The 59,806-nt window shown below is 32.1% G+C and overlaps 1 protein-coding gene across 4 annotated transcripts; it reads left to right on the top strand.

Moving 5' to 3' along the window:
* Positions 1 to 705: 705 nt before the first annotated feature.
* LOC134706219 (putative sodium-coupled neutral amino acid transporter 11) lies at positions 706 to 58,170 on the top strand. Of its 4 annotated transcripts, XM_063564959.1 has the most exons (15): positions 3,146 to 3,259; positions 20,842 to 21,147; positions 26,735 to 26,770; positions 29,471 to 29,618; positions 36,242 to 36,316; positions 39,199 to 39,257; positions 45,016 to 45,091; positions 45,871 to 45,936; positions 46,711 to 46,820; positions 48,421 to 48,497; positions 50,386 to 50,456; positions 51,395 to 51,556; positions 53,837 to 53,949; positions 55,716 to 55,853; positions 56,692 to 58,170. In XM_063564959.1, exons 3-15 carry the CDS (start codon positions 26,750 to 26,752, stop codon positions 56,953 to 56,955), a joined length of 1,380 nt encoding a protein of 459 aa, XP_063421029.1. In that variant the 5' UTR covers positions 3,146 to 3,259; positions 20,842 to 21,147; positions 26,735 to 26,749; the 3' UTR covers positions 56,956 to 58,170. The 4 variants fall into 4 exon arrangements, with proteins under 4 accessions (XP_063421025.1, XP_063421027.1, XP_063421029.1 ...); XM_063564955.1 differs by lacking the exons at positions 3,146 to 3,259; positions 26,735 to 26,770 and adding an exon at positions 706 to 944; XM_063564957.1 differs by lacking the exons at positions 3,146 to 3,259; positions 26,735 to 26,770 and adding an exon at positions 2,294 to 2,373.
* The last annotated feature ends 1,636 nt before the right edge of the window (positions 58,171 to 59,806 follow it).

The raw sequence follows: 59,806 nt of genomic DNA, 5'->3' as shown, positions 1-59,806 counted from the left end.
TGATAGAAAAATCAAAGAAACAAATTACGAAGTATACTGTATAAAAGAATGCACACATGTACTGAAAGCAAGATCAAAATAGAAATATAACCTGCTGATAAGGCATAATGTCTTTCGACAAATCATATAAGTTGTTATATTTTATACAGCAACTCCGGAATTACCCAAAATATTACAGTACATAATTCCACACCAACCGACCTCGCCTTACAACAGACTCACAGAAACGACAACGAATAACACGCAGTCCATAGAGCTTGACACAGAACAGGCGACTTCAGAGAAAATATTAATATATTAAAAAAAAGCATCGATATAGTTGACCCATGTGGAATTTTTACTGATGATTTTCAGCTGTATTTATTTATTTTCATATTTCTGGATTTTAATTCTGGACATTTAAATAATATAACATGTACACCTTGTTTTTCAAAGTTTATTTCAAACAAATCCTTCATTCATTGTAAAAAGGTAAATCACTTTTTTTTTATTGAAAGGGTTGAATATCTGCCACGTTTGATTTTCTTACCTATGCATATAGATATTGTATTGAATGTCGTGTAGCGTTTAAAATTTACACTGATAATTTTAGTTTTAAGTTTTCCGTACCAATCCAATTTCTATCAAAATGTAGTAAAAATATCAAAAATACATCCGATTTCAACTAAAGTTGTTTTTAAATTTAAATTTTATATGCATGGATAAAGATCATAAATGGAGGACTTTGAATCAGTCCATTTTCACATGAATGAACATTTTCTAAATTTATATCTTGTTACGTCACGAGTGTTTATTTTCTTTACATATTAACGGATTTCCATCATAAAACAGACAACAATGACTTATAAGAAGTGATCATTATTTAGCGACCAGTTCCGTTTGGTTTTAGTGATAAGGGGAAACAGGATATACTATATATATATATGTTGCCATCTATGGTTAAGGTTAGTAAATATGTGTATTTTTTGCAATTATACTTTTAAAAACTTTAAATGATTCGTCAAGAGGGCATATATAACTAAGAGATCACGTTGAATTGCATTGCAAAAAGTTAAACAAAATTGAACAAAATATACCGCACTTTCAAGGTATATCTAAAAGGGCCGGGGCTGTCCAGAAAAACTGACAAGCAAATAAAAGAATGGAAACGTACTATCCCATATTCCTGACTTGATACAGGTATTTTCTAATGAAAATGGTTGGTCAATCGGTGTAAACTTCTAATTTGTATCACAGTTGTTTATAATTTGTTTAAGTTGACAAATTGGGTCAGCATCATTAAAAAACATAATTGGTTAATGTGACAAATAGTTGGGCACCAGCAGAATAAGCTGTGTAAACATGCATCACAGAACACAACTGAGACTAAAAAATGTTGAAACGTAAGGCCGAACGGTGACCTATAGTCACTAATTGCTGTGTCATTTTGGTCTTCTGTGGACAGTTGTCCCATTGGCAATCATACCCTATCTTTTTTTAATTTTTGTTTGTTTATGTAAAACAATAATTACACGTCTTAATCTTAAAACGACTCTGCAGTTATACATTATATACTTCATTGTACATTTTTTAATTTATATATTTTATTTTCCCTGACTCAGTAGTATATTTATAACCTTTTTAAAACATTAAGGACTTAATAAACATGTAAACACGTTCCCTATAATGTTCGATATGTATTAACTACAACTTGGTAAAATGTCCTTACATTAAATTGCATCACAAATGACATCGTTATCAACAATATTACACACAATTTCTACAAGCGATTACCGGAATTAAAACATAAATTCCTATATAGCTGTACTTCAAATGATACTAATTATATTCAAATACGTGAATTATGTAGATAGAGCCTTGTAAATTGTATCACACAAGCACCTATTTCGTAGCCCTCTACATATACTAACTGAGTGATTTCTTAAATAACTATAACGATTTTTGAGAAAAACAATATATAGTACGATTTGAAAGGATCCAAGTGATCCTTTTCTGGTTTAGGCTAAAACTTTTAGTCTGTTTAGGTTCATATGATTCGGGATTTTCAAATATTTTATTCACGAGCTTCACTGATCAGAAGAGACTTTTATTGTCGATATGCGAATATGGTACCGAAATAGAGATACCGTTAATGTTATTCCGTTGTGAATGCTTTCGAAATTTTGATCAATTTAAAGAAGGAAACGATAATTTATTAAGTTATGAATACAAATCGTGTACAAGGTGGGTCAATTAAGAAAACACATATTTCATTTTTTTTAATTTGTTTTACAGGTATAGTTTTGATAATCATGAGAATATGAATCTATCCACGTAGTACTATTTCAAAGACCTTTTTTTCCATTCTCAATTTTATTTTGCACATAGTGCGAGGTAAGGTTTAATGTCCTTACTTTTTCTTATTCAGCTTTTATCTTCTTTTGTTTGTCAGATTATATGTCTGATTATTATGAGTCGTTAAGTACATGTTGACTAACAAACTTTATAATACAAGCATATTTTTGAAAGTACAATGAGAACAGATTTATTCAAGTAATATTTTTATTTGTTAAACATATATTTATTACATTACACTGTTACATGGAAAAAAATCTTTGAACTTATTTAAAAGTTTTAAATTGCTTAACAGTCAGATTTTTATGATTGTAGACTAGTGATTGTTCATGGTATTTATTGTTGTTAATTTGTTTAAACTTAGAAAGTTCTTATAAAAAAGAAGATGTGGTATGATTGCCAATGAGATAACTGTTCACAAGAGACCAAAATGACACAAACATTAACAACTACAGGTCACCGTACGGCCTTCAACAATGAACCAATCCCATACTGCATAGTCAGCTATAAAAAGCCCCGATATTAGACAATGTAAAACAATTTTTGTTCACATTGAACTTGATTAATACTTCTTCAAAGTACCAATAAGAATTAAGTATCTATCACGTGTTTTCTGATTTCTGAAATGTTCCTACCAATATTTAGATAAATGCGTTGTTAGAAATAAATAAATGATATAGCTCCCTAGATTACACAATTATCCATATTTGTCGATTATTACACGCTGGTGTGTAACACATGTAGTAACAGTACAACTAAAATACCATTAACCTTTACATTTTCCTCACTTTTTTAGATACATTGATTTTTTACCATATGTTACTTAGATATCATTTAAATCACTCATGGTTTGTTTCCACTTTTATGGTGTGATTCATATTTGTATTCATAATTAAAAAATGGAAAATATTTTTTGCCATACAAGGTACAGTTATCTTATTTCATTGATTTTCATTGGTTATTCATAAGGTGCTTAATTGGGTATTAATTTTCAATAGAAACAACATAATTTTACACTTCACTTCTTAAACATGATTTAACAAGAAATTAAGAACGAATAATTTGCATAGTCTTACTTAGAATGCAGCTTGTTAGGAATACTATTTATTTGAATAAAAAACCGAATGCCCTCACTATCGTGGGTTTACGGACACGATCAAGTATAAGAGTTGATAAATAATGGTCCTGAAAAAAAGTGTGTTTCAATGGAATATACCGATAAAACCTTACGGTGAATCAAGGATCATTGACACAAACACAAGTGTTTGTTCCTGTGACGAATATCGTAAAATCTGACAATCTAGTACTATATAGTTATAGGAAGATGTGGTATGAGTGCCAATGAGACAACTCCTCTCCATCCAAATAACAATTGAAAAAAGCAAACCATTAAAGGTCAATGTACGGCCTTCAACACGGAGCCTTGGCTCACACCGAACAACAAGCTATAAAGGGCCCCAAATTTTTTAGTGTAAAACCATTCAAACGGGAAAACCAACGGTCTATGTTCATTAATTCATACATGTGTAAGAATCAAAAGAGGGGAAGGTGTATGGCACGCCGTTATCATATTTATTCAATTTCGAGATATCTTAACTAAATAAGATATCTTATAAACTAATTGAGATATCTTAATAACAAAATGAGATATCTTAATAACAAAATGAGATATCTTATATATTAATTGAGATATCTGATTTATTAAATAAGATATCTTATTAAAATGTTTATAAAGATATCTTATTAAATATATAAGATATCTTATTTAAAATATAAGATATCTCTATTAATTTATAAGATATCTTATTAACTATGTAAGATATCTTTTATATAGTTAATAATATAATTATCTTATTTACTTAATAAGATATCTCCATAAGTTAATAAGATATCTCTATTAGTTTATAAGATATCTCTATTAATTAATAAGATATCTCTATTAGTTTATAAGATATCTACGGAAGCCTGGAGCTGCCTTGTATTATTGTTTATAACTAAACCATTTATGATAATCATCGCGATAATGTTTTGAATATTGCAATACGACACCTTATTTATCGCAATATTTCGCTATATTTAACAACAAGGCACTTTATTTAGCGCAATGATTTTTTATATGTAACAGTAAGAAGACTTAATTATCGCAAGAATTTGCTTTATGTAATAAGACGACTTATTTATCGCAATAGTTTCGCTATATCTAACAACAAGGCACCATATGTAGAGCAATGCATTGCTATATTTGAACAGAAGAAGCCTTTCTTATCGTTATTATTTGCTATAAATAACATGACGCCTTATTTATCGCAATATTTCGCTATATCTAACAACAAGACGTCTTAGTTATCGCAATGATTTGCTCTAGACACCTTATATATCGCCATACTAATAAGACGACTTAGTTATCGCAAGAGTTTGATTTTCATATATATTCCCACACTTCAGACTGTCTATCAACTCCTGTTTACATTAACCTCAATTTCAGATATAGAGATATAGTCTTCTATGACATGTGCTTTTGACCAATCACAAGAATTTGTGATCATCCGATGTTCAGTACTTGAATACTTTGAATAAAATCTTTCATTGTAAATCATGGATCTATATGCAAGTATACAACGTATACCAGACGTTTCTTAGATTGATTTTTTTTCTCCCTCTCTCTCTTTTTTTTTTATAAATCCCTTGTATCTTGTATCTGTATGTATTGGCACAAGCCAGGAACCTGTAGTTTAGTGGTTGCGGTGGTTCATGTTTTTTAAATGTTTTTTATGTTTAATTTGGCCAGCTATTTGTGTGTAAATTGTGTCCCACTTTTCATGTCAAGCCTTTTATAGACGACTAGTCACTTTACTGTATCGTGTTTTGCCATTGTGAAAGTTTTCTTTTATTGTTTGAAACCACTCTATATTTAAATTAACATATATCACATCTCTTTGTTTTTAAATTATAAATCTGACTTTTAAAGTCTTGTTTTCCTGAACAAGCATGACATATTTTTCACTGGGGGTTAAATTTTGAAACAAACAGTCAATCAAATTACACTTTTGTTAATAAAGGGGAAAACCATTTTAAGTTTATTCATTTGTTAGGTTGGAAGATAGGAGATTTCATATATGGTTGCCTTTTAAGAGCTTAAAAATTAGACATAATTGGCCACATATTAAAATGAATAATAATGCCCTCTTCCCTTTCCCATCCTCCGAATTCATCTTTAAATTTAAACCGACTACTAGTATCACGAAATAGCACAATAGTGTTGAAAGTAGAGTTAAACATCATCAGTCATAATCCATTCCCTAGAATACCTCAACTGGTTGTGTCCGTGTAGATCTTATATTTATCCACAAAAAAAATCATTTAAAAACACTGCTCACATTCTAGTATATCTTTCATTCATAAATTTATTAATGTAATTTAGACTAAACGACACCATGTTTGTTATGAGCATCTGCCATCTAAACTAACTATAAACTAGAGGCTCTCAAGAGCCTGTGTCGCTCACCTTGGTCTATGTGCATATTAAACAATGGACACAGATAAATGCATGACAAAATTGTTGGTTTGGTGATGGTGATGTGTTTGTAGATCTTACTTTACTGAACATTTGTGTGCTACAATTATATCTATCTATAATGAACTTGGCCCAGTAATAACATTGGAAGATATTTTGTAACAATTTACAAAATTTTAAGAAAATTGATAAAAATTGACTATAAAGAGCAGAAAGATCTTGACCTGATAAACAATTTAACTCTATGGTTTCAGAGATATAAGCCAAAATATACATTTTACCCCTATGTTCTATTTTAATCCATGGCGGCCATCTTGGTTGTTTTGCTGGGTCATGGGACACATTTTTTAAACAAGATACCCTTATGATGATTGTGACCTAGTTTGGTTAAATTTGGCCTAGTAGTTTCAGAGGAGAAGATTTTTGTAAAAGGTTTCGGACGACGGACGACGCCAAGTGATAAGAAAAGCCTGTGGGCCAGATGAAAAGAACTAAAGAACGAAAAAATTATCAAGAATTCAAGAATTAAATTATTGGTTCCGCATGAATGCACACGGGTTTTAAGGGGATTATGAGAGGTGACCTTAGGTGACACCCTTCGCTCAAAAACAAGATAAAAGTCTATGGGGGCGCTAGAAGTACATGTTTGCCTTAACCACCAGGCTATTCTACTAACACATTTATGCAGTCTGTATGTATGGTGTCTCTGACTGTTAAATGCAGTCTGTATATATGGTGTCTGTGGTTATAAGATGTTGTCTGTGGTTGTTAGATGTAGTATATATATGCATGTTGTCTCTGGTTGTAATATGTAGTCTTCATATATATAATGATGTCTGTGACAGTTAGTTAAAGTCTGTATATATATGACGTCTGCGGTTGTTAAATTTAGTCTTTACATGGTATCTGTTATTGTTAGCTTTAGTTTTTATATGGTGTCTGTTGTATTTAGATAAAGTCTATAGATATGGTGTCTGTGGTTAGATTTAGTTTTTATATGATGTCTGTGGTTGTTAGATGTAGTTTATAAATGGTGTCTGTGTATAGGAAGATTTGGTGTGAGTGCCAATGAGACAACTCTCCATCCAACTGTGTTTGTTAAATGTAGTCTAATTATGGTATCTGTTGTTGTTAGATGTAGTCTATATATGGTGTCTGTGGTAGTTAGATACAGTCTTTATATAATGTCTGTGGTAGTTAGAAGTCTGTGTATATATGGTGTATGTGGTTGTTAAATGTAGTCTTTATATGGTATCTGTGGTAGGCAGATGTAGTCTGTATATATATGGTGCATGTGGTAGTTAGATACAGTCTTTATATGGTGTCTGTGGTAGTTAAAAGTCTGTGTATATATGGTCCCTGTGGTTGTTAAATGTAGTCTTTATATGGTATCTGTGGTAGGTAGATGTAGTCTTTATAAGGTGTCTGTGGTAGGTTGATGTAGTCTTTATATGGTGTCTGTAGTAGTTAAATGTAGTATTTATATATGGTGTCTGTGGTTGTTTAATGTAGTCTTTATATGGTGTCTGTGGTATGTAGATGTAGTCTTTATATGGTGTCTGTGGTAGTTAAATGTAGTATTTATATATGGTGTCTGTGGTTGTTAAATGTAGTCTTTATATGGTGTCTGTGGTAGGTAGATGTAGTCTTTATATGGTGTCTGTGGTAGTAAGATAAAGTCTGTATATATAAGGTGTCTCTGTTTGTTAGTTACAGTCTGTATATGGTGTTTTTGGTTATTAGATGAAGTCTGTATATGGTGTCTGTGGTGTTAGATACGGTCTGTATAGGGTGTATGTGGTTATTAAGCACAGTCTCACTCTGTATTTGGTTTCTTGGGTTGCAAGCTGCATTCCGTATATGATGTATGTGGTTGTTAGATAATGTCTACGTATAACAAAATCAAGTAGAACATGTGGTGTGATTGCCCATGACACAGTCAAACTCTCAAGGGGGACCAAAACAATGAAGTGTTTCAACTTTTAAATCGTATAAGGGGAGAAGAGGAGGGTAAACGTAATAGTAAATGTATGTTTTCAATTATTTAGTGACAAGGATTGAGTTTCAAAGGTATGCAAAGGAAAGTTATTGCTTTTCATATGTTTATTACTAGTATTTACAATCAAGTCTGTACGATATGGCAGTGAACACAATCATGATCATGATGTGATGTGATTTAAACCCGCTTTGAAACTAAGCAATACTGATCTTTATTGTAACTTGATACTCCGAAAGGTTTTCGCACAGAAGGACACTGGTCACCATACCAAGTCCCATTAACTTGTACGATTGGGCTGACAAGCATTTTTCCTATTGAACAATTATTTGCTTTGAATCGAATGTTTATTTATAGTACGAACATATAATATGATAATTGCATGTCTTTTGCTGGACTTCTGATGCACGTAGTTTTACATTTATGTCAAGTTAGCACTGTACAGTTAGAAAAACATTAATCAAAATTGAACCACAAAATGTTTCATTATCCTCTATTCATATTTTTCAAATACATTAACCTAGCTGTTTGTGTTATACATGTTCAAATGTATCTTTCATAGATTTGATTTTCAAAAGTTAAAAGAGTGAAATATAATTCCTGTTGTATATCCATGGGAACATTTTGCATTTATTTACGTAACATATTGCAAAAGGAAGGGTGAAAATGTCACATATTCCCCCAAAAATTGAATCAAACTAGAAGTTCAATGCCTTTGAGTGATACCTTTTCAGAAACTGTTGACAATAATCTACCCAATGATCAAATAAAAAATGGGTGTTGTAAACAAATATTACAATAATTGACAAACCATTGCCTGGTCTGGATATGCAAAGACAGACTGTCATACAGAAAACAGACCACATTTCATACATTATATACTCTTGATGTTCACTATGAAGGCTATTTTAAGCATCTCAATCATCAGCTATCCAAAAAAGAATTTTATTGAACTCTAGCTCTTATATTTGAAAAAGTGATCAAAATGCGAAACTACACACCGAACTGTGGAGTGCTACCTAAATCATAGTTGTGGTTTAAATAGGAAGGACTAATGTACATGAATGTCGTGTATTTCCAGTACTCAGTATATCACTGTATTGATCATGAGTTCTTTCTGTAAGTGTATTAGTAAATTGCGTTGCTTTAAGCTTAGTCCATCATTATGCAAGTGTATTTTGTGTGAAACAAAAATTTGTCAAACTCAGTGGCAGATCCAGAAATTTACATGAATGGGGGCCAATTGAATGTCTAAGTGGGGGCCCGCTCCGGTCATAACTCATTCATTTCCTGTATAAGCAAATACAATTTCTCCCAAAAATAGTTCATGCATGTAGGTTCTCATATACTATCAGATACCATCTCGTAAATTTAAACAAAATCATACCGAAAAGCACCTGATGTATTACTCTCCTTTTTTTGTTTTAACTGGCATTTAATTTCAGTTATTTTATAATAATCATTTGGTAATGCATGCAATTAGCGTCTCCTACGTGACAGTCTTTAACAATATAACTTACTATTAGAAACAAAAACACAATTAACAAATTTTAGTGTTTGGTACAGGTAAAATTGAGAAAGGAAATGGGAAATGTGTCAAAGCGTTAACAACCCGACTATAGAGCAGACAACAGCCGAAGGCCACCAATTGGTCTTCAATGTAGCGTGAAACTCCCACACCCGTAGGCGTCCTTCAGCTCGCCCTTAAAAAAATATGTATACTAGTACAGTGATAATGGACGTCATACTAAGCTCCGAATTATACACAAGAAACTAAAATTAAAAATCATACAAGACTAACAAAGGCCAGAGGTAGAGTGTCACTTTGCTACAGTTGAACATAGGACAGTTTAATGCCGAATAAAGGAGAGAACTCTTTTTCTAAGAAAACACAGGCAAACATTCAAACAATCTATCCACTCTGAACTGTGTCCAAACTTGTTTTCCTAGTAAAACTTGATATGTTTTCTTTAATAAGTCTATAGATGTCTGCTTGCAGGTGTAATGTGCAGGTTGAAAAAAAAACCATAAATAGTTAAAACGGTTTAAACAGACAAATCTATGAAACAATAAAGCAACATTAGGTACTAGTAATATGACTCTTGGCAATTCATTTGCCAGGTTAATTCAATACCAACTTTTATCTACTGTGTAACTACAATAACATGCCCTAGATACCTTGGAATCGAAAGTGGATAATGACAAAATCTAAAGATTTGTTAGACTACATACAACCAAAGTATGTTTTATTGTGCAGTAATATAAAAGAATTGACACGAATATTCACCATTCCGATGTTAAGAAAACATTTGAATAATTGGTCTTTCACTAATCTACCAACAGACATAAAACAACATAGATTAAAAGACGTTGAATTAACTTTATAAAGGTTTCTTGATTTTTGTTACGTTTGTTTTTCAATATTTTAGTAACCAATCGGCATTGTAATGAGAAGCAAACGTGTTTCTCTTCTTCTCGACTTGTTCATGCATTTACCTGTTTACATTAGTTTCTAAAGACGAATGAAAAGCAGCTAAACAGATATTTGCATCTCACTGAATAAGTCAAGTTTTGTTACGTTGAACGCATTGATCTCATCGATCATGAAATAAATGGATGAAACATATATACAATTAAGACTGTCTTATATCATAACTTACATCTTTAATTGACAATGAGGGTCGGTTAAAAACAAATCTGTTGATTTTTACTGGTTTTGTATATTTAAATATGTTCAGCAATGTTGAATGACGTGTATTGTATCAAATCATACATATACCCCGAAAAATACCAAGGGTTTAGACTCATAGAAAACAAGTAGGATTTCCTCAGTATTTTTGTTGAATACTAGTAGGTGCAATTTTGGTACTCGGTGCAATTCGGGTACTGTGACGTTATATACCTTCCAAATATCGTGGTGTATGTGAAAAACTGCCCCCTTTTATACTCAGTGACGTGAGCGACAGACATGATGTATCATATATTTGTTTCTCTTTAGTTTAGCTACACTCTGTCCAGTTCATTAAGCATGAAATGGATTGGTTGAGTTGACACTAAATAAGATTTGATTGTACTTAATATTTTGTTAAATCTAACGTTAAATTTTATGGAAAAGTGTTTGGTTATTGTAACAGATATGAAAAATGACTGAATGATACTCAGCTACATCATGAAGGAATAGACCAATATGTCATATTTAAATGTGACGAACTGTTATCAATTTAATGATGACTCGGGCATAGGAAAGACTTGTTAAAAGAAACAGAAGCCATTTATTCTTTACTATTTATATAATACTAAATACAACAGAACATTTTCATTCAATATTTACATCGATTCTGACAAAAAAGAAGCATTATGATAATCAACGAAAAACAAGAAAATTAGTATGTACACATCATGCACTTCAATGTTGTTCTTTGCATCAACAGATCAAATAGCTTATGCGCGCATATATTCGGGTCCATATATTCGACAACATGGTGACATAACAGACAATTATCATGAATTATATATATATGTTAAATCTGTAAATGTTTATCGATTTAACAAATGTTGTGATATTACGCCTGATAATAAGTTGAACAATTCTTTGGCCTGTGTTGGAGTTTCAATGACATCAAATTCTTCGATATCTAAAAACGTGAGAGTATTTATTAATTGTCTAAATTCTTCTTTAGTGCCTCTAGGTAGAACAGCATCCGTGTTACGTCAGTTAAGTAATCCAATACAACTATGTCACACGGCAATTCATAAGAGCAGTCATATTTATCGTAAATAAAAGGTTGGTAGTAGATAACGTCAGGTATACCATGTGGACATTCAACATTTCTTACCATCTGAAACATAAAAGTGTACAACTTAGAACTTTAGACTGTTATTTTATTGCATTTGTTCCACTGAAATGGTCTTATCCGATGTATAGTAAACTTGGGGAAGATGTTCAGATAGCCTTAAAGATTGGATCAAAATGAATGTATGCAAAGATATTCATCAGTAGATAACTGTATTATATTTTAAGCTACGACGGCAGTAATTCGGGATTGGATGGTCGCAAATTAACTTTACTGGCAACGCGTTGGCAGACTAGTAAACGGGTATTTGCGATCTATAAATCACCAATTAATGCCGTGTAGCTTAAAATAAATATTGTTATCTTCATTCTTATGAAACTGAGAGAAAACTCAAATCATAAATTTAAAATCTGCCATGTATCGTATGCGCTTGTGTGTACATTATCATAACATCAATTGTCAATTGATGCCATGAAAATTAATGACGTTATCCTATCAAATGAAACTAAAATACTGAACTCCGATGAAAATTCAAGACGGAAAGTCCCTTATTAAATGGCAAAATCAAATGACAAAACGCATCAAACGGATGGAAGACTGCCATATTCCTGACTTGGTACAGGCATTTTCAAATGAAGAAAATGTAGGATTGAACCTGGTTTTATAGTGCTAAACCTCTCACTTGTATGACAGTCGTATCAAATTCCATTATATATAAAACGATGTACATGTATGAACAAAACAGACATAATAGGTCAAATAGTCACAATATGGGTATAGCAGTCATACTTGTGTCACAATCTCAAAACAAGCAAATATTTAACAAAAAGTCACCTATCAAATTAAAAACCCACAAAGGGTTGCTAGCGAACTCGTACGTGCTTTCTTGAAACTGTTTTTTTCTTCAATGCCAATTTTATAGGTCTTATTTTGAGGTTAATGTTGTAGTATGTAAATAAATGTTGAAATATGCAAATGACTTAAGGTTTATTTTGTTCTACCAAACATATCATATTGAAATTCTATCACGATGTTAATGTTGATTAAAGAAAGGTTTGTGTGGAAAATTTGGATTGTACTTTCAACCGTTTCTTAATCACAGTTACCTTGTTGACCAGACTAACATCCGCCCCTTTTTATTTTTGCTTATTTCTAACTTCCTCTGTGATAGTTATTTTTTTTACATAAAAGTAATAATTAAAAACATTTTAAATAAAACCATGCGAAGTCATGATCAATACAAATCTATTTCAAATAATTCATGCTCTTAGTTGTTCAAATGTAAAGAAACTGTATTTTTGCTCATTTTGATATGCATGCAAGGTGTAAAAACTAAAGTTGATCATTTTCCTTTCTTTCTTTTAGGCTGAATCAGAACTAAACAATTTATTTAATCTATTTCCCTTTGGATCAGAAAGCACTACTCAAAGTTATTATTTGATGACACTTGTAAAATTGTATATGATTTGATATGGTTAACCATATATGCCTGTTATAAACATGTCGGGAACTCTAGATTTTCTGACGTGAGAATATTTTACATAGTAAAAATGTAGTAACTTCCAAAAACAGAAGACTGATATGGCCTTAAAATACTGACCAATCGACTCAATGAACTTCAATGCATTGTAGGCTACTTCGAGTTTACTATGACTCGGAAACACGTGGAATTAGTAGGAAAACTGTCATCTATTATAGTTTCTGGGACTCTCATAATAGATGGTGTTGTTCTGTGAATATGTCTAATGTAAAATACATAACATAATATTCAATTTGCATGTTCAGATTAAAATAAGTATTGTTTACTGACTTCACGATTCTATTTTCCTTTTCGCCTTGTCAAAAAGTAGTTGAACTGTTTTTTATACGCCTGTCAAAATTTTGACGGACCTATTATGGTATATAATTGTCGTTTGTCCGTCCGTTTTGTTCAGCTGTTTAGGTTGATCTTGCAGTTGCGAATAAGGAATGAATACCCTTTGATAAGGGATGGCAAAGTCCATGTTTTGCTATGGCAAACCCCAAAAATATAAATTTCAATCAATATATGAAATAAAAGGTGCACAGAGGCATTATATTTTAAAGAATTTGTGAAAGTTTTATTAAGTTTTGTATAATGGACAAGGATGATCTCGGAGTTGCAGATACAAGATTGGTACCTCCTGCATGGCTACCATAACGGACGGAAAGACGGACGGGGGCAACGATTACTATATACCCACACGTTTCAAGTGGGTGGTATAAAAAGAACAAACAGTAGCTATTATGTTAATAACATGAAATATTTACTTACCAAAAGCATTGTTCAGAATGAGGGGTAGCTTCCTTTGAATGTAGGTCTACTTAGTCTCCTCTAGTCAAATGAAGAAATTATTTAACAAATGATTCATACTGGAGAATATGGTCTGGTTGATCGGGTGCTGATCATAACGAAAATGGCCGTTGAATGGCTGCTCACGCTACATATGTAATTTGAAATGTGCTATCGCAATAATTATGATGCCTTAGCTTTAACTTCCGAAATTTAAAGCGAAAAAAATCGTAAATCGCGTTAATTAAGTGGTACTGTTTTTACACAATAAAATCATCGCAATAACAAAGACGTCTTGTTGTTAGATATAACTAAATATTGCCATAAATAAGGCGACTTGTGGTATATATATAGCAAATATTGCGATAATTAAGTCTTCTTAGTGTTAAATTTAACAAATCATTGCGCTAAATAAAGTGCCTTGTTGTTAGATACAGCGAATTATTGCGATAAATAAGGCGTCATTTTGCAATATACAAAACATTATCGCAATAATTATCAAATATGGTTTAGTTATAAACAATTACACAAGGCAGCTCCAGGCTTCCGTAGATATCTCTATTAATTAATAAGATATCTTATAAAGTATGTATTTAAAAGATATATTTATAAAGAAGTAAGATATCTTATATACTTTATAAGATATCTTATCAATTAATAGAGATATCTTATTAACTTATAGAGATATCTTATAAACTAATAGAGATATCTTATAAACTAATAGAGATATCTTATTTACTTTCAAATTAAATAAGATATCTTATAAAATTAAAGATATCTTAACACTTAATAAGATATCTTGTTAATTAAATAAGATATCTTCAAATTTGAATAAATATAAAAACGGCGTGCCATAGAGGTGATCTATCACAAATGTTTTGAATGTAAAATGCAATTAGCTTCCCAAAACCTACCACTAAAAATGTAGCTATAAAGCAAAACTAGAACACACCCGCGAAATCGCGGGCATTTAGAGCGTGGTTGAAAGTATGTAAAGAGTTGTAGGAAGAATTTGGTAAAAGATTTACTGACTTGTGAATTTCAGGAAAAGTATCAGAAGTAATGGGTACTTTGGGACAGGAAATTTTTTTTTAACCCTCCTTCTTTATTTCCAAAATTCCTATTTTTTTTTGTTTTCTATTAATTTCATTATGAACATACATGAAGTATATTATGAACATTCAAGTCAGGGGCCTGTAATTCAGTGGTTGTCGTTTGTTTATGTGTTTTATATTTGTTTTTCGTTTATTTTTTGTAAATAAATAAGGCTGTTAGTATTTTCATTTGAATTGTTTTACATTGTCATTTCGGTGTCTTTTATATCAGACTATGCAGTATCGGCTTTGCACATTGTTGAAGCCCGTAAGGTGATTTTAAAATGTTAATTTCGGTGTCATTTTGGTCTCTTGCGGAGTGCTGTCTCATTGGCATTCATACCTCATCTTCTTTTTTTGTAAAACACTTAATGACTGGAGAATTTCAGAAAAGGTATCAAAAGTCATAGGTAATTTGGGACAGGATAATTGTTTTTCTAGCCCGGCTCCTTCTTTTTTAGACAAAAGAAATCCTTTTTTTGGTTAGTTCTCTATTAATTTTAATGACACATGGATAATGTTAATTTTAATGACACATGGATAATGTTAGCGCTTATCTGTATATCATGAACATTCATAAAAGGGGGGGGGGGGGATCGCACCAGGAGGGATCCTGATCCCGATATCACGGTCTTAAGAACATGAAATCCCGAGGTTCAGAATTTAATATAAAGTAAAAAATCTCGACATCCTGAAATTCGAAAAAAGAAATCTCGGATCCCAAAATGGTCAATCCTGATATTTCGGTCTTAAAAACACCCGTTCCCGACGTCCGGAAAAGGTCCTGCTTCATTTATTACTATAAATAAAGTGTATTTTCTTTTAAATTCAATTTTCAGTTTAATAATCGATCCACGGCGGTCATTGATATATTATACAGACACTCTCTATTTAATAAACTCTGTGACCGCCGTGGATAGTAAACTTGAAAATGGTATCAGACAGAAAATACACTTTATTCCTAGTATATGTATTTGTTTTAAAGTATACAATAAACGCAAGCCGGAGGTCTAATCTGAATTAAAATTTCGTCCAATGACGGATATCAGACAGAAAATACACTTTATTGGTAGTATATATGTATGTTAAAAGTATACAGAAAACGCAAACCGGAAGTCTAATCTGACTTAAAATTTCGTCCAATGACGGAAACATATCCGGACGCCTTTTTTCTCGTTTTTCTCCCAAAATAACTCAATCTGGATAATCATATGAATGGATGACAAATGCGATTATGCACTGTACATATAGGACACAGAGGCATGAAGATTAATTTATTGTGGAAAGAAGAGAAGCGACACCCAAAATGAGGTCTTCTCGTTTAATAGTATAGATACCGAACCAAAACCATGACCAGTAAAGTAGGCGATAATTTCATCGTGTGTATTCTTGTTTTTTTCTCGCGTCTATTTCTTCGATGTTCATGTAAGTTACAAACAGTCTGGATTCTACTTCGTCAAAATTATCTCTGGATTTCGCAACCTATTTGTTTTTTTAATCGTGAAAATGAAAGCCATTGAAGCGATGACGTGCTGTCATTTAAGCTTTTAAAAACCGATAAATTCATAAACTTTAAAGTCATTACCATTCTTACATGACAGTTGTAGTTAAAAGAGAAAATGTATCGTATAGCTCTTTTAAGCATCATTTTATGACGCTAAGACCTTTTATCAACTTAAAATATTGTCTGATCGATTGTCATTGGAATATCCGAAAGTTGAAAAAAAATAAATAAATTGTAATTAAATGTTTTGTGGTAAGGAAGACTATGGTAGGTTGAAGAGTTTATACCTCAGATAACAAATAGTAAATAGTGTTATGAAGTTATGCAAAAAAAAGACCCAAAAGAAAAGTCTGTTGTCAATTTTTTTTAGTACAAAATGAATATTCAAACACACCTTCTCTGTTGTCATGACTCATTAGCAAGGTATATATGACCAATATATCTAATGTTTGGTACTGTGCTGTTTTAATGTAACCATTTTAACCCTGTAGTCTAAGTTTATAGAAAAAATGACATAATCTGTAGGGAGATGATGTAACAAATTGTTTTCTGTTCAAGATAAAACACTCAACTCAAACACGTCTGAAATTAAAAAGATGTACTCGACTTTCTCTTTTTGATGATATTTAATTCCGTCTTGATGATTTTTATCAAAAATAAAAACAGTTGCCAGATAAATTTGCACCATAATCGACTGTTCTTATTTAAAAATTACAAATATCTCGAAGCTTCATATTATAATTTAGTTGAGTATGAACTTTTACGCCTCTCGTTTCGTCTGCAAAAGACAAATTAGAGATGTAAGGTATTTAATCAAAACTCAAAGGTACTAAATAATAAATGTATGAGAAAATTGCTTAATTTTTATCTATAACAAATATCATAGCGACTTGAAAGGTATACCATGCTTGATTCTATTCTCCTTTTGGGTTTTTCACATAATGCAATTTTGTACTCTGAAAGCTCACCAGGAATTAGCAAGTCTATATGTATAGACTAAGATTACGAAATAGAAACTGTTAAAACAATGATTACATTATATTTTACCAGGAATTAACAGGTTTTACGAACCTTGTCATAATTCTAACATGAAAAATAAACCAACCTTGTCTATATGTAAATTGTATCATAATTATTTTTTTTAAATCCTGTTTAAAAATTCTCAACATCTTTTCCCACATTGATTACTGTATTTGCATTGGACTATTAATATTAATTTACAATTCATATTATTGAAAGCTGTAGAATTTGTTTTATTACTATTTCTGAAGTTTCTTGTTTCATTTATTATTCATTGCAATCGATTTATAAGTATTTCCAATTCGTTTTTCAAAGATTAATTCCCACGACAGTTTCTATTTATGTTATTCAGAAAACTAATATTGTTAGCTCACCTTGCCTATTAGACAAGTAACATGCATAACATTTCCTCGGAAATTGAAACGTTACTAGGCCTAACTAATATATGGAACGATCTTTTAATTATATGAATACCAGTATATAGTAGCGTAGAAGTGTACAGAACATGGGCCTGTGGTGTGGTGATGTTGTAAGGGATGGGTGTAATTCTGAAAGTCATATGCAAAATAAAAAATTATGTAGTCTCATGATTTAGTAGGAAGTCGGTGTCTGCTATAAGTGTTATTTTTAAAACAAAAATAAGGCGAGAAAAAGGGTTGCGACAAATCTACGCCCAACTGCGCTTAACTACTTGCAATCAAAAAATGTTTGAATTGTTGAATATTGTCTCGTACTTTCAGACAATAATATTTTTTTTTTTTTTTTTTTTTCAATTTCAATGTATTTAAAGAAGCAGATTCAATCTTTATCTTTCAGCGGATTTTGTAAATGGGGGTTGCATATTCATTCCTAAATTGTGACACTTACATTTTGTCAAAGGATTTCAATCATAATTTGTGTATCTTCAGCGAGACATATCAATTCTTCACTATATCATCGGCGTAGGCAGCGTCAATATTTAATTTGTGTTTTTTAGTGAACCCTTCACACGGAATTTATGTGATCAAAGTAGTATCTTGCGCAAAAAATTCAAAATAATGTTTTTCATATCTCACTTGTTCATACCTTCATGCAGTTTTGCAAAACTTAAACAGAAGTTTCTTCAAGATTAAGAATATAATCTGGTAAGATTTTTTTTTATATTTTCATTTTCCCGTATTTAGGGGACGACCATTTGATATTCGGGGGGGGGGGGGGGGGGGGGCAGGAGGATTTTAAAAATAAATAACTCAGCCTTGATAATCACAAAAATAAATGGTTTGTTCTGTGGTAGTTTGAAAATAAAATTACCTGACTTGCAATGTATTGAAAATAGATAACTCAGCAGGTCTAATCGAAAGTATGAGATGACACCAGTTTCTTCATGAATTCATCTTTTTCCCCTAATAAAATCGGGAAACACTTCCCATTTTTTTTAATAATAAAAGTAAAAATATTATGTAAATATACTTCAAATGTCTGAAAATTGGTTTCATTTAACTTGAGGTATATAGTCTCAGGAAACCTTATGTCACTTTTATTTTAATTAACATGACCGTAACAACATTGAGGCAAAGGACTCATGCAGGAAACTTTAAAACCAAACGCTTGTCTCCATATCAAATTGTGTTCACGGCGAGTGCCTAGCAAGAAGCAAGTTCTGTTTTCCCTCAGAAGTAGCCTTGATTTTTCGGAATCAATGTTTCTTATTTATTTGTCTTTTGTTCATTGATTGCCCTTCTGTATTCTGTTAGTGTTGCATTCCTTTTGTAATATAGTAATTTTGTTATGAATTTGATCATGAGTTTAAAAGAAAAAAAGCCAGAGACTTCAATATGTATGTGTCAGAATTCCATTTTTGCTTTATCATGCACATTGGTCTTTTGATGTTGTCCCTAGAAACTTAAGTCTTACACTGAATTTATACATTTTGCTTTGAGACCAACATATTGTCAAAAAATTATTAAAACAAAATTTGCATTTTCAGATTAAGAAAGGGTCTTCGAAACATCCAGAAAGCATGATTTTGCATCATTTGTTCTACAGCTTATTAAGCCATCAGTGGCTCCAAAACCCTTCAAAAATATGTTTGTCAATAATTTTAAAAGACACATTTAGTTACAAACAAACTTTAATACTATGTATGTATGCAATACGCAGTTGGGGATATAAAAGATTCATTTCTACATAGGAGGAGGATTCATTCTGATTAAATGATAAACAAATCCTTTCAAAAAATTGTATGTTTTCGAATGTCATAAACATAGTTGTGAAAATGAATAATCAGTCCCTTGCTTTGATAAAAAAAAACTTGCTTCAATAATCTGTTCTCTTAGTTTATAAAAATAAATAACCGATCAAAAACAAATCCCCCCCCCCCCCCGAATATCAAATGGTCGTCGCCTCAGCTGATAAATGGGCTACGTTTTTGGCAGTCAACATTGCACTTAGCGATCACAGTTGAGACACAGAGCTCCGTGTAGAAACAACGTGACCGTTACTTTTCTGGATAAAAGAAATAGGTGTAGATGTTTGGTTAAAGAATTCGATCAAATGATTTCATTTCCGTGACAGTGCACATATAATTTGGAATAGAAGTTGGACTGCATGAATATCTGTGTGTGTGTGTAAACTGCAAAAGATACTAAATAGAAAAGTATTTTGGCTATTTTAAGGATATTACTTGACATGCAACGAAAATAGTATCGAAATATAGATAACGCAATTAGTAAACATTCTCATTTCATTATACATGTGCATTTTGATATTGTTTTCCGTTTGTTGCTTTTTTGCTGTTTTTATTTTCTAGTGTAAAGGTACAAGTCAAAATAAAAAAAAACTCACACTTGATACAGTGAATGTTCAAGTCAAATTGAATTATATTAATTGCCACTACAACAAAATAAGAAACAAATATGAAAGATATCTGCTATTCTAGTGAGAAAATAATGAAACGTATACACAATCATACGCATGAAGATTTTTTAAATGATAATTCTAGCGCCTAGAATATATTACGGTATATTAATAAGAATTGAAGATTCGTTTAACTGAAAATAATCAGGATGCAATATGATTAATGGTATTTAAAATCTGATATTGATACATAGTAGCGCGATTAATGGTTTTCCAATAGTTAAACATCCCTACCGATTTTTCTACCAATAATTACTATTGACATCTTCTAGTGGTGGCTATCCACCTACCTTTTCCCGCCCGGATATGGACAAAAGTTTTTGTCACACTGTTATTTTATTATAAATAATTATTCCAATCAATATTTCTGTTCTTTCAGAAAGGACAGTTATCATCAGTGTTGTGTTGTATTCGTTGGATAGAGTTTGGATTATAGAAGAGTAGTTGACAGTCTTGAAAATAGGGAATTGATCGTATCGTCTGCTGTTTCAAAATCAGGAAAATCTTTTGCTTCAGCCAGAATTAATGATAATATCCGTTTAACGCTTATTGAAGTCGGTGAATGAAACAAGATTGGAATATTTAAATGCATTGCATATAATGCCATAGTGATTAGAGAGTTTCATATAGAAATATGACGTCCACAAAAGCATCTGAAGATTCTTACATTCTCGGTAGGAGCCAGGTAAGATTTTTTAAACTTTTTATACTATGAATCTTTTTATCCTGCATTTACCAAAAGACCGAACAAATACCATGTTAACAATAATTTAATTGTTCAATTCGTTTCTGACTCTGTAAGATGAGTAGACTCTGGTACTACTAACTAGGGTTTGGAAGGCGTTGTGGTGCTCAGTCTAGTTTTCTTTGAAGTGCTTTCGTTTTTGTCGAGCCTGCAACGTTTGTTGCAGAAAGCTCGACATAGGGATAGTGATCCGGCGGCGGCGTTAGCTCACTTCTTAAAAGCTTTATATTTTAGAAGATGGAAGACTTGGATGCTTCATACTTTGTTTATAGATGCTTCATGTTACGAAGTTTCCATCAGTCACATGTCCAATGTCCTTGACCTCATTTTTATGGTTCAGTGACCACTTGAAAAAAAAGTTCAAATTTTTTGTATGTTGAATTCTCCCTTATTATAAGTAATAGGATAACTATATTTGATATGTGCGTACTTTGCAAGGTCTTTATGTCTGTCAGACAGTTTTCAGTTGACCTCGACAACATTTCATGGATCAGTGAACAAGGTTAAGTTTTGGTGGTCCATATCTCAGATTCTATAAGCAATAGGGCTTGTATATTCGGTGTATGGAAGGACTGTAAGGTGTACATGTCCAACTGGCAGGTGTCATCTGACCTTGATCTCATTTTTATGGTTCAGTGTTTATAGCTAAGTTTTTTTGTTTTGGTGTGTTTTTCTCATACTAAATGCAACAGGTCTACTATATTTGTTGTATGGAATGATTGTAAGGTGTACATGTCTAGTGGGCAGATGTCATGTGACCTTGACCTAATTTTCATGGTTCAGTGGTCAAAGTTAAGTTTTTGAGTTTTGGTCTTTTTATTTAATACTATATGCCATAGGTCAACTATATTTGGTGTATGGAAATATTTTATGATCTTAATATCAGTCGCACAGGTTTTATTTGACGGTGACCTCATTATCACGGTTCATTGCACAGTGTTACGTTTTTGTGTTTTTGTTTATTTTTCTTAAACTATAAGTAATAGGTCAACTATATTTGTTTTATGTAAGCATTGTTAGCTGTACATGTCTGCCTGGCATGGTTGATCTGACCTTGACCTCATTTTCATGGTTCATTGGTCTTTGTTTAGTTTTCATGGTTAATGTTATAAGTTCATGTGACAGTTTTTAATAAAGCAGTATACTTAGTACTATCAACATAATATCATTGATTAGTATAGAAGGCGAGACATTTCAGTGTGTGCACTCTTGTGTTTACTACTAGAGTCTTCAACTTGCAATAATGTCAGAGTTACTGTATCTTAAAAAATAAAAGCGCAATGGTTTAGTGTTATTAGTTGATACAGAATTTTATTTATATTTTTATCTTTTATCTGAAAATTATACTTAAGTGGTACATCCAGTGGCAAATATTTCACCGGCATGTCTAGGACGAATTGATAGAAAATGTTGGTCCTGACATAAGAGTAAACAGGATTGAAAGTCGCTGAATTTTAAATACCAATAAAAATGGTGTTATGCAAGAAAGGGACCAAAATTTAGCCTTGTAAGAGGTCACATATGGTAATGGGACCACAAAGAGTGGTTTTAGGGTTTCGTTGACCGGCACAGAACATGTCACTCTTTCAATACGATGCGTCGAATTTAAAGTTCTGAGACCGTTATCGGTTATGGCTGCAAAATTTATAAATAATGCACAATCAAACGAACGCTCCACTTTTTTAAGACTGTACTGCCGGTCCGAGGAAGATACAGGGACGATCTTAATTCTATACATCAGTCAAACCTTGAAATACTTTAGTGACCTTCAAGATAACTTGATGACAAGTTTGAAATGTCCTACACTGGTGTTGACTGTTTAGACCTTGTACATACGTATCTGCATTGCAGTTCAGTTTAAAGATATATCACACATTTGTTGCAAATTTACTGTCAAGAATTTGTCAATTTAACGTGCTTACTGACAAAAAATCGAACACCATGAAACAATCGTTTCGAGTCACCTTCACAATTTCGATTGTTTATAAATTGTGATAGAGAAGAATCTGTAGATTAAATTCTCGTTATCTAATTGCTTCCAGAAGCTCAATACCATCAAGTAAACCGTATCAAGCCAATCGTTGAGAATGAGATTGGATAAATGTATCACTGAAATGAAGTTATTTGATGAAGCGCAATAAATCGGAGACAATTTGATAAGACTTCTAACTCACATTCAATTTGTTTAAATGACAACTCAAACTTTTCTTTTTTCAATTGTATAATAGCGTTGGCATTCAGAAGCTGCTGATCAATGATTTGTAAACAAAAATTACATGTTTTATGGTTAACCAAGAGATGAGAGGGCGGAAGTTGAGAAATGCTGGTTTTAAATTTGTATTCCGAATGAGAAAAAAAACAAGAAAGAGAAATCAACGTTCGTAGAAAATGCTATTGCAAACATATTGTATTGAATCAAACTATCTTAAGGCAATGGTAGTTGTACAACAGGCATCGTAGAATTAATTACATCATATCGATACAATACACTACTAATTGTAGTCCCTGAAGTGCTCAATTTAAAAACGAATATCAACGCTGTATTATTGGCTGTAGCCCACTTAGACAATGAATGCTGCATCAATCAAAAGTTTGGTCACAATTAACACCAAAAGTCAAATAGACGTGAAGAAATTAACTACTCTGATGATATTTCATTTGGGGGGGGGGGGGGAATTCACAATATTACTACTTTCCTGATTGTAATATGATGTTCCAACAACCTTTTATTGTATTTAAGAATATTTAACTAATATAAGGGTGATAAAAGGTTAGGGAAGACTGCAATTTTGAATTCTGACATACATCTTCTTATCTTTAAAAAAAAAATCATCTGTAATGCCATTTTAAACTTATTATCCAAAACTAAAATTCTATTGGAAGTATAGCTATTTTTCTTTCTTTCAGAAACAAATCAAAATGTATAACATTAAATGTTGCTTTTTTCTATTCATTTACTTTATGATATCTGAATAAATGTAAAAGAAGAAGGCAACATTTCCTTTATTTCTCTAAGTTATAAATGCTAATCTGGGGAAGAAATTAAAAATTAATACCTAAAATAGAACTGAACTATATAATAGCTGTGTAGTTGATACTAGTAGAACAAAAATATCAGTAACACAAAACAATAATGAACAATATCGAATGATTTACTTGAGCCAGTTTAAACTGATTTACAATCTAATAATTATCGGTTTTTATATACATTAGTCAGGATCGAACCTGTTGTCCTGTGGTTGTTGTTTCATACGTTATACTCCCTTTCTTGATTTTTTTCCAAATGATTAGACCGTTGGTTTTTCTGTTTACATTATTTTTACTATCCGTGTTGAAGGCCGTACGTAGGCCTCTTATGGTTAATTTTACACATTTATACTTTCAAAGAGAGTTGTCTCATTGGCACTCATACCAAATTTCTTATTTTTATTGCTATCGTAAAACATCAGCTTGCATGTCGCCACGCCAGTGAGTGTTGCTCACTTCTCAAATTTCCCATGCGCAAATTACGCAGCCACTGATGAAGATAAAAATGACGACCATCTACTCTGTGATATTTACAACGTTCACTGTTCTTCAGATTAGAATTTATACACCAATCTTGTGCACAGGAAGGCAACGTGTGCACCCTTTGAATACAGAGGGGAAAACACAAAGTCAGCATATGGTCTTGTTCCAAAATATAGATTATTAAATATATAAAGGCAACAGTAGTATACCGCTGTTAAAAACTCGTAAATCTATGGACAAAAACAAAAGTTTAAACTGTTTTTGTTGATGGAATCATATTTCCGAAAGACATTTCTGTATTTTTACTATTACACCAGGAACATTTAATATGGCGAATACCTGCCAACCATTGGTGTAAACACACATGATGTATAGTTACAACATTATGTCTAATGGTGAAAGCGTACACTAATATAAAAATCATTCTTTTTTTTTAATGTAATATGTTTTTTGAAAGTTTCACCTATGATATATGAGTTAACTCATCACTATAAATCAAACAGATTTCTAATGTTCATGTGCATGTATTTGATACAGCATTTCAGAATTCTGTGAAAATAATAATTGGTTTGGTCTTGTCAACAGTTTTTTAAAAGCAGGAACATTTAGATAATTGACTTTAGAGTTAATGGCTTGCAATCACGAAACATAGTTTTCGCATTAATGATACATACTCAACTGAGTTAAAATTATGATTAGAATGCAGCTTTTTGCATGGTTACCACATTTGGAAATATTAAAAGTGGTTAACAAGTTTTGGATGAGAACAAAGAACCAAATTAACAAAATAAATGTAAAACAAAAAAAAAATAATCATAGAAAACAATGATTTTTTAAAATGCGCAAAACACCAAACGAAAACAAAATAAGAGATAAGATATGTTGTATTTCCAAATAAGGACCCACAAGGGGCATATAGAGTATACATGTATAAGAAAAAGACCATTAATTACCACATGCAAATACATAGACATTAAAAACACAATTACAAATATAAAAATACAGCAACAATTACAGGCTCCTTATTTTGCGAATTTTGTTTATCAAAAGTGTGTGATGACAAAAGAATTATTTCAATTCCCTGGCTGTGATCTATCATCTATTCTGATTGAGTGCTTGAGAAATAATCAGATATTTGATCTTCAACAACAGCTGAGTAAAACTTCGTTAAAACATCCGTAGAAAAGTCTACAATATCCGTTTATTGATTTCTGCCTACGAACAATTAGTAATACACGTAAAGTATTTCTGATGATAAGTCGAGGTCATGCAGAAAACAGTCTGGTGTATTGTTTTAAAATAATATTTAATCGCTACAATGACATAATCATGATAATAAGTCAATGATGAATCAAACTGATGTGTCTAGTATTTCGTCAGTGAGATCAACACAGCTTACAGTTTCAGGGGCTGATATTCTTATTTTGTTTTTTTACGTAAAGGAGACAAATACGTTTCTGCTACTAAAAAACATAAGAAAAATTAAGATTTTTAAAAGAAAGGGTATATTTTAAACAAACATTAATATGTTTTTATTAAGGTACAAACAATCAACATTTGATTCTGAAAATAAAAGAGACTGGGAAATAGTTTTGTTTTCGAGCAAAGTTGGCACACAACTGTTTTTCATTCTGATGAAAAATTTGCGTAGTTAAATTTTGCCAATGATATATGGTTCTTTTGACCAGTGTTTTTTTGTTTTTTCTATAACTAATTGGTAAATTTTGATTTTTTTCCAGTTACTAGAACTAGATGCATATTGGTAATAAAATTCTTATAATTTCTGATATTAGTTGAAATTGAAAGGCATTGCTTTGGAAAGACATAATTTAAGATTATTCTAGTAATAACTAATATGAGTATTGATTAAAATAGATCTTATGATAAAACTTTGAATGGAAATGATACTCTATTATTCATTATGAAAACGAAATGTCTTAATATATTTCAAATACCCTGGGATAACTAGTTGTAACAATATGATTATAAAATTATTGTTAAACTCATTTTTTCATAGGCAAGTTGAACAAATATGGAGGACATTGACCTTACTGTATGTATATTGGTGAATTTAACTCTTTTTAATTGCAAATTGAGCCTCGATACTTAAAATGCCATCGCTACTTGCAATGCCATCGATACTTATAATGCCATCGATACTTATAATGCCATCGATACTTTTAATGCCATCGATACTTGTAATGTCATCGATATTTGTAATGTCATGGATACTTGGCATGCCATCGATGATTATTACCACATCGATACTTGTAATGTCATCGATACTTATAATGTCATCGATACTTGTAATGCTATCGATATTTATAATTCCATTTCGATACTTGTAATGCCATCACTAAAACGTTGATACAGCATCCTTTGCATTATCTATGCGCTTGCTCTTCTGTATTATGGAACAACATTGAATGTTATGAAGGTTTTATATACGTTCGCATTAAATTTGTTAATGACATATGAGCTGACCTTACCTTGTAGGTTTTCATCTAATCTTACACTGTGTCCGCTTCTATTTAATTTCTTACTAAAACAAAGCTTACAAGAATCATTATATGCCCGCATGTGTATCATTTCACATAAATTATTATTCTTATTCAATCATGCATTTTTAAATAGTGTTGTCTTTACAATTCTCACCGTAAATTAAGCTAACAAGAATCTAGCTATGCCTGCAATGTCTTTATAATTTCAATTCAAGCATATATATGATTAAAATAAAGGTTTTAAAAAAGAATACATACATATGCAATGAAATTGGCAAAACGATACAAATTGAACGTTTAATTTACTTGATAGGGAATAAATCTTACAGGTAAGTTAATGTTTGATGACGATATCACAGCCAACCTCAAAAAAGTACAGTACACTTTCAGAATAGCAGAGTACATTTATGTTTTAGAAATAGGCAATCTTATATGAATTCGGCAGTACTACGAACCATTTTTCTTGTTAAAAAATATTTACTAGGGCTGGCCTTTTCTGTATTATTAAAAGAAACATAAACGTATAGGATTGGTGTAGAACAAGATGCACTCTAAATCATTTGAACAACAGATGATACGGGGCATGTGTTTGACAACTTAACATGTGCCTTTTGTTTCATTGTACAATTATCCATCCCACAGTCCAGCTGCTATTCACAACTCACCTACCGTTAACATTGTTCTCGATTAAACATTGCATATTTAAGTAAATATATATGAAAGAATACAATTACCATTCAATCACAGATATCAAAGCATACAACAACAGCTTAATATTGTGTATCAAGACATGCAATATTTCCTCAATGTTTAATATCAACACAAGGAATCGCTGCCCAAACTCAGATGTCAACAAAAAAGGTCTTAACTTTATCTAAGTTATTGGCACATATAATAAATACTTAATCTAAAGTAATAATAATGCCATTTCTTGTAATAGACCCAGTCAACGTTCTTGGAAACCAGTAGTATTGGGGATACAAACCAATAATAATGCCATTTCTTGTAATAGACCCAGTCAACGTTCTTGGAAACCAGTAGTATTGGGGATACAAACCAATAATAATGTCCATTTCTTGTTATAGACCCAGTCAACGTTCTTGGAAACCAGTAGTATTGGGGATACAAAGCAATAATAATGTCCATTTCTTGTTATAGACCCAGTCAACGTTCTTGGAAAACAGTAGTATTGGGGATACAAAGCAATAATAATGTCCATTTCTTGTTATAGACCCAGTCAACGTTCTTGGAAACCAGTAGTATTGGGGATACAAAGCAATAATAATGTCAATTTCTTGTTATAGACCCAGTCAACGTTCTTGGAAAACAGTAGTATTGGGGATACAAAGCAATAATAATGTCCATTTCTTGTTATAGACCCGGTCGACGATCTCGGAAAACAGTTGTATTGGGGATACAAACCAATAATAATGTCCATTTCTTGTTATAGACCCAGTCAACGTTCTTGGAAACCAGTAGTATTGGGGATACAAAGCAATAATAATGTCCATTTCTTGTTATAGACCCAGTCAACGTTCTTGGAAAACAGTAGTATTGGGGATACAAAGCAATAATAATGTCCATTTCTTGTTATAGACCCAGTCAACGTTCTTGGAAACCAGTAGTATGGGGATACAAAGCAATAATAATGTCCATTTCTTGTTATAGACCCAGTCAACGTTCTTGGAAAACAGTAGTATTGGGGATACAAAGCAATAATAATGTCCATTTCTTGTTATAGACCCAGTCAACGTTCTTGGAAAACAGTAGTATTGGGGATACAAAGCAATAATAATGTCCATTTCTTGTTATAGACCCAGTCAACGTTCTTGGAAACCAGTAGTATTGGGGATACAAAGCAATAATAATGTCCATTTCTTGTTATAGACCCAGTCAACGTTCTTGGAAAACAGTAGTATTGGGGATACAAAGCAATAATAATGTCCATTTCTTGTTATAGACCCGGTCGACGATCTCGGAAAACAGTAGTATTGGGGATACAAAGCAATAATAATGTTTATTTTTTGTTATAGACCCGGTCGACGATCTCGGAAAACAGTAGTATTGGGGATACAAAGCAATAATAATGTCCATTTCTTGTTATAGGCCCAGTCGACTTACTTGGAGACCAGAGGTTTTGGGGATACAGAGCAATAATAATGTCAATTTCTTGTTATAGACCCAGTCGACGTTCTCGGAAACCAGTAGAATTGGGGATACAAAGCAATAATAATGTCCATTTCTTGTTATAGACCCAGTCGACGTTCTCGGAAACCAGTAGTATTGGGGATACAAAGCAACTGGTTACAGATGATGGTGATAAAAATGGCCAAGAACAAAGTAGTATGCCGATGACAAGTATCAACATGATCAATTCAATTGTCGGATCAGGTGTTATAGGTATGTACTGACAACAAAGTAGAAGTTGTAATATACAAAATTACCGAACCTCAAGAATACTGAAAATGGAAAGGCCTTTGTCAAATAGCAAAATCAAAAGCTCTAACACATCAAACAAATGAAAAACAACTATTATATTTCTGAAGTTGTAGAGTATTTCCTTATGTAGAACATTGTCGATTGATACTGATTTGATAGTTAGCTAAACCCCAACAAATTATTGGACTTTCGTTACAAGGAAATCAATTAGCACTACGAACCTGTTCAAAGACAAAAAAGTTCTGCCCTAGCTAGTCAAAGAGTACGCTGACGTTCAATGGCTGTATTGTCGGACAAGCTGGGGCCTGGGACATGCTTAATACCGATCTCCTTTAAAGGAGTTGAAAATCATGGTTGGCTACTAAATGTTAAATACCGATCGTTTAAAAGGAGGTGAAAAAAGCATAAACATGTGCGTCTCGAGGTCGCAAAGTCTATCGTCAATTGAAGCCCATTTGAAAATAAAAGTAAAAATGTCTGAAACGATGGGTCACTGTGAAAACTGTCTGAATATAAAAAATAGAGGGTGGTAGGTAGATGAAGCTTACATAAATGAAGAGAAAAATGAACAAATCGATACCCGATTTATATACTAGTAATTCCAAGGCCTATAGTTGGCACCAGAAGCGACGAAGCATCGCATCTATTTTGGACGGGCAATAATCCACATGTTGATATGGGACGAGCTCTGACGTCCCACGACCCCAGCTAGTCTGGCAAAACATCCGTTGGACGTCAGAGTAATCTCGGACTATGCCCGACCTAGCTGACCTCAAGCTCCTTCTACCTTATTCTGATCGACCAACATTGAAGAGCATTTCCTTCACATCCTTGGCTGTCAAATATTCGGCTTTGATGTTCCTGAATACAGTAAATCAAGAAAAAACATTGAATCATTTAACACCATGCACAACGAATTTTTAACGATTGTATTTGAAACTTTTTATACACTGAAATATAACATATAACTTGCTATGTATATAAAAAATAAGACATGGTGCACCCTTAATAACGGCAACAGTAGTATAGATCAGCATAAATTTAGCGAAAATAATACCGGGTGTTTAACTAAAACAGAGGGAAACACATCAAATAAAAGAAGGAAAAACTGGAACAACAAAAACACTGAATTGTAAGATTAACAAACGCCAACATACGTCATCACAACAACCTGCATAGAAACAAGAACTGATGATTCAGCATGATGTTTGTTGTTATTTAACAATTACTATTTGGAATATTAATTAGATGACAATCCTTTGATAATGCATTCGATCGTTACCATCAAAGTATAAGTTGTTAATTAAGATCGGTGTAATATTTCTAGATTTGGTTCATACATTCAATCATTAAGGTGTTCCCTGTTATTCTTAATACATTTAGACGATTCAGATTTAATAGCATCGTGTTCCATGTATTTTATTTGCTTTTTACATCATATGCAATTTATTGAGTGAGTAAGTTGGTTGATAAATCTACTTTACCGTTTCCGTATTTCCTGTAGCGTAAGATTCAGGAAATGGAATGGGTCTGAAATCTAAGATAAAGACGAGTTACTACAGGATTATGTACAGCATTACTATCAATCAAAGTCTGTAATAAAAGCTTTTTTTCTTTGTTATGGGTCAGTTTGTCAGAAATTGTTAATTATTGTCAAATCTTGTATTTGAATCACACGGGTTCAGAAATAATATTAGATATTTCATAGCTTATATTTTTGACAATATATTAAAACGATATTTTTAAGTGATGTATATACATATCTAACATCTCAGATACTGATAGCAAAAAAAAACAAAGACAAAAAAATAATGTTAAACAGTTTTTTCAAACCTGAAAATTCTTGTAAAATGTTTTAACCAGATGATGAAAAAATTAAGGATCAAGTGTAAATTAAATCAATTATTTAAAGTAGAAATACTACAAGAGTCTATAAAGACAAAAGAACATCTCAGATACTGATAGCAAAAAAAACAAAGACAAAACAATAATGTTAAACAGTTTACAAACCTGAAAATTCTTGTAAAATGTTTTAACCAGATGATGAAAAAATTAAGGATCAAGTGTAAATTAAATAAATTATTTAAAGTAGAAATATTACAAGAGTCTATAAAGACAAACGAGTCTATCTAAATAGTATAGTTTTGGCAAAAATGTAGTCCTCTTAGTGTGATATTTTACTCCTTGTGACGACACGTCGGTGGCCCTGGGCTGTATTCTGCTCTTTATTGGGGTTAATTGTTGTCTCTTTGACACATTCTCCATTTCCAGTTTCAATTTGATTAATACCGGGATATTGTTTACATTTGCAGATAGACTACTCCACAATGCCAGAAAACATGTTCAAGAATTCATAGTCAAATTGTATTTCTATACAACTACTGGCTTTTGATTAAGTCGAACGCTGTAGCGTAAAATACTATACTATCTCCTTGGTGAAATAAATAGCAAGGACGTTCAGATTACGCTATTTAATTGTCAACTGTAGTTTACCAAGGTTCAAATCTATCATATCATACATGAAGATAAAATACAAATTAAAACTGAGAGAAATGTCAATCTGACCTTTCCAAATCAATGTAACAGTATTTAAAGGATCATGAAGATAAAATGCAAATAAAAACTGATGGAATGACATTACACACTACTTAATGTCAATATGATCTTTCTGTATAAAGGTTACAGTATTTAAAAAATAGAATAACAAAAAATACCGAACTCAAAGTGAAATCAAAATCAGAAAGTCCCCTATCAAACGACAAAATCAAAAGCAAAAACACATTAAAACGATTAGAAAACAATTGCTGTCCAAATTTGGCATTTCCTGATTCTCTGTGTATTATAACTGATCGGATCTTTATGCTAGTTCAACAAAGTGTTTGTATAATTGACTGTAAAGATGATAGCCAATGGCCAATACGAGACACAGTATTAATTAATTCTACTCATCTCAGTTTGAATCTTTGTATCGGAGCCTCAGCGCATAATTTGAATTTTATGGCTACGAAGAATAGCACTCCCTACTAGTTTTCCTCAATAACAAATCTCTTGATATTTACAAGTATTTCGCTCTCTGAAGTCTATTTGTTATCTCAAACATCATTTATTAAAAGACAATTATTTTAATTCTTTGCATTTGGTCTATTGATGAGCATAAAATGATAAAAGATCAGAAAATTTATCAACCAACAGCAGTTACTAATAGATAAAATATTAGGTTTGACGACTTAGTTAAAACAGCCGGAGAAGAATATACAATATCCGTTTATTGATTTTTGCCTACAAACAATTAGTAATACAAGTAAAGTATTTCTGATAATGGGACGAGGTCACGCAGAAAAGGTCTGGTGGATTGTTTTAAATCATTTCTAAAATCGATACAATGCCATAATGTGTCTGTGATGTATCAAACTGTTCATCTAAAAAGAGCATTACAATATTCATCAAAGAAATGATCAAATAGACCACATTCAACACACTCATTGCTCTGAGACGTGTTTGTCTCTCAAAGTCTGCTGATAAGAGTTATTGCCTTGAACATTTAGAAAAAATATCAATACTGTAAAATTTGGGCTCAATTAAAAATTAGGTTCAATTATAGTTGATGTGTTGCCCTCAGTTTTAGTGTTTAACAAGGATTTGTTTTCTCTCAATCGATTTATGACTTTCGAACAGCGGTAATTTGCTGTTGCCATTATTTATTCGCAAAGAAAATGTGCTCCCAAAACAATCTATATGATATCACGAAACATTACTAAAGCTTTCATTGATGACTTAACTCTTTCTGCAAAAAAGCCCTTTAAACTTTTATGTTCCATTTTCATGTTCAATTTATTTTTAAATAGTCGATCATCGATAACGACTAGACATACATGTTGTTTTGGTGCCAAAGATGGTTTTGGCAAGATTAACCCAAGATATCAAATTGGTCACCTACAGACATATTCTTTGACAAACACTTTTAAATAAAATGTTATATGGCGGTGTAAGTATGACATACGCTCAATTTTACATTCTTGGATCATTCAGTGACCAGTATTTCATGTAACATGGCGATAAAATCATATAGTTTTTACAGTTAGAAAAGGGTATATAACTCGTGTTTATATCAACAACGTCTAAGTTTTAAAGTCAGTTCTTATTTTATTCTTGACATTAATAATAAGATGCAAGGAGGCAGTTCAATTAAGCTTTTAAATTTGCTATTGATAATATACTTATTCCCCGGCTGTATGAGATATGGTTTATGATTATTACTGATCACAATACTATTATGATTCCTCTTTACCTTGCCCTGTATTGATTGTACACACATATATCTATATAATTATTTAGTGTCCTAAGAGAATATTGTGATACGAACTTCATCAATGTATTGACAACACTATAATGATTGAATGTTGAAATATAAACCGAAAATGCACACTTTTTATATATTTATCAGGTCTAGTTTACCAAGAACCAATTACACAAACAATATGTCATCATGTTTTTTAAAGACTGTTTTTTTTTTGTCGTCGGTTTTTATCATTTAAGATAGTTATTTTTTAATTAAGAGGACGAAATATTAGATACAACTGAATTCCCTAGATTCCGTTATAAATTTACTAGTGATATCGAAAAACAAGTGAAATAAATGGATAACTACTGTCATATTCAGATTAATATCAGACACTGTCAAATAAAGTAGTCTCCATTAGTAATTTCAATAAAATATAGTATCTAATTCCATTGATCGCGTGAATAGAACAATATTGGATTATGTCAGCCTTGAGTGTCTGATTCACTGTGAGACATTCTATGTTGTTTACAAAAATGACATGAAAAGTAAAAACACAAAAATACTGAACTCCGAGGAAAATTCAAAAAGGAAAGTCCAAAATCAAATGGCTAAATCAAAAGTTCAAACACTTCAAACGAAAGGATAACAACTTTTATATTCCTGACTTATGTGTGTTACATTTTAATGTTATGTCGTTGTTCTCCTCTTATAATTAAAATGCGTTTCTCTCAGTTTTGGTTTGTTAACCCGATTTTGTTTTTTGTCCATGGATTTGTGAGTTTTGAACAGCGGTATACTACTGTTGCCTTTTTTTAGTACAGGCAATGTCTTATGTAGAAAATGTTGGATTGAACCTGGTTGTACAGCTAGCTAAACCTCTCACTTGTATGAAAGCAACTATAACAACTACGTGCACAGGATTGTTTTGTTTATACACAGTATTAATTTAGACATGGAACATGCAAATAATTACACTATTTGTGCTGACATGAATTGTCATTGATATGGTTATATCTATAAATTTACTGCTATAAAATTTTAGAATTATTTGAAAAACCAAGGCTTATCTACCTCAGACATAGATTACCTTAGCTGTATTTGGCAAAACTTGAGGAATTTTGGTCCGTAATGCTCTACAACTTCGTACTTTATTTGGCCTTTTTTACTTTTTTTAGATTCGAGCGTCACTGATGAGTCTTTTGTAGACGAAACGCGCGTCTGGATATATACTCAATTTAGTCCTGGTATCTATGATGAGTTTATTTACATAAACAATTCTGTTTTAATATTTTTGTCATGGTTAGATAATTTATAAAATAACACCATTACAAATTAATTCCAATTTTATATACTATATTTAAAAGTTTACCTGTGATTAAATAAACGTCATACAAATACGTCACTCTTTGTAACGTTGCTACATTCGTGTTCGTGTGTGACGTACATGTTATAATTCTACTGTGGCGTTCTGATGTACTGTCGTAAATTCATGGATTATTTATTTATAGATTGCTCTGTCTTGAATGTTCTTGTGTTTTTTGTACTGTTTTCCCTCTGTCACTTTAGCGGTATTTGTAACATTACCTTATGAGTGAGATGTTTGATAAGCTGGCAAAACACGAGGCTCAATCCATCATTTTTCTTTAACTGTCTTGTACCAAGTTCGGAATATGACAAAAGTCCGTTTCTATGCATTTTAATGTTTGTTATTGTTACAGTTCAGTGTTTCTATTGTTCCGTTGTTTCCCTCTTTTAAATGATGTGTTTCCTTTGGTTTTCGTTTGTGACCCCTTTTTGTTTTTCACTTTATTGATGTATTACTATTGAGCAGCGATATACTACTGTTTCCATTATTTATATAAGAAAACGTAGATTGTATTGAACAACCCTAAAACAATCAAAAACGTTTTCCCCTGATAAAAGGTGTCCACGGAATATTTAAGATGACTATAAGGATGAAAAGCAGCTAAATAAACGATAACCGGTATAATGTGAAAAAGCATGTATTTAATTAAAATGTCGACAGTCCTGGCTCCTGGCTTTGGCATGGACATGCTTAGAGTTCAAATGGTTTATTACCTGAATGTTAAAATGCACAAATCGTTTTTTTAAAGAAATTTGTATGAATCAAGATAATATATCACAGTAATAGGCCAGTGTGATTGTATGATGAATTCCAAATTTCCATTTTTTAATATGGAGAAATAAAACCTGACTACCTATAATACTCGTATAGATAATACATCAGTGCGTTATCTAGTCGCATATCCCAACAATTGATTCTCTTTTATATTTTTTGCAGGAATACCATATGCACTGAAGCAGTCAGGTTTTTTATTTGGAACATTTTTGCTGATTTTAGTTGCTGTTATCACAGGTAAGATATTCATGTTTAGTTATGAATTTTTGTTGATATTTTTAAGGTGTTATTTTAGTAAAAATTTAAATAAAAAACAATACTTAATTCCGAGGCAAATTTAAAACGGAAAGTCTTTAATCAAAATGGCAAAATCAAAAGACAAAACACATCAGACGGATGGACAACTGTCATATTTCTAATAAAAGGCAGAAAAGTTGTAATCACAACCAGAATAACAACAGCTTTTGTGGTAGAAATAAATCTGTTGAGGAGATTTGCTGATATAACAGTTAGAGAGGTTAGAACTTATTGAAACTATATATTCATACTTTACAAATCAAATGGTTGTATCCGACAAAACTGATGTCAAGAAAAATAAAACCTGTCTTAATCTGATAATATATGACTTTATGGTTAGGATAAGATCTATAGATCACACATTAATATTGACGTTTCTTTTTATGTTCTGTTGTAAATGTCTTTGAATAAGGCTGTTAGACATAAACCGTATGTTTCATTATGAGACAAAACCCATTGGTGTTATTGATTAGCTGACTAACTGTTTCTAGTCATGATATCTTCGCGTTCTTAATCTTTCAGTACAACTTAGTTGTTCGTTATTTTCTTATTGTTTTTATAACAATAGAACAAGAATTAGAAAAGTAAATAAGAAATAATTTAGCCTCACAAGAAACATATTCTGTTTTGATCATAAAATATGTTTCTCTGTTGGATTCTTTCGTCAACAGGATCTGACACCTTACAAATTTTCTAAACGTATTTTATCATGAAAGACAATAACAATCAAAACCAAGGAATAAACAAAGACTCACAAAACCAAGGAGTAAACAAAGACTCACAAAACCAAGGAGTAAACAAAGACTCACAAAACCAAGGAGTAAACAAAGACTCACAAAACCAAGGAGTAAACAAAGACTCACAAAACCAAGGAGTAAACAAAGACTCACAAAACCAAGGAATAAACAAAGACTCACAAAACCAAGGAGTAAACAAAGACTCACAAAACCAAGGAGTAAACAAAGACTCACAAAACCAAGGAGTAAACAAAGACTCACAAAACCAAGGAGTAAACAAAGACTCACAAAACCAAAGGACATTTACATCAACAGTTATAAATAATAATTAAGAAACAACACGAACTCCACTACAAACCGGGAGTGAAATCAGGTGCTCCGGAAGGGTAAGCATTTCCTGCACCGTATACGGCACCCGTCGTGTTATTTCTTTGTTCAGTTCAGTAATGATGGATGGTTATTATGATTGAGGAAGATTATCAGATATGATTTCTGACACACTTTTGTAATAATGACCTTTCAGCTCATGATGGCGACCGTAAAATTTCTTGAGTGATGACTTTAATTTGATTGATTTATAGCCCTGTCTTAGCAACTATTGAGAAAGCAGTATTCCTTGTTCAATAAAATCAACGTACTTTGAGCTAGCTCTAGAGTAACGTATCGATTGCACATATAAATAATAAACTTAACGGTACCAATTTTCTTGCACCAGATGCGCATTTCGACAAAACATGTCTCTTCCGTGATGCTCGTGGCCAAAATATTTGAAATCCAAAGCTTATATAAAAGATGAAGAGCTGTAATCCAAAAGGTCCAAAAAGTATACCCAAATCTGTGAAAGGAATCAGAGCTTTGCATGAGGGAAATACATTCCTTAATTTAAAATAATTTATAATATTTTGTAACAGCAAATTTTAATAACACAAAAAATCCGTATTTTCATGCCAGTACCGAAGTACTGGCTACTGGGCTGGTGATACCCTCGGGGACTAAAAGTCCACCAGCAGAGGCATCGACCCAGTGGTAGTAATTAAATTAACGGTACCAATTTTCTTGCACCAGATGCGCATTTCGACGATACATGTCTCTTCAGTGATGCTCGTGGTCAAAATATTTGAAAATCCAAAGCTTATATAAAAGATGAAGAGCTGGGGTGTTGCTACACAGAAACGGAAAGTTGACTATAGGAAAATTTAAATCATCGCGTTTGTCATAAACAGCATAAACTACCATCAGTAGTCATTTCGAGAAAATAAGAAGAAATGACACGAATAATACAATTATCCACCAAACTTTGTAATTCCTTGTTTAGAACTGGAATCCCAATGTTTGTTGATCAGGAATTTCCCCTGGAACAAATTGAAGGGTAATTGATTACTAAATTCCTGATCCCATGTAAGAATCATTGCTGTATTTAGAAAAATGTTTCGGAAAATTTTGGTCCTCAATGCTCTTCAACTTCGTACATTATTTGGCCTTTTAATCATTTTTTATATTCGAGCGTCAATGATAAGTTATTTGTTGACGAAACGCGCGTCTGACGTAAATTTTAATTTAAATCCTGGTATCTATGATGAGTATATTTATTAATAATAAGGGCAAAAACAGAAAAATCATACAATAACATCCAAGCATGCCTTAGTCTTTTAAAGTCTGACAAATATGTAACTAGTAATATACATCCCTGGTCCCGTGCTGTTACGCACCTTTATATCGCGCAAAAGTGACTTAAGCCCTCATAATTCAGCTTAAACACTGACCAAAGACTAACATGACTTAGATGTAAGCACTTGTAGATCACCATACTGACAAGTGCATGCCGTAGATAATGCTTACATAACAAATGTGAAATAGTTCAAACGAGAAAAACCATCTAAGATCAAAGACGATCTGATAAATATCGAAACAGACATGCATGTCAAATAAATTGGTTATCTTCATGGAATATAAGAATTCAAAAACACCATATATTTTAGGTAACGTTATAAGTTATAACCACACTCCCAAATGGCGATAACGTTTCAGAATAAATGATGTCGTGCATACGTCGTATTTGATATACATTTTCTTTGCTTTTTACAGATTACTCTATTCTACTGTTAGTGCAAGGTGGCAGATTATCAAACACAGATACCTACCAAGTGAGTATACTTTAAACTTGCGCTGATGCATTTACAGGACAGCAGAAAATATGCCGAAATTTCAGTATGCATCACAAAAAACCCTAAAGGATTCGATCATAACAAATATAACGTTATTAGTGCAATGTTGATAGCTGTACCTATATTTTAGACATTTTTACCTATTATGTCTGTTTATTTTGTTCACGCATCGTTGTCATTATGATGGAATTTGATGCGACTGTCATACAAGTGAAAGGTTTAGCTAGCTATAAAACCGAGTATAATCCACCATTTTTTTTACATCAGAAAATGCCTGTTCTAAGTCAGGGATATACCAGTTGTTGTCCATTCGTTTGATGTGTTAGAGCTTTTGATTTTGCCATTTGATTAGGAACTATTCCTACTCAACATGTGGCACCCATTGATTGGTTCATTCTTTTGATTGCTCCACATGTCTAGCGTACTAAATTATAACCCTGGTACCTTTGATAACTATTTACACCACTGGGTCGATGCCTCTGCTGGTGGACGTTTCGTCCTCGAGGGTATCACCAGCCTAGTAGTCAACACATGGTGTTGACATGAATATCAATTATATAGTCATTTGTATTTGTTTGGCTTTACAACTTAATGATTTGAGCGACACTGATGAGTCTTATGTAGACGTTACGCGCGTCTGGCGTACTAAATTATAATCCTGGTACCTTTGATAACTATTTACACCACTGGTAGATGCCTCTGCTGGTTGACGTTTCGTCCTCGAAGGTATCACCAGCCCAGTAGTCAACACTTCAGTGTTAACATGAATATCAATCATATGGTCATTTGTAAATATTCCTGTTACAAAACAACTTTAAATATTTCGAAAAACTAAGGATTTTCTTATCCCAGGAATATATTACCTTAGCATCATTTGGCACACCGTTTTGGAATTTTGGGTCGTCAATGCTCTTCAACTTTGTATTTGGTTGACATTACAACAGCGTCATTGATGAGTCTTGTGTAGACGAAACGCGTGTCTTAGATTATAATCCTGGTACCTTTGATAACTGTTGGTAATACATGGAATCTTTTAACTTATTATTACCAATGTTATTTCGACTGATCGGGTGGAGCTTATGTTATAATTTGCATAAGGATAGTCTATTTAAAGATGTGTGTGATAAGGATGATTGCCGTTATAATTATTATTGAATTCTAGTCAGTGTCACCAAACGCATAATACAAAAGAACTGAGTGTATTATATTGGACGAATAACTAGACACTTCATTGTTGAGTTTTTTCCAAAACTCCTGTCTATAGATGGACTGGTCGTATATACAAAATTTAGTCCTATTATCTATGATGAGTTTACTTAAAAAGGCAAACTTCTTAAACCCCACCCAGTCATGTGAAATAAATGTCACATCATCTTACTTTTTGTTTATGTCCACAAGACTAAAATTGTATCCCTGATACAGAACAAGATTCAAAACCTCTTTGTTGCACAATCACTGCGCCACTTCATGTCTTTATCACTTCCTACACGCGCAGGTATGTTGTTAAATAACTTTTTAACTGTCGTCTGATGGATACTAAACAACATGTAAGGAAATCTGGATCCATATAAGTGTTCAAAAATTTCAAACAAAACTGATCAAAGAACAGAGAAAATTGCAAATGAAGGAGACATAATGTAAAACCATTGAAAGGAATTTGAGTAATGATTGCGTGTTATTATGCGATAACATGTTACCTTCTTTTTTTCTCTAATGACTTTAATGCAATTGCTTCATCATGATTTTTTTATTTTCAAAGACTGGTGGTACAAACGTGAAAGTGCGCATCAAGTTAACCTATTTTTCAGCAGATAGCAAATTTGTATTGATTGTTTCATTTTATTCCTTTAATTATCGTAAAACAAATCTGAACTCACGAATTATTAGGTTTTCTCTTCAATTTCATACAATGACATTAACTGTAATTGATTGAATGCATTAATCAGTATCTTTGTATGAAGTGCATTGTGCTTTGATTTGCGTTTGAACTTCATAGAAATCACAGTGCAAACAAAATCGTATAATGACACGGATAATCTCATGTCAACATAGAAATCACAGTGCAAACAAAATCGAATAATGACACGGATAACCTGATGTCAACAAGTTGACAGTTATGAGTTGGTTGACCGTTATCGATTGTTTCACAGATGACAACAAACTGGACCAGAACTAGAATTGTCTTAAACAAAATAAAAGGGGTTCGTGTTGCTCAGTCTTTAGTTTGCTATGGTGTATTTGTTGTACTGTTGTCAGTCTCTTTTTGTTTTGTTGTTGTTTGGCATTATTAGATTCATCTTTGTCATATAAAACGTATGCGTTATATGCTGTTTTGTGAACGCTATGAACAATTACGAACAACACTATTTAATGATATCCGAGATAAGTACTACATAGACTTAACTACGCTACCAGTGAACATCAAATTAAAACATTTATTTCGTTATTACAGTAAGCTTGTTTCTAACATTGAACTGTTTTACCATCAGACAATCTGGATTCAACTGTTAACGTGCCTTGCCAAAATTTGCGTGTAAATTTGAACTATACTTATTTATTTATTTTATTTTCAATAATGATACAAAATGTACAGTGCATCATAAGCCTATTTGGCTGGCTAAAAAATACTTGTATATATGAATGTAATTTTTGTTGTAATTCAGGTTGCACTTTAATATTAAAATATTATATTCTAGTCTATTCTATAGGATCTATTTCTTAAACAGGTTATGAAAAAATCGAAAATAAAACACTGTTTATTTGCATATTTATCTTATTATTAATAAAAATGAAACATGTTTTGGTCGAAGATGGAAAATAACGTAATAATTACAAATGGAAAACCACTGAAGTCCACATTAATATATTCACCGATATACTGGTACTATTCATCCGTTATATCATACTCTTATACATTGGTATTCTGCCATTTGAAAACATCTACAATTACTAAATTATATCATTTTTCATTCCGGACTTATTTGTAGTCTGAGCTGTAAGCATCCTACCCTCTGGGGAAATATAGAGTGTATAATACCAACAGGATTCCAATCAATTCATATAAATCATCAATTTGCTTTTCCCGTTTTATTCACATTAGTGTCAGTTCCTTATCACTAGAAGATATAGATTACCCTCATACTTAGTCTTACATCTAGTGTCAAGTGATTTAGTTAACATGGAGATATAGATTACCCCTATACACCGTCTTACATCCAGTGGCAAGTGATTTAGTTAACATAAGAGACTGTTCGATCTTTAGACATGTTTAACATTAATTTACCCTTCCATTCACATTATCTAGTCAATTAATTAGCATTTTACTATTACTTTTATATCGAAGGTTTTGGCAGGACAAAATGCATCCTAATAGACCATCCGATAGGAATTTATATCATTGTTATCTGTTTAATTTGGTCACTATCCTAGATATAGCATTGTTATCTGTTTTATTTGGTGACTATCCTAGATATAGCATTGTTATCTGTTTAATTTGGTCACTATCCTAGATATAGCGTTGTTATCTGTTTAATTTGGTCACTATCCTAGATATAGCATTGTTATCTGTTTTATTTGGTGACTATCCTAGATATAGCATTGTTATCTGTTTAATTTGGTCACTATCCTAGATATAGCGTTGTTATCTGTTTAATTTGGTCACTATCCTAGATATAGCATTGTTATCTGTTTAATTTGGTCACTATCCTAGATATAGCATTGTTATCTGTTTAATTTGGTCACTATCCTAGATATAGCATTGTTATCTGTTTAATTTGGTCACTATCCTAGATATAGCGTTGTTATCTGTTTAATTTGGTCACTATCCTAGATATAGCGTTGTTATCTGTTTAATTTGTTCACTATCCTAGATATAGCGTTGTTATCTGTTTAATTTGGTCACTATCCTAGATATAGCATTGTTATCTGTTTAATTTGGTCACTATCCTAGATATAGCATTGTTATCTGTTTAATTTGGTCACTATCCTAGATATAGCATTGTTATCTGTTTAATTTGGTCACTATCCTAGATATAGCATTGTTATCTGTTTAATTTGGTCACTATCCTAGATATAGCGTTGTTATCTGTTTAATTTGTTCACTATCCTAGATATAGCGTTGTTATCTGTTTAATTTGTTCACTATCCTAGATATAGCGTTGTTATCTGTTTAATTTGGTCACTATCCTAGATATAGCGTTGTTATCTGTTTAATTTGGTCACTATCCTAGATATAGCGTTGTTATCTGTTTAATTTGGTCACTATCCTAGATATAGCGTTGTTATCTGTTTAATTTGTTCACTATCCTAGATATAGCGTTGTTATCTGTTTAATTTGGTCACTATCCTAGATATAGCGTTGTTATCTGTTTAATTTGGTCACTATCCTAGATATAGCGTTGATGTCATCTCTAAGGTTCTTTTTGAAATGTCGGTGTCTATTTTTATGCGAACAGTTTTCTTTTTATTTTAAATGCAATAAGTTTAAAATGATAAAAGGTAAATTACACTCTCCGATATATATATATATATATATATATATAACAAGATAGAAAAAAATCCAATTCAACTGAAATAGTCTTTCTTTGATACATTTCCCATTTCCATTCTCAATTTTATTTTATTTAGTATATTTTCAAACTCTGTTTGGATCCGATGGTCTTAGTTCTAAAATGAGTAAACCAAATTGCTCATTGTCACATGTTAAAATTTAGCTCATTTTAAATGTCGTTTTTCAAGACGGGAAGAAGAGGTAGTCTCCAAATTCTCACTTTGCCTGATTTATTGAAAAATATGCGAATCTAAAGTGTAGTCTATGATCAGATTGATATCAAATATTTACAAATCGATCTTCTTATTTAACAATTGTGTCCCATTCCCTATGAGATTCCCACCCGTCTGACCCACCTGGTGTTGTTCCATTTAGATTATGGGTTTTTTTCAGTTTTGTTTTATCCTTATTTGTATGAATAAATGAGATTTGAACACCAGTAAACTGACCCTAAGCAACAATATCATAATACAAAGCGTAGGAGTTTGTTCTATTTAAATCTATTTTGATTCGTAATGTTAAAAGATTGAACCTAATGATTCTCTATAAAAGATGTTTGTTGGTATTTCTAAAGATTAAATTTCTATTACTTCAAATCCTTATCTTACACAGTTGTTACCATTTAACAAACAGTATGAAATATTTTAAGGGACTAATGAAAGATAGACATTTATGCATTTTCTGATAAAAATGGAGTGAAGTTTTACGAGATCTTCTTAAAAATATAGCATTAAACTATATTGATAAAATAGTTATCAAAGGTACCAGGATTATAATTTATAACGCCAGACGCGCGTATCGGCTACATAAGACGCATCAGTAAAGCTCATATCAAAATATTTATAAAACCAAATAAGTACAAAGTAAGAGAGGATTACGGATCCAAAATTCCATAATGTTGTGCCAAATACGGATAAGGTAATATATGCCTGTGATAAGAAATCCTTAATTTTTCGAAAAATTCAAAGTTTTGTAAACATGAAATTTATAAAAGAAAAAGACCACATTATCGATATTCATATCAACACCGAAGTGTTGACTAATAGGCTGGTGATTCCCTCGGGGACGGAACGTCCATCAGCAATGGCATCGACCCAGTGGTGTCTATAGTTATAAAAGGAAAATAGTTATAAAAGTATTAAATAGTATTTTGTTGGAGAATGTGAACTTTGAACTGTTTTATTACAGGATGTTGTTCTGGTGGCTTTTGGGAGACCTGGATTTTATTTGTTAACTGTATTACAATTCCTTTATCCATTTATAGGTAACTATAATGACGTGTGTGTATCTTGTTTATTGTTTCCTAAACCATATTTGTAGTAATAAAACTTTTCAAGCACAACAAAAACAAAATAGTAGATGAGTTGAAACCTGAAAGGATGAACTAATGTCTTAAAGTTTGCGATCAATCTCCCATGAGTCAGACTTATTATATCTACATTCCCAAAATTTCCATTTATGATATTACCAATTCTGGCACTGAAGTATTTCAGGCTTGATGATGCTTTACTTCCACATGGAAGAGCATTGACCGACTAATGCTGGTTGAGACTACCAATGTACCACACCAACAAAATATGACGTAGATTTTTAAAAAAATCTACAGTATGATGCCACGTTGTAGATGCTGCAGGGTCTATCAGTACAACAGAGAGAAAAAACCAACCAAAATATTACCGATTCTACAAGTTTTAAAACGCCTATTTATACAATGTTTTAACATACAAAAAGACACGTTTAAAGATATTAAATCCAATTTGTCAGCAAAGACATTAACAATTTATAACAGTGCTACTTATGTGAGTTGTCTCACATTTTGATAAGAAGGGAAACTGTCTTCAAGTACAATAGTTTACATTGAATGAAAGGGAACATGCTTATAAAGAAATTGAAACAATATTGAACTATAAATTAATTATGTCAAACTTTTTTTCTAAATTTCGGATAAGATGCAACATTACAATAACATTTATTATGGAATAACGCGGAGGTGTTTTTCATATATATACATCTTGAAGTGACATTTTTCCGTTGTGTTTTCAGCTATGATAAGTTACCAGGTTATAATAGGAGATACCATTACAAAATGTTTTTTACGAGTAGGCGGAGGTAAATATATGTACAATGTATACACTAGTAAATCTTGTTTACGTCTATTGAAGTAATATCATATCTGAACGTCCTGAAAATAAAATGATAGCCTTATTAGATTATTGTGACAAGCAGAGCATTATTGAATCATATAAGACGGAATAATGTTAGTATAGATCGGATTGAATTTCTAAAGGATGTAATGGGTGAATATAGATCTTAATATAAGGAGATTTTGTATGATTGCCATTGAGACAACTATCTATTAGAGTCTAACTTATATAGATTTATGCATATATCAGAAACCATCGATCTTCAACGATAAGAGGAACTCAAACCGTAAAATAAGCTACAAAATGCCCCAAAATAATTAAATTTAAAAACAAAAAAACTTACGGTCTAATGTTTGGCAAAACCAATAATAATTAATAGAGTTGGTTTCATAGTATGGAAAATTTCTTCCTTTTGGTACAGATCTTTTTTATTCTAAAGGAAGTTTTATGTACAAAATACCTACATTAACAATTCTTACGATCAGTTATTCTATACCCCTTGATAAGTTACTTGCAAACTAAGGTTCCTACTCATTGTGGAAAAGTTTAACTTAGAGGATCTATCCTCTAAATGACCTTTTTGCTTTATTAGCTACTAGCACTGCTGAGTATTTAAACATTTTTAAGGCTTGTGTTTGAGCGTTCCTGAGGAAGATAAACCGAAACAAGCACATCGGACGCACAACATTTTAAAGCGTTAGTTATATTATGATGAGCAATGCTTTATTCGTATTTACAGATTATCTTGAAGGCACAGTTCTAGTCAACAGGCACTTTTGTATTTTTCTGACTACTTTAGTTGTTACTTTGCCATTATCCCTTTACAGAGATGTAGCCAAGCTCAGTAAGGTAAATATTACAGACTTTTTCAAACATAACTTTTCTCTCAAATATGAACTATATATTATTTTTAGAGCTCTTTATACCTTGTTGTTCGGTGTAAGCCAAAGCTCTGTGTTGAAGGCCGTTCTTTGACTTATAATGATTTACTTTTTAAAAATTATGACTTGGATAGATAGTTGTTTTATTTGCCCTCATACCACATCTTATTATATTTATACAAATAGCGATAAAAGACTAATTATCTAATAATATCTCAAGTGAAATACATTACAGACTGGTTGAATGCATTTAAGTAAAATATGGTAAATATTTCTATATATAATTTTTTTTCTCGCAAAGTACCAAATTAGTTATTTTGAGTGGATCATTTACATGTTTATGTTTTACATTATAGTTTTGAAAATAAAATATAAATAAAACAAAAGACAAAACAGAATGTAACAGAAATAAAACATAAAAACGCAAAAATAATGTTTGCTAGTTATCTGTGTTTAATCAACCGATTGTCCTTAACACCACATCTAAGTGTTGTAGTTTTATCTAAATAAGTGCTATACTTTAAAGACAGCGGTTCATTACTAAAAACGAAAGAACAAAAAATAAATTGAAACATTTTAAGTTAGTATGATCTTTTGTAGTTTTCACTTGTTGTTTAGTAAATTCTTTCTTTTTTTTTTTTTTTTTTTTTTTTTTTTTTTCATTTCAAACTTTATTTATTACACTATTAGTTGTTACTTTATGAGGTCCTTTGTGATATGGTACAAAAATCAATAAAAAAATCAATTCGTTTTGACTCCAGATGAAAAATGTTTATGTCATTCACAAAGCTCCAAATTATCTCCCTTTGGTGAAAAAACCCTTTTTTATGCATTATAATTGAAAGAACTTTTTAACTCATCCTGTCATCGATGAACTATATCTTTTTTTGAATTTAACTATTGTAAAATGTAAGCGATTTCTGTTATTTTGTTCTTTTTTATTTCTTTTTTTTTATAATTTATTATTTTCTTCATGGATCTACAAGTATCAACATATATTTATATTGTTGCACAACAAGCAGACAAATGAAATAGAAAAAAGCATTATAAGCATTCTATGAACTAACACTTAGAAATCTATGGATTAAGTATAGTAATAACATTATCATTAATATAGTTATAGTAGTGCAAGAAATACATATGAGCATACATATGGTATGGTATAACAGTATACAGATAATTTCAAATGCTCATATACATACATGTTAAATTTAATTAATGACATTAGCCCAGGGGTTCCAGTACAAGTTGTGTTCTTCCACACTTAAGTATTTTGAAGAAATATGTTTCTCTAAAATCAAGTTTTCTTTTATGTAGTTTTGGAGACCTTTTATATTAGGTTTTATATCTTGCATCTTACATCTGTAAATAAAGTACTTCGTCAGTAAGATAACTTTATTTTTAATAAAGTTCAATTTACAATTTTCATAGAGGCCAAAAATGACAATTTTCAAATTAAGTGGAATTTCGATAAGAACCTTATCGAAAATCCATGAATTTAGATTGTGCCAAATTCTTTCTTGTGTATATATTTGTTTAAGTCAAATATATTTTATTTCTTATTTCAGTGGGCGTTTGTAGCAATGATTTTAATTGTGTTCATAATTGTGTGTATATGTGTAAGGATTCCAGACTTTAGTGACGTGTAAGTATATTTCCTACTCTAGAATTAGTATTTGAAAGTGTTTCTACTATTGTAATACTCAACTTACCGTTAGGGTATGATTCAAACATTAATGGTTGGTATTTAATTAATTTGAACCATACTGTCATACATATAAATAAAGGCAACAGTAGAACACCGCTGTTCAAAAGTCACAAGGCAATCGTAGTATACAGGTGTTCAAAGTCGTCAATTTCCGGATTACAAACTTAAACCAACGGAAACACGTTTACTTTAAGAGAAAAACAATAAAATAACAGAAGCAATGATTCTCGATCATACTGAAAGCTTGTCAATTTTTCTTCTTGGGGGCATAATATTGCTCGGTTATGTGGAAAATTTTTATCTTTTGTTTTGAAATTAATTCGAATCAAAAGATAACAATTGATTTGATTTTGATATCGCGGAGTATCGAGGAAGTTATGTCAATGAAACAACAAACGAAATCACAAAGCATAATAGAGATCTAAAGTCATCATACGTTCATCTTCAATATACAGACAAATGTGTCAAATAGTTAACAAAAGTACCAGGATTATAATTTGAGATGTTACACTCTACATTAGTATTGAAACATGTGAAAGGGAAAACATACTTTTGATTGAGATTTCATAGATAACCACCCACTTTCCTGAAAAGAAAAAAAATCAGAAAAGTTCTGAACTCCGAATTAAATTCAAAAGGGAAGGTCCCTTATCAAATGGGAAAATAAAAAGCTCAAACTCATTAAACGATTGGACAACAACTGTCATATTCCTGAGTTGGTACAGACATTTTCTTATGTAGAAAATGGTGGATTGAACCTGACAACACAGTAAATATGATATAAGACAATCACAAACAGAGTTCCTTACTAGAGATAGTCATAAAAAAATTGCACTGTTACACTAGTTTTATTTAGTATCAACATCACAGTATTCAATTATCTTGACCAAGACAAAAGTGGAATTAGAATAGGTACTCAAGAGGATCAAACCATATCTTTTGTACAGAAAAAGCTTCAGAAAAGCTAAAGTTTAATGCTGCAGAATAATGAATTACAAACAATAAAATAATACAAATTGTATATTGGATCAATGAATTATGTACATGACCTAATAGCAATTTTAAAGAACTACAGCGGATGACATGAAACAATACTATCTACACTGTACACCTGTTTAGTCTGTGATTGTTTGTTTGTGTATCTATATTTGTTTATGCGATGGTGTTTGTCTGATTACCAATCTCTGTTAAGGACTTTTATGTCTTCTGTTTCTCTGCATGTATAACAGTGATAAATATCGGAACAATGAATGATATCAGTACTTTTGAGCACTTTTTAAGAATTTCACTGTACACCTGACTAGTCAGTGATTGTGGGGGTTTGTTTGTGTATCTTTATTCGTTTATGCGTAGGTATTTGTCTGATTATCTATCTCTGTTTAGTTTTTATGTCTTCTTTTTCTTTTTATGCAATAACAGTGATAATTAGTTTAGGATCAAACGATATTGCATATTGTCTTCCATCTTCCTGAGTAAAATTTCATTTAAAAATATTTTGAAAATGTATTAAGCATTCTACAATTTAAATGTATGAACCTATGTCATTGAAACAGAAGAGAATGTGGAATTTGTACTTACAAATTGTTTTAGATTATTAGAAAAGTATCATTCAAAACTGTATATGATTTTTGTAAATGCTGTGTAGTTAAGTTCAATGTTTTAAATCGATCAGCAAGCCTCATATTTCCTCACATATTTCACCCACTCGAGTAAACTCACTATGCTAGAATATATAGTATGGGTGCACTGTTTCGTATCTGTTAAGCCCTATTATATACTGGGAGTTGAGTATGTTTGTGACTTTAATTTTTGCTTCTGATTTCAGACGAGCTACAGCAGATGCTTGGACTCTTTTTGATTATAATTTTGCACAGTCAATAGGAATAATGACATTTGGTAAGTAAATATGATTTTATTATACAACAATACCATGTTTATGATTTGATACCTCAGACGCGCGTATCATCATCAAAAATAATAAATGGTGCTTAAATCGTAACGTTAAATTAATGACGATGTGAAAGGGCAGTAAAAACCAATAACTAAATACGAAAAGATATGCCAAATCTTGCTAAGGCAACATTTTGTCGTGTTGAGAAGATAATAAAATTACAAAAATACTTAACTCCGGAGAAAATTCGAACCGGGAAGTCCACAATCAAATGCCAAATCAAAAAGTTCATAGAAATCAAATGAACGGAAAACAACTGTCATAAACATGACTTGGTATATGAAAAACAAAATGTTCATGATGACATGTTGTTTATTTCCCAGTTTAGCATGTTTTGGTATGATCTGGATGCACTCCTTTATGATAAATGACTGGAAACAGACTGGTGCCGAATTATCATTATTACATTCATAAAAGGGGCTTCAAAGTAAAGATTATTAGACAAATCAAGCTTTGTGATTTTATCACTGAAAAAGCGTGACAAAAGATACAAGAATACATACACACTCATGAATCAAAAAAGGCTTCAAAAGAATTTTTTTTTAGACAGATCGAGCTTGGTAATTATAACACTAAAAAAATGGCAAAAGATACAAGAATACATACACACTCATGAATTAAAAAAGGGCTTCAAAAGTAAAGATTATTAGACAGATCAAGCTTTTTGATAATAAGAAAACCGCAAAAACGTGGCAAAAGATACAAAAAAACATACACACTGATGATTCGAAAATAAACCGACAAAACCTGGACAACAAAACCCAAGTAGAAAGACAAACAACATGGCCAAATATACATGCACTACTAATGCTTTTTATATGCAGGGTGTTAAGCATAACAGATGATGTAGACATACTGAATAATTGGAATTTATTTTTTGCAGCATATATGTGTCACCACAATACATTTCTGATACACCAGTCACTAGAGAATCCAACAGAAAAGAGATTTCAAATTGTGACACATTTTAGTTTTTTATTTTCTTTGTTAATTATGCTACTGATTGGAGTTCTCGGCTATGTAACATTCACGGGATATACCCAAGGTAAATATGCTACTGATTGGAGCTCTCGGCTATGTAACATTCACGGGATATACCCAAGGTAAATATGCTACTGATTGGAGTTCTCGGTTATGTAACATTCACGAGATATACCCAAGGTAAATATGCTACTGATTGGAGCTCTCGGCTATGTAACATTCACGGGATATACCCAAGGTAAATATGCTACTGATTGGATTTCTCGGCTATGTAACATTCACGAGATATACCCAAGGTAAATATGCTACTGATTGGAGCTCTCGGTTATGTAACATTTACAGGATATACCCAAGGTAAATATGCTACTGATTGGAGCTCTCGGCTATGTAACATTTACAGGATATACCCAAGGTAAATATGCTACTGATTGGAGCTCTCGGCTATGTAACATTCACGAGATATACCCAAGGTAAATATGCCACTGATTGGAGCTCTCGGCTATGTAACATTTACAGGATATACCCAAGGTAAATATGCTACTGATTGGAGCTCTCGGCTATGTAACATTCAAGTGATTTACCCAAGGTAAATATGCTATTGATTGGAGCTCTCGGCTATGTAACATTCACGGGATTACCCAAGGTAAATATGCTACTGATTTGAGCTCTCGGCAATGTAACATTTACAGGATATACCCAAGGTAAATATTCTAATGATTGGAGCTCTCGGCTATGTAACATGTACAGGATATACCCAAGGTAAATATGCTACTGATTGGAGCTCTCGGCTATGTAACATTCACGGGATATACCCAAGGTAAATATGCTACTGATTGGAGCTCTCGGCTATGTAACATTTACAGGATATACCCAAGGTTAATATGCTACTGATTGTAGCTCTCGGCTATGTAACATTTACAGGAGATACCCAAGGTAAATATGGTACTGATTGGAGCTCTCGGCTATGTAACATTTACAGGATATACCCTAGGTAAATATGCTACTGATTGGAGCTCTCGGCTATGTAACATTCACGGGATATACCCAAGGTAAATATGGTACTGATTGGAGTTCTCGGCTATGTAACATTCACGGGATATACCCAAGGTAAATATGGTACTGATTGGAGCTCTCGGCTATGTAACATTCACGGGATATACCCAAGGTAAATATGGTACTGATTGGAGTTCTCGGCTATGTAACATTCACGGGATATACCCAAGGTAAATATGGTACTGATTGGGAGCTCTCGGCTATGTAACATTCACGGGATATACCCAAGGTAAATATGGTACTGATTGGAGCTCTCGGCTATGTAACATTCACGGGATATACCCAAGGTAAATATGGTACTGATTGGAGTTCTCGGCTATTTAACATTCACGGGATATACCCAAGGTAATTATGCCACTGATTGGAGTTCTCAACTATGTAACATTTACGGGATATACCCAAGGTAATCATGTTTTTGACTTGAGTTCTCGGTTATGTAACATTCACGGGATTTACCCAAGGTAATTATGTTTTAAACTGGAGTTCTCGGCTATGTAACGTTTACGGGATATACCCAAGGTAATTATGTTTTAACTGGAGTTCTCGGTTATGTAAACTTCACGGGATTTACCCAATGTAAATATGCTACTGATTGGAGTTCTCAACTATGTAACATTCACGAGATATACCCAAGGTAATTATGTTTCTGATTTGAGTTCTCTGTTTTGTTATTTTCACGGGATATACCCAAGGTAATTATGTTTCTGATTAGAGTTCTCGGCTATGTAATATTTGAGGGATATATCCAAGGTAATTATGTTCCTGATTTGAGTTATCGGCTATGTAACATTTAAAGGATATACCAATGGTAGTAATGCTGCTAATAAGCACGATCAGCTGTGTAACATATATGCAATTTGACCATCGGTAAACTACTATACCTGAATATTCCATCTTCCATTGTTGCTATTTATTTACAGTAAACTTATGTTTGTTTAAAGACTCAAAATTGAATGTCAATTCTCTGCTAAAAAAACATATGGAATAAAAAAAAATGACCAAAATACCGAACTGCGAAAACATTCAAAACGGAAAGTTCGTAATCAAATTGCAAAATCGCAAGCTCAAACACATCAAACGCATGGATAACAACTGTCATATTCTTGACTTGCTACAGGCATACTCTTATTTAGAAAATGGTAAACCACACCTGTTTGGATAGCTAGCTTGGAATCTTTTTTATGTTTCAACTTCCATATGTATCTGCTAGATATATTTAATGTAAATAGGACAAATTGATTTAAAATATACTAGAAAATTAGTTTTTTCCTACTGATAATTGTTGTTTTAGGTGATCTCTTGGAAAACTACTGTAAGACAGATGATTTAATGAATGTGGCTCGACTCTGCTTTGCTATAACTATTATGTTGACATATCCACTAGAATGTTTTGTTGTTAGACATGTAAGTATTTAGTTTCCCATTACACAACAATGTATGTTCACTAGAATATTCTGTTGTTCGACATGTTATTATAAAAAAGAAGATTTGGTATGATTCCAACGAGACAACTGTCCACAAGAGACCAAAAATAACACAGACATTAACAAGTATAGTTCACCGTACGGCCTTCAACAATTAGCAAAGCCAATACCGCATAGTCAGCTATAAAAGGCCCCGATAAGAAAATGTAAAACCATTCAAATGAGAAAACTATATAACAAAAATGAACGAAAAAACAAATATGTAACACATAAACAAACGACAACCACTGAATTACAGGCTCCTGACTTGGGACAGGCACATATACAAATATTGTGGCGGGGTTAAACAAGTTATAAAAATCAGTTGAAAAAAGCTTAACTCATCAGTTATCTGACAGCTAGTTCAAAGCCACTAAAAACTAATGAAAAAACATGCATCTAAGACTTGACCATTAGTTTAGTTTTCGGTTTCACAAAGTTTGTACCTTGATAATTTTGACACATATGTGTTAAGATTTCTATTAATCAATGTTTGTTCTTGATAAAGTTTTATTGTATGTGTTTAGTTTCCGTTGTACCAGGATTATAATTTAGTACGCCATACGCCCCTTTCGTCTACATAAGACTCATCAGTGACGCTCATATCAAAATATTTATAAAGCCAAACAAGTAAATAGTTGAAGAGCACTGAGGATCCAAAATTCCAAAAAGTTATGCCAAATACGGCTAAGGTAATATATGCCTGGGTTGAGAAAATCCTTAGTTTTTCGAAAATTTCAATGTTTTGAAAACGGGAAATTTATAAAAATGACCAAATTATTGATATTCATGTCAACACCGAAATGTTGACTACTGGGCTGGTGATATCCTCGGGGACAAAACGTCCACCAGCAGTGGCATCGACTCAGTGGTGTAAATAGTTATCAAAGGTACCAGGATTCTAATTTAGTACGCCAGACGCGCGTTTCGTCTACATAAGACTTATCAGTGACGCTCATTTCAAAATATTCATAAAGCCAAACAAGTAAATAGTTGAAGAGCACTGAGGATCCAAAATTCCAAAAGGTTGTGCCAAATACGGCTAAGGTAATCTATGTCTGGGTTAAGAAAATCCTTAGTTTTTCGAAAATTTCAATTTTTTGAAAACAGGAAATTTATAAAAATGACCACATTATTGATATTCATGTCAACACCGAAATGTTGACTACTGGGCTGGTGATATCCTCGGGGACGAAACGTCCACCAGCAGTGGCATCGACTCAGTGGTGTAAATAGATATCAAAGGTACCAGGATTACAATTTAGTACGCCAGACGAGAGTTTCGTCTACATAAGACTCATCAGTGACGCTCAAATCAAAATATTTATAAAGCCAAACAAGTAAATAGTTGAAGAGCACTGAGGATCCAAAATTCCAAAAAGTTGTGCAAAATACGGCTAAGGTAATCTATGCCTGGGTTAAGAAAATCCTTAGTTTTTCGAAAATTTCAATGTTTTGAAAACGTAAGATAAATGTAATGTTAAAAAGTGTTAATAATTTTGTTCAATAAATCTGAGTCTTGTTTATATTATCCGTCAGCATACGTCCTTATACATCTTCTATTGATGTTGAGTTTTGTTATTGTGTTTTTGCTTATATCTCACTGCATTGTTTCATTATTATTTCAGTCTGTATAATACTTAAAAGCATATTCTTAATTTTCAATCAGTAGGCGACTGTTACATTTTTACATTTTTGTCGTTTCAGGTATTTGAGAATTCCTTCTTTGCAGTAACTGAAAAGGCTCCTATGTGGCGTCATCTATCAGTTACAATTTCTGTAGCAGCAGCAACAGTTCTTATTGCAATGACTACAGATTGTCTAGGCATTGTTTTGACTTTTAACGTAAGTACCAATGTTTACCATATGATATAAAAGAAATGAGTTGTGGGGTTAACATCAATGGGACAGCATCACAAATGACACAAATAAAAATAAACAAAGATCACAGGAGGGCAACATAAGTATTCAACAAAAGACAGTTATTTTACTGATATGTAAAGCTCAAGTTTTTCTTAGACCTAAACACGTTGTAAATAAATATCAGCCTCTACCAATTTCTGTCAATCTGGAGGCTTGTATAATAAATATATTCACAAAAAATGACGTCTTAAAACAATCAAGGGAAAGATCATTTACATCGTAAAATATATCCAATAGCGGTAGTACTAATTAATATGAAGTATAACTGCATGACAACAGCAACGTTGACAAAAATGGATGTGGTATGATTGCCAATGTGACAATATCAAAAAGAAGATGTGGTATGATTGCAAATGAGACGACTATCCACAAAAGACCAAAATGACACACACATTAACAATTATAAGTCACTGTAAGGCCTTCAACAATGAACAAGCCCATACCGCATATAGTCAGCTATAAAAGGCCCCGATAAGACAATGTAAAACAATTCAAACGAGAAAACTAACGACCTTATTTATGTAAAAAAATGAACGAAAAACAAATTTGTAACACATAAACAAACGACAACCACTGAATTAGTATTGAACAGTGTTCAAATGAAGCGTTTTTACACAATATCGATTTTGTAATGTGTTTGATTTTTTGCTAGGTGAATTTGCTACTTTGCTATCGGCATTCATCTGACTATCATTTATTAACAAATTTGAAATAAATCCAAATAAAAATGGTTTTATTGTATGTTTGTTTTTATTTTCAGGGCGTAGTAGTTGCGTGTCCATTAGCATTCATTATACCACCATTATGTGTTATGAAATTAAGACAAGAGCCAGTGCTATCAAAAGAGAACGTTTTCCCAATACTAGTGGCTACTTTTGGAATTTTGGCTTCAGTAATCGGAGTGATTGTAGCAGTATATAATTTGACAAAGGGTATTGAATGTAGTCATGGTAAAGAAATGTTTTATTGTCTAACGCCTTCTCGTATAAATGGAAGCATGCTAGCATCAAATACGACATTATAAAAGTATTAAACTGTGCCATTTTCCACAAGGCAAGTCCTAAGACAAAGCACCAAAATATAATATGTATGTTAAATATTTATTTCAAGAAAAATTGAAACCATATGAATGAAAACTATCATTAAAATAAGATAAAAAAAAAAGAAGAGAAGACATCTGTATGTGTTATTGTGATCTATTTCATGTTATTTTGGCTTTTATAATGGTTTTAGATTTCATCGGTTATTAAATAATGTTTTAATGTAAGAATTGTTCGATATTTTCTGTCATCATGTTTTTTCTTATACATAATAAGATGTAACGCACTATCACATATTCTGTAATAATATAATAAATATGGTGTGTGCAAATAAATGATAATTTGTTTCTCTTTAGTGGTATTCTGCAATACATTTTTATCACTAGTGATTAATAGTATTTTTATAGTATTTATATGACAATATGTTTAAATTGTGGGTGATTATGAAAGTTATTGAATGTAATGTAGGATAATATTATTCAATAAAATAAATCAAAGAAACATTTCATACCTCTAAACATCTGTATTCAACAATAGAAAGACATCTGTAATTCAAAAATAGAAAGAAATCTGCGAGTGAAAAATAGGGAGTCTTACTCAATTACAAAATAGAAAGACATCTGCGAGTGAAAAATAGGGAGTCTTACTCAATTACAAAATAGAAAGACATCTGCGAGTGAAAAATAGGGAGTCATACTCAATTACAAAATAGAAAACATCTGCGAGTGAAAAATAGGGAGTCATACTCAATTACAAAATAGAAAACATCTGCGAGTGAAAAATAGGGAGTCATACTCAATTACAAAATAGAAAACATCTGCAATTGAAAAAATAAGAAGACTTCTGCAATTGAAAAATAGGAATAAATATAGAGGCCGATTAACCATCATGAATAGAAAGATATAGACAGAGATATTTGCAAAATCAGGTCAACGGTGAGACAACAAATAAATCAACCAAGTAACCCTCCCTCAAATTGATCAAAGATGGTGGCCCAGACAAAAAGTGAAACATCATTGTGTGCTACGACAAAATGTCTTTCCAAACACGTATTACAACTACAATTTGATACAGATGATAAAAAGTAACATAAATGTAATGTATTATTATTGGTTATTTTGTTGTATAACTGGTGTTCAAATATTGTACACTTCTTTCTTGTTATTATGCATAATGTTGCTAAAACGTTAATAAAAATCGTTCAAGGGATGCTTTATTTTATCTACTTTTTTGTGTGAGGTATAAGAGTAAATTAATGTTGCCGCAAACACTTACTGTCGTTGCTAGCACCTTAAATATCTCATCTTTGTACATCTACTCTGGATTCTTTACAATGTTTTGGACTCTATCCTTTCTAAAGTGATTCTTGAAATAAATGTCTTCATCCCGTAAATCAGTATCATAGAAATTTTGTGAAGTCGACACGACAAAGGCAGATTACCTTTTGCTATATTCTTTGGACATCGGTTTGACTTATGTGGCTCCTTCTGGTTTATTCCTTAGTTTTAATTGTTTTTGTTTCTTTAGTGTTTTAAGCTTGGTCGATTAATTTTCGGAAAAGAATATCTTTATGATCTGAAATATTTCGATTCCATTTCTTCTACACTTTAAATATCTCTTATATAACTGTGGAATTAGTATGAAATACATAACATATTAGTGGTGGGTGCAGGTGAAGGAGAAACGCAAAGGCAAATAAAAACACAATCAATCTAAAATTCGTCATTTGGTGTTCAAAAACAGATAGGATATTTTAGGTGAGTCAGGTTACTAATGGAACCAAGTATGAATTTGAGAAATATAATTTTATCGATATACAAGTCTCAACAACTGATTTAGAAAACAAAACAAAGTAACAAACAACAACGAAAAGGAGCCCTTGAACTTAAGAAAAAGAGTTAGATAGAGAGGGTCAACAGGGTACAACATGAAAACAATCCTTTTAAATGTCATGCGCCCGCGGCGCTATTTCGAATGAACCTTCCTCTGGAACACTTGAAGTTTACACAATAAAAGACGGAGTTGAAAACTTAGTGTCTTGATGATTTATAAATTATGAACAAACAATCTAAAAAAAAGAGGCGACAGTTCAAAACAAATATTCAAATTCAAAAATCGAAATCAAACTGACAATGTCAAGACTAAAAACATTTAACGACGAAAATACAAACAAAAGTAATCAAAACACAACACAGATAACTCGAGACTGTACAAGAGAGGGACAACAGATACCAAAGGGACAGTCAAACTCATAAATCTAAAATAAACTGACAACGCCATGGCTAAAAATGACAAAAGGACAAACAGACAAACAATAGTACAAATGACACAACATAGAAAACTAAAGAATAAACAACACGAACCCCACCAAAAACTAGGGGTGATCTCGGGTGCTCCGGAAGGGTAAGCAGATCATGCTCCACATGTGGCATCCGTCATGTTGCTACTTAGAAATTGAAAGTTCACAATTGGAAAGCTACACTCATCTCTTTTGTCGTCAAGTTTTGTTTCAACCGACCCTCATTTTCAAGATATGAGGCTGACTTAACTGTATCTGTAGTATACTTTATCTCTTGTTCGATTGGATAGATGCGTTCCACATATTCACCAAATTTTCAATTATTTAATGAAAGAACAGCATCTATATAGCGGAAAGTAGGGTTAAAGGATATAACTAACTTCTTGTCTTTCTTCCTTAGAAGTTCATGCATGAAGTCAGCCCCGTAGTAATAAAGAAACAAGTCGGCAAGTAGAGGGGCACAGTTTGTTCCCATTTGAATAACGACAGTCTGTTGAAAAATACGTCCTCCGAATGTAATAAATACTGTGGATTCA

Source organism: Mytilus trossulus, chromosome 2 (genome assembly GCF_036588685.1).
Source record: "Mytilus trossulus isolate FHL-02 chromosome 2, PNRI_Mtr1.1.1.hap1, whole genome shotgun sequence".
NCBI classification, from domain to species: domain Eukaryota; kingdom Metazoa; phylum Mollusca; class Bivalvia; order Mytilida; family Mytilidae; genus Mytilus; species Mytilus trossulus.
Note: the sequence above shows the minus strand (reverse complement) of the source record. Positions and strands in the feature narration are given on the sequence as shown.

Excerpts from the sequence above, each read along its gene's own strand:
- LOC134706219 (XM_063564955.1), top strand. The coding sequence starts at position 21,097 with ATGACGTCCACAAAAGCATCTGAAGATTCTTACATTCTCGGTAGGAGC. Across the intron at positions 21,148-29,470 it reads ACATTCTCGGTAGGAGCCAG|ACCCAGTCGACGTTCTCGGA; the intron begins GTAAGATTTTTT and ends TTCTTGTTATAG. Across the intron at positions 50,457-51,394 it reads AATAGGAATAATGACATTTG|CATATATGTGTCACCACAAT; the intron begins GTAAGTAAATAT and ends TATTTTTTGCAG.